The sequence below is a fragment of the Saccopteryx leptura genome, unplaced genomic scaffold, assembly GCF_036850995.1.
Source record: "Saccopteryx leptura isolate mSacLep1 unplaced genomic scaffold, mSacLep1_pri_phased_curated manual_scaffold_23, whole genome shotgun sequence".
Lineage (NCBI taxonomy): Eukaryota > Metazoa > Chordata > Mammalia > Chiroptera > Emballonuridae > Saccopteryx > Saccopteryx leptura.
In genome coordinates this window covers 567,240-628,614 of record NW_027095705.1, presented here as the reverse complement: position 1 = coordinate 628,614, position 61,375 = coordinate 567,240, and the positions used below count along the sequence as shown (strand labels likewise).

The window sequence follows — 61,375 nt, the reverse complement described above, 5'->3', positions numbered from 1 at the left end:
CCTGAGATTGCATCCTCCAAGCCAAACATTTTGTCTTCCACCAACTCAAGAATTCCCTATCTGCTGCAGTAGTAGAAATGTCCAGATACTGGAGAGTAACACATCACCTGAGCTAGGGGACATTTCAGTGTAACCTCTAGTCCAGGGCTCTAGAGATCTCCTGCCACTACCACCAGCTCAATGCCAGGAACAAAAGGAGAATAAGAATTAAGATTACATCAAAACCAAGCTTTCAATGCCTCTGGATGTGTACCAAATTCCAACAGAAATCCAAGATCCCCCACTGCTCCCTTTAGAAATCCCATATATCCAGCAGCACCTGGCCTGCATTAATCCCTTTGGCCAAGAGGAGCAGCCTGGCTGTGAAAACACAGATCTGATAAAGGATACACTGAGTCTTAAAAACCAAGAATCACTTGAAAGTGAGAATAAATTTTAAGACGGTTTTGCAGACATCACTACACTGTGGGAGGACATTGCCTTACATAGGTTCTAAATTCCTTGGATGGCCTTGACCAATCCTGAGGTCCCAAGGTGATCAAAACTGAAGACACCAGAACCAACAAGTTGAATGAGGCAAAGAAAAAGTCACATATCTCACAGGCTTCCTCTGATCAAGCCAGGAAGAAGAAACTTAAAGCTTCCTAGCCTGAACGTGGTGTACCCAAGGCCAAAATCCAACCCGAGCACCCAGATTGCATATTCGTGGGAGAAGTGGGTGTATGTAAGGTGGCTGTCATTGACAGGGCTCCTGCGAACATGGCCAAGGATTCTTACACCAAACCTGAGAAACCTGCATCCAGCAGGCAAAGCAGAACTAAGAGCCATGGGCAGGAAAGGACCAAAAGGATGACAGAAACAATCCCACCAGCTGAAGAGAGTAAGCAACCAGGGAGCCAGTCCAGGCACAAGAGAAGCCAACCATTCCAAAAAGAAGCAGAGGAGAAATCAATCTGTGCTGAGCTAAGAGACCTTCAAAAAGCCTCGAAGCTCCCTAGGTATGCACATGCTACAGTCTGTGCAGGTGTTTCATGCTCTGGGGAAGAAGAGCAATAAGAAAACTGTACTCTCTTCTGTCAGGGCCCTGGGAAACTCAAGCAACCTCAAAGGCCCCAGCTACTGCCAGGTATCAGTGCATGGCTAGATACCCTGTATAAAGCCAATGATCCCGAGAAAACTGAAATCAAACCCCAGAAGCCAGACGGCAGTGTTGAGAAGGAGCTGCCACCTACTGAAAAGGTCAATTTGGTACCTTTGGCTTTTCCATTCTTGGACAGGCCTCCAGCTCCACCTGCTCCTTGCAGGCCACAGTCTCTGGCATCACATCAGATGCTGTGGCTGACCCTGCCTGGGTTCTACCTCAGCTCAGGCTACTGAAGTCCATTCATCTCGGCCATCTCATGCAGGCCAGCTTGGCCAATTTCAACCAACACAGCTGGCCAGCTTTATCCAACTCAGCCTGGTCTGGTACTGACCCAGCTCAATGTACTGCAGCCAGTTCATTTTAGAAACTCCTGCATCTTTGGCAGCTCCTTCCAGACAAGCTTGGCCAATTTCAAAAAACCAGGCCAGATGAGGTTTGACCTACCCTACCAGGCCTAGTGCCCTGCAGTCTGCTGCTTCTAGGCCTGCACCCTACAAAACATCATCTTGCATACTGTTCCAGTTGGAGGCCATTCACATGGCTGTGACGAAGTCCCAGACCCTAACAAAGCCTCAGAACCAATATCAACTCTAGCATTTGGCCTTGTAACAAATTCCATGGAGAAAAGCCAATGTCGTAGGGCCAGTAAGGTCAAAGTCCATCACGGTCTGGCAGAGGCCAGAGCAGGAGGCCATGAAGAATCAGGCTCAACTAGAACAAGAGAATGCTGCCAAAAATACCTTCTTGGGAAATCATCAGAGAAGAATAATAAAATGGAGATTTCTCCACTTCAGCTATGCAATACAAGAGATGCTAAAATAATTGGTGCCACCTTGGATACCAGCTGTTATTTCATGAATTCTTCTACTTTGATATATTTTAAAACTGAATAAAATGAATACATAAGTGAAATGAAATTAGTAGATGAGTAATAAAGAAGCTTTTTGAGTTTTGAGATGTTGTTAACTGTGGTTTTCCTTGGTGAGGGTTGGGATCAAAGCGTACATGTGAATAAATTATTGGCAGTGTGATAAGTCAACTAGAGACAAAGGGTAAGAACAGAAATAAAAAGAAGGAACTTAGTTTATGGCCAGAAAGGCCAGAAGGGAGAGATGTAATGGGTTTGTAAATACAAGCAGGAGAAGGGAACATGGGAAAAGAAAGAAGCTGAGTATGAGGTGAAGGTTAAAAGGATAAATGTTGGATAGAGTTTAAGATGGCAGGAGAGGAGTCCAGGTCAACCAGGAGAAGTATAAAATAGTGACTCGTGGAGGTGGGCATTATGTCCCTAGAGCATTAGACAAGTATTTCAGAAAAGAGATTCAGGACACATACATTTCCATAAGATTTGGGGCCTAGGCAAGGGAACTGCTGTAGTAGGAGGCCCACCCAGAACAGGGTTGGGATATAAATCACTATCTACTCAACATCAGTGCAGGAAGCCCTCTAATGCAGTCCTTCAGCTACCCTTCACAACACACGGTTTTCAGAGCACAACATCCAGTTGTTACTATTGGAGACATCCAGGTTCAGTAGCCTACATATTAACTTAAGGGCCAGCCAGGGATCCCTCCATGACCCAGCTGCAACTGCCACCTTGTCTAAGTGCTGCCTTCAGGCAAAACCCACCATAAAGTTTGCGGGATATGTCCATTCCCACAGGGCCGAAACAACAGGTGTGCATGCGCATTGGGTCTCTGCTTGATCAGCCATAGGTTGCAAGTATCAGATTAGAGGTGCTCCTAGAGTGGCCTGCTGGGGCAGTAGGAGGAAGTGAGGGTGGCCGAGAATTGGGGGGTCATAAAAGGGAAAGGAATAAGGGCAGAGAGAGATGGAAAAATTACTACAGGGAAATTGGTCATTTCCATTTTAAAAATTGTTTGATTGAGATGTAATTTACACAGTATAAAATTCATTATTGTAAAAAGTCAATTCAATACATTTAGTACACTTACAAGCATGTGCAACCATCATCATTATATTATTTTTCATCATCGTTCTCTAACCTATAACATTTTTGTTAAAGGTTTTAATGAGAGAGGAGGGGCGCGCATGGGTAAGCAAGAAGTATAATTACTTCACTAAGCTGTTCACTGCTTGTATACGTGCCATGACCTGGGAAGTGCAGGGTATCAAACTGGCAACCTCAGCATTCCAGGTTAACATTCTATCCACTGCACAACCACAGTTCAATCTAATGCTTAAAATATTCATCAGCTGAAAATGATCCTCACTTTACCGTTAGCTGTCACTCTTAGTTTCCTCCTCCCTCCAGCCCCTGGTGACCACTAGTCCACTGTCTGTCTGGATGTGTCTCTTCTGGTGATTTCATATATGTGAAGGAATACAGTGTGTGAACTTGGTGTCCAATTCTCTCACTTTGCATGTTGTCAAAGTTCATCCAAGTTGTAGTGTCTGTCACTACCTCACTCCTCTTCATAACTGAATACTATTCTGTTGAACAGATCTACCACTTTGTTTATGCATTCATAAGTTGATGGACATCTAGCTGTTTCAACCAGTAATTTACATTTATTGAGAGTATTTTTGGTGCCAGGAAGCACCAGGAAAATTTTTTACTGCATTTCACAAATAAGAAGATAAGCTTGCAGAGTGTCCAGTATTTGCCCAAGATGAAGAGCTAGGAATTGGGGGGCTAGGGTTGAACTCAAGCTGTCAGACTGTACCCTTGACCAGTGATTCTCAAACTTTTTGAAGTCGGGTGCATTTAAAATCCTACAATAACTGTAGGCATACTATATACAAATTTCTGAGAAATGTTATAATAATTAAGTCAAATAATAAAGAAAAATATAAAGTACATGCATGCTTTTATGGTAATTAAATGAAATAAATAATAAAAAAGTAAATTTATTCTGACATTAAAAAACACTTGTATGTAACATTTTTTTAGTTATGCTTTTTAGAATTCATATAAAATAGGGGTTAAAAATAAGGAAATGACAATCAAGTTATCTTTTTTATACATATATAGATGCATTCTTAGTAAGATTTAGTAAATTCGGCAGTACTGGTGTGAACGTGTTTAGTTTTTTTATTCTTGTGTTTATGAGAAACATGAGCTTGATGTGTCCTAGAGATTTCTTCAATGTTTGGGCATATATCTGAAAGGGAAACTCTCATTTCCTCATCAATACATTGAAGAAATACTCTCTTTTTACTCTTAATTGTGTTGAATGCAGAAAACACCCAGTATACATATCATCTTAACTTGACACCAAACAAAGGCTAGAAGAAACTTGCCTCCAGTCTTTCCGGGGAACATGAAGGATATTGTAAACAATCCAGCTCCACAGCTTAACAGCCTTTTGCAACCTAATCAGGCAAGTGAGGTGGGGGGTTTGGTAGACTGTCAGCTTATTGCTAATTCCCCACACCTCTGTCCCACAAAAATCTAAACTCCAAAAAATCCTGTTGGATTTTGGGCCCCCAGTAGGTACATATTTTTCTGGAATCCCATAAGGCACACCTGGAAATATTCTAGGGCGCACCATGTGCCCTGGTGCACACATTGGGAACCACTGCCACAGACAATCAGGGAGCACCAAGGAGTCTCAGATATTGACCAAGATCATGCAAGAAAATATTCTCTCAAAGAATGAACTGAAACCTAGAAACATGAATGCACAGGGCCCTAGTGTGTCAAAATCTAGCAAGAAATTGGATAAAAACTATACATCCCCCTCCCTGTCAGCATAAGAGCCATGGGCTTGAACAGGAAAACCAGATGGTGTCTGAGACAGAAGTCCACCATTCTCTCAGGTTGTAGGACCTGAATAAACCACTTTCCTTTTACACCAGCACCAATCTCATGAGATTTATTTATTTATTTTTTGGTAACAGATACCTGAACCTAGGTTTGTGTTGTTCAGTTACAGACTTCAGATGTAACTGAGGGACATGATACAAACACAGAAATGTACAAGTGTTTCTTTAGTGAAAATTCACCATTTCCCCGAATATTCCCAGACACTGATTTTTCCTCCGCCCTTAGAGACACTACATTGTCCATGCTGTGTATCCTACCAGAAAACTCCTTATACTTCAAAATATATGCATCACAGTATACTGGTGAATCTGTCCCACTAATTTGAAATGTCACTTTTTGGGTATACTAATGTTCATATGAATTATTCTGACATTCTTGCCTATGTTTTATATTTGTATATCTCTAGATTCTTCTATATTCTTTTTTTGTGACAGCGAGAGAAAGAGTGAGAGAGGGACAGAAAAGACAGAAAGGAAGAAAGAGAGATGAGAAGCATCAATTCTTCACTGGGGCACCTTAGTTGCTCATTGATTGCTTTCTCCCATGTGCCTTGACAGGGGCTGGGAGCTAAAGCACAGTGAGTGACCCATGCTTAAGCCAGTGACCTTGGTCTAAAGCCAGTGACCATGGGGTCATGTCTATAATTCGACGCTCAAGCCAGTGACCCAGCACTGAAGCTGGTGAGACCGCGCTCAACCTGGATGAGCCTGCACTCAGGACGGCAACCTCGGAGTTCAAACCTGGATCCTTCATGTCCCAGCCCGATGCTCCATCCACTATGCCACATGTTGGTCAGGTGACTCTTTAAATTTATCAACTAACTGCCTATATGGGAATTCAAGGCCAAAGCATGAAAACTGTGAGAGCCAAATGAAACGCTGAAGATTACACTATTTTCTAAAGAATAAAAAAGCATCTATATTAAAAGTTCTATTGCACTCAGTTTTGGGCTCAGAGCAGAGTCCTGGCAGAAAAGTCAAATACTGAGATTATGTAATATGGTGATAATAGTACCATAATGAAAGAAAATGAATAAGTCTATCTGACTTGTTTGAGACTCAGTTGCCTCACTCATATAATAAAAATGTTAAAACAGAAGCTCTCTACAATGCTTGGTTGCAAAATGCTTCAATTCCAAAAAAGAGCAGACACATCAATACTAGTGCAGGCTCAAGGGAAAGGCAGAAAGGGCAGCGAGTGGTTGTATCAGGCCTAGAGGACAGAGTAGGAACCACACCCCTTGTGTCTTCTGCACTCTGTGTCCACATTGGGAGCGCAGGCAGTTGATACAGGGCAGAAAACTCCTCCATCTTTCAGAACCATCAAAAGTGGTTGGATTTTTGATATCAAAGATGACTGCAATTAGAGGCTTTATGATAGTAACAAGCTTAAGACAATGCCTTTCTTCAAACATAGTGAGAGTTTATCAATCTCACTGATTATTTTTACCACCCTCTTGTTCATACATAGACTTTCCAATATTCACTGTTATTTGGGACTTCAAATTCTCTGAGGCTCTCTTCTGGTGGTAAGCACCGCAGCTTCCCTAAAAAGAAGTGTCTCAATGTCTTTGGGGTCTCTACTCCAGCTGGGAGCTGAGCACGGCTACAGCCATCAGCCTCCGGCACCTCTTTCCAGCCACTCATGGGAAGTGCCCACCTTTACCAGCATTCTACTAGCACAACTATGTTGTCTGGATTTGCTGGCCAAGACATTGTCCAGGAAGCATAGTATAAATAGATCACTCTTTATGTATTTCATCAGGAAGAGCTCCCTTCTCTCTCTTACTCTATGGTATGAAGTGTTCATTTTCACTCAAGAAAGTGGAGAGAATTAAAGGAATTCCATTGAGAATGCTACGCTCTTAAAACAAATTAAAAACCATCCTCACTTATTATGTGACTTACAACAAGCCTGTGAAACACAAAGAAAACCATGAAATAAGACATCAAACGGTGATCAGTAAGAACTAGAACATTTTCCTCCTATCTCTTAGTGCAGGGCACTCTCGTAATCCATAAGAGGAGTTTGTAGAAATGCCTTTCCCATTGTTGGAAGGCGTATGATTGCTGCATTGTTGGTAGGCACAGCATTATACTTACACAAACTGACTGACTTCTCCTCAATTCCTTTGTAGTGATGGAGACTTCCCTAAGACTGCAACCTCCAAGTCAAACATTCTGTCTACCATCAACACCATAATTCCCCAAGTGTTGCATTAATAGAAATGTCCACATACTTGAGACTAACCCATCACCTGATTTAGGGGACATTTGAGTGATTCCAGTTCAGAGCTCTAGTGATCTCCTGTCACTACCTCCAGCTCAAAGATAGGCAGAAAATAGAGTAAAATGGTATTATATCAAAACCAAGCTTTCAAAGCAACTGGATACATATCAAATTCCAACAGAAAACCATATCCTCCACTACTCCATTTAGAAATCCCAGATATCCACCAGTTCTTGGCCTGCCTTGATCCCCTTGGCCAAGAAGAGCACCTGGGCTGTGAAAGCACTGGGCTGGAAAACAATAGCTTGAATCTAGTGGATCAACAGACATTTGAAAATGGGATTAAGCTTAATGATGTTTTGGGAGAAATCGCTGTACTAGAGGAGGATATTTGCCTTCCACAGATGTTAATTTCCTTGGATAATCTAGATCACTATAAAGCCCCATGGTAAGCAAAACCAAAGACACCAGAGCCATCCAGGTCAATGAAGTGCAGAGAAGGTCAAGTGTCACACAGGCTTTCTCTGTTCAAGCCAGGAGGAACAAACGTACAGTCTCTGAGCCTAACAGTGATGCTCCCAAGGCCAAATTCGAGCCTGACTTCCCTGACTGCATGCTCGTGGGAGAAGTAGGGATGTGCAAGGCTGCAGCCAGTGATGCAGCTCCTGAAAACATGGCCAAGGATTCCAACAGCAAACCTCAGGAACGGACATCCAGCATGCTCAGCACACATAATGGCCACGAGCAGGAAAAGACAAAAAGAACCAAAGAAAAAATCCCAAGGAAAGCAGAATATTGCAAAGAAGCAGAGAAAAAGTCAAGGCACAAGAGAAGCCAACCATTCCCAAGATGAAGCGAAGAAAAAATCAACCTGACATGATGACCCAAGAACCTTCAAAAAGCCTGGAAGCCAACTAGGTATGCACATGCTGCAGTGTGTGCTGGTTTTTCATGCTCTGAGGAAGAAGATTGATAATAAAATGGAACTCTCATCCTCCCGAGTCCTGGGAAACTCAAGCAACTTCCAAGGCCCCCAGCTACTCCCAGGTATCAATCCATGGCTAGATACCCTGTATGAAACCAATGATCCTGAGAAAACTCAAGTCAAACCCCAGAAGCCAGACGGCAGTGTTGAGAAGGAGCTGCCACCTACTGAAAAGGTCAATTTGGTACCTTTGGCTTTTCAATCCTTGGACAGGCCTCAAGCTCCACCTGCTCCTTGCAGGCCACAGTCTCTGGCATCATATCGGGATGCTGTGCCTGACCCTGCCCGGGTTCTAACTCAGCTCAGGCTACTGCAGTCCATTCATCTCGGCCAACCCCTGCCAGGCCAACTCGGACAATTTTAACCAACACGGCTGGCCAGCTTTATCCAATCCTATCTGTTCTGGTACTGACCCAGCTCTAACTATAGCAGTCAATTCATTCCTAGAAACTCCTGCATCTTTGGCAGCTCCTTCCAGACAAGCTTGGCCAATTTTGAAAAACCAGGCTGACGAGGTTTGACCAATTCTACCAGTCCCAGTGCTGTACAGTCTGCTGCTTCTAGAACTGTGCCCGACAAAATATCATCTTGCAGGTTGTTTTAGTGCTAGCCCATTCACATTGCTGTGACAAAATCCTGGACCTTAACTAAGCCTCATAACCAGTATTTACTCCATGATTTTGCCTTGAAACCAGTTCCCTGGAGGAAACACAATGTTCCTGGATCAGTATTGTCAATGCCCATCACAGAGCAGCAGAGGCCAGAACGAGAAACCATCAAGAAAATGGCTCAACTACAGCAAAAAAAAAAAATGCTTCCAAAAGTACTGTATTGGGGAAACACCTCTTTGAGAGGGAATTAGGGAAACACCTCAATGAGAGGGAATAGTAAATGGGAATTTCTCAATACTATGGCTTTGCGATATAAGAGATCCTAGAACACAGATAGAAAAGTGGCAATGAAGTAGGAGGATGTTGCAATTCCCACCTTCCAGAACCAAAGTGGAAGACAACCTAACTTAGAAACAATCATCTTGAAAAACCAACTTTGGACTAACTAAGAGAAATCTATAACCAAGTAACACCGAAGGAACCACAATGAGCAGGTAGGAAAGGTGGAGACATGGAAAGGGCTGCCCCGATCTCAAAAGCGAGAGGTGACCTGGAGGTCTCTCACGGTGGGTGATATTTCATGAGAGTTGTGGGCCCTCAGCCACAGGACCGGAAACCCAGCCTGGAGCCCCAGAGACTACAGTAGGTGTATGAACAGTATTTAGCTGAAAGAAGAGCTGGATTACTGTTTGCAGGAGAGAGACAGAACTCTCAGACCCAGGCTCTGTCTTCAAGGGACCATGCAGAAAACCTCCTTCACAGCCACTTACCTTGGGGTCCGGAAGCAAAAGCGAAGGGTGCTTAGAGGACCGGAGTTGCAAGAGGTGAGTGTAATATCGGAGGCACAGGGAAAGATTATGAGAGACAACCACTCTAATTCCTGGCTGACTCGTTCCCCAAATCTAAAGTGGCTATTTTTCTTTAAAGTAGCAGCACCAGCAAAGGGAAGTAATTACCTCGCCCTCCGGAGGCTCTCCTACTCCAGTCAGCACAAAGAATCACTTAGAAGCAGGGGGCACATCAGGGACACAGGTTTGGAGTGGTGAGGTCTGAATTACACAGTCCCCCCAACCTGCTGAGCACCCTTAAATGGACAGAATGGCCCAGCTGTGGCATTAGCTGTGTTGCTTACCCACAGAGGAAATGGGGATGGAGACTGTAGAGGCTTCCCATGTGCCTGTAGGGGGTGGAGCCCAGAGAGGCAGCCTGAGCACCCACAAAGGGCAGAGCACAGCAAACCACAATAATAGGAAAGGAGTAGAGCCCTAAGAAAAATCCCTCATGTCCACAGGGTCAGTGCCCAGAGAGGCAGCCTATGCACTCACAGGAGTTGAGTCCAGGGAAGAAAGAAGTCTCCCGCACCCATGAGCAGCCCAATGTGCAGCCCGCGAGCCCACACTTGTCCCCGAGTGCCTGAGTGCTTGAGGAGAAAGAGGCGGGCCCGTGGAAACACCTTTGTTCAGGAATAGAGAGGCCACACACACTGGCCAAGAGTGGATAAAAGCCAAGCTAGGAGTGCACTTGATAGTTACAATGGCATCATGACCCAGTAGAGGCAAACACAAATTCTGGATCACCTGTAGGTCCAAGGACATGGATAAGGGCCAGTCAAAAGCAATGACCCCCACAGGTTTACGCAAGGTTTCGGCCAGTTAGGTCCAGGGCTGGTACATCCAGCAGGCAGATATGAAGAGCATCAGCTCAGGACCTAACAACCATAGAGTGGTATCTTAATTAAGGAAAGGCTCCTAAAACAGGACCCAGCTAAGACATAGAAAACACTGTCATAAACAGCAAAAAGAGTAGTAGCAGCAGACATGTAGCCCACAGTGGATTACAAACAGCTGAAACCATCCCAAGAAGGTTGAGAAATAACACAACTGAAAGCTGGAGGCAGACAACACAACCCTATACTCAGCTAGCTACACAAACAACACATCCAAAGCAGCAGTCTATACAGAGACAAAATGCGAAGACAGAGAAATGCAATTCAAATGAATCAACAAGAGAAATCCCAAGGAAAAGAACTGAATGAAATGGAAATAACTATGATACTGGATGCAAAGTTTAGTATAATGATTCTTAGGATGCTCAAGGATCTTAGGGCAACAATAGATGGACAAAATCAGCACCTAAACAAAGAGATATCTAGCATCAAAAAGGACATTGAAATCATAGAAAAGAATCAGACAAAAATGACAAACACAATATCAGAAATGAAGACTACATTAGAAAGAATTAAAAACACGCTGGATGAAGTAGAGGATCGAATCAGCAATTTAGAGGACAAGATAAGCAAAAGCACGGAAGTAAAACAGAAAAAAAAATCAATATGTCTGAGGAAACTCTAAGAGAGCTCTGTGACAATATGAAGAGAAACAACATCCACATAATAGAGATTCCTGAAAGGAAGAGAAAGAACAAGGGATAGAGAACCTGATTAAAGAAATCATAGCTGAAAACTTCCCTAAATTGATTCTGGAAAAAGTCACACCAGTTCAAGCAGCACAGAAAATCCCATTAAAAAGGAACCCAAAGAGACCTACACCAACACACATCATAATTAAAATACCAAAGCTAAGAGATAAAGAAAGAATACTAAAAGCTGCAAGAGAAAAGCAGTCAATCACCTACAAAGGAGCCCCCATAGAACGATATCTGATTTCTCAACAGAAACACTTAAAGCCAGAAGGGAATGGCAAAAAATATTCAAGGTAATGTAGAAAAAGAGCCTACAACCGAGACTTCTTTATCCAGCAAGGCTATTGTTTAAAATAGGAGACATAAAAAGCTTTCCAGACAAAACTAACAAACAAACAAAAAACTCATGAAATTCATTACAACTAAAGCAATGCTGTAAGAAATGTTAAGGAGCTTGTTGTAAAAAGAACAAAGGGGGGGAAATCTAGTAAAAGAGGAACATAGATCTAAAGAATAAAATGGCAATAAACAATTACATATCAATAGTAACCCTAAATGTAAATGGATTAAATGCTACAATCAAAAGACATAGGGTAGCTGAGTGGATAAAGGAACAGGACTCATACATATGCTGTCTATACGAGACCCACCTCAGAACAAAAGATACACATAGACTGAAAGTAAAGGCATGGAAAAAAATACTTTATGCAAAGGGAAATGAAAATAAGTGACATAACACAATACTTATATCTGACAAAATAGACTTTAAAAGAAAGGCTATAGTAAGGGATAAGGAAGATCACTACATAATGATAAAGGGAGCAATCCAACAGGAAAATACAAGCATTATAAACATCTATGCACCTAATATAGCAGCACCTAAATATATAGGTAGATTTTGATGGACATAAAGGGCAAGATCAACAGCAATATTATAGCAGTGTTTCAAAAGAAGAAATGCACCCCCATGTTTATGTCAGCATTGTTCATAATAGCGAAGATCTGAAAACAGCCCAAGTGGCCGTCAGTGGACAAGTGGATTAAAAAGCTTTGGTACAAGCCCTGGCCGGTTGGCTCAGTGGTAGAGCATCGGCCTGGCATGAACAAGTCCTGGGTTTGATTCCCAACGAGGGCACACAGGCGAAGCGCCCATCTGCTTCTCTACCCCTTCCCCTCTCCTTCCTCTCTTTTCTCTCTCTTCCCCTCCCGCAGCCAAGGATTCACTGGAGCAAAGTTTGCATGGGTGCTGAGGATGGCTCTGTGGCCTCCGCCTCAGGCGCTAGAATGGCTCTGATTACGGCAGAGCGATGCTCCAAGATGGGCAGAGCATCGCCCCCTGGTGGGCAGGCCGGGTGGATCCCGGTCGGGCACATACAGGAGTCTGACCGCCTTTCAGTTTCCAGCTTAGGATAAATACACACACAAAAAAACAAACAAACAAACAAAAAAAAACTTTGGTACATATATACTATGGAATAAATACTACTCAGCCAGAAGAAAGATGACATCGGATCATTTACAACAACATGGATGGACCTTGATAACATTATACTGAGCAAAAAAGTAAATCAGAAAAAAATAAGAACTATATGATTCCATACATAGGTGGGACATAAAAATAAAACTCAGAGACATGGAGAATAGTTTGGGGGTTATGATTTGGGAGGAGGAGAGGGAGGATGTTGGGGGAGGGGAGGGGCACAAAGAAAACCAGTTAGGTGATGGAAGACAATTGCACTTTGGGTAATGGGAATGCAACATAATCAAATGTCAAAATAACCTGAAGATATTTTTTCTGAACATATGTACCCTGATTTATCAATGTCAACCCATTAAAATTCATTTAAAAAAAAGAAAATATAAACATGATTGATGAACCTTTAACCAGATTCACTAAAAAGAGAGAGAGAGAGAGAGAGAGGACTCAAATAAATAAAATTAGAAATGGAAGTGGAGAAGTAAAAACTGACACAGCAGAAATACAAAGGCTTGTAAGAAAATACTATGAAGAATTGTATGCCAAAAAATTATACAACCCAGGTGAAATGGACAAATTCTTTGAAACATATAATCTTTCAAATATCAATCTGGAAGAATCAGAAAACCTAAACAGACTGATTACAACAAATGAGATAGAAACAGTTATCAAAAACTTCCCAACAAAAAAAAGCCCAGGGCCAGATGGCTTCACAGGCAAATTCTACCAAATATTCAAAAAGAACTAACTCCCATCCTTCTCAAGCTATTTCAAAAAATTCAAGAGGAGAGAAGACTTCCAAACCCCTTTTACCAGACAAGCATAATTCTGATTTCAAAACCAGCCAAAGACAATAAAAAGAAAACTACAGGCCAATAACCCTGATGAATTTAGATGCTAAAATTGTCAACAAAATATTACAAACCAGATCCAGCAATACATGAAAATATTCATACATCATGATCAAGTGGGATTTATTCTTCATAGGCAAAGCTGGTACAATATTCGCAAATCAATCAATGTGACTCTTCACATAAACAAAAGACAGGAGAAAAATCACTTGATTATATAAATAGTTGCAGAAAGAGCATTTCATAAAATCCAGCACCCATTATAATCAAAACTCGCAGCAAAGTGGGAATACAGGGAACATACCTTGACATGATAAAGGTCATCTATGACAAACCCACAGCCAACATCATACTCAATAGGCAAAACTTAAAAGCAATTCCTTTAAGATCAGGAGCAAGACAAGGGTGCTCCCTTTCACCTCTCTTATTCAACATAGTTCTGGAGGTGCTAGACACAGCAATCAGAGAAGAGGAAGGCATCCACATTGGAAAAGAAGAAGTAAAAATATCATTATTTGCTGATGATATGATACTGTACATAAAAAATCCTAAGGTCTCAGTCAAAAAACTACTGGACCTGATAAATGAATTCAGCAAGGTAGCAGAATATAAAATTAATATTCATAAGTCAGAGGCATTTTTATACACCAACAATGAATTGTCAGAAAGAGAAATTAAGAAAACAATCCTCTTCACTATTGCAACAACAACAAAAAAGTACCTAGGAGTAAATTTAACCAAGGAGGTTAAAGACTTGTACTTGAAAAATTAAAAAACAGTGATAAAAGAAATCAAGGAAGATACAAACAAGTGGAGGCTATACTGTGTTCATGGATAGAAAGAATATACATCATTAAAATGTCTGTATTACCCAAAGCAATTTATAAATTCCATGCAATTCCCATTAAAATACCAATGACATACTTCAAAGATACAGAACAAATATTCTAAAAATTCATATGGAACCAAAAAAATATATAAATAGCCTCAGCAATCTTGAAAAAAAAGAATAAAGTGGTGGTATCACACTTCCTGATATCAATTTATACTATAAGGCCATTGTACTCAAAACAGCCGGTACTGGCATAAGAACAGGCAGGTAGATCAATGGAACAAAGTAGAGAACCCAGAGATAAACCCGCACCTTTATGGAAAACTGATATTTGACAAAGGACGTAAGAGCATACAATGGAGTAAAGACAGTCTCTTTAACAAATGTTGTTGGGAAAATTGGACAGCTACCTGCAAAAACATGAACTTACACCATTCACAAAAATAAACTTAAAATGGATAAAAGACTTAAATGTAAGTTGTGAAACAGTAAGCATCTGAGAAGAAAACTTAGGCAGTAAGCTCTCTGACATTTCTCACAGCAATATATTTGCTGATTTATCTTCCCAGGCAAGTGAAATAAAGGACAGGATGAACAAATGGGAGTGTATCAAACTAAAAAGCTTTTGCACAGCTAAAGACAACATAAACAAAATAAAAGAACAAACCACACAATCGGAGAACATATTCAACAATGTGTCTGATAATGGATTAATAATCAAATTTTATAAAGAATTTGTAAAACTCAATACCAGGAAGATAAACAATACAATAAAAAAACGGCAAAAAATTTGAATAGACATTGCTCCAAAGAGAACAGTCAGATGGACAATAGGCATATGAAAAAATGTTCAACATCACTATCGTTAGAGAAATGCAAATTAAAACCACAATGAGATATCAGGTACACCAGTCAGAATGGTGTTCATTAACAAAACAACACAGAATAAGTGCTGGCAAGGATGTGGAGAAAGGGGAACCCTCCTGTACTGCTGGTGGGAATGCAGACTGGTGCAGCCACTGTGGAAAACAGTATAAAGATTCCTCAAAAAATTAAAAATGGAACTCCCTTTTGACCCAGACATCCCACTTTCAGGAATATAACCTAAGAACACCACATCACTGATTCAAAAAAAGAAATGCACTCCCATGTTTATGGCAGCATTGTTTACAATAGCCAAGATTTGAAAACAGTCCAAGTGTCCATCAGTGGACCAGTCGATTAAAAAGCAGTGGTACATATACACAATGGAATACTATGGGGCCATGAAAAAGAAGGAAATCTTACCTTCTGCGATAACATGCATGGACCTGGAAACTATTATGTTAAGTGAAATAAGCCAGGCAGAGAATGAAAAATATCACATGACCTCACTCATTTGAGGAATTCCATGAACAACGTGAACTGAGTAATAGAATAGAGACAGAAGTGGGATCAAAGGGACCAGAGGAAAAGTGGACAGAGGGAAAGGGGATGAGAAGATGGGATCAGAGAAAGGAAAGAGATTGGTGAGATTATGTACTCATAACACAGCGTTATAGAAAGAAGAAGTGCAAATTCTGGAGGGAAGAGGGCAAGGCATTGGTGGGAGGACAAGAGAGATGTTAGGGAAACACAGGGGTGGGGGGATGCCTTAGGGGGGACACTAGAATCTATGTAAACACAATAAATTGAAATCAATAAAAATTGAAAAAATATATGCTAAAATTGTTAGTAACGATTTGGATACCAGATGTTATTCCATAGAGAAACAAATAGATAGATAGATAGATAGATAGATAGATAGATAGATAGATAGATAGATAGATAGATATACATTTCCCTATTTTGATATATATTTAGCCTGACCTGCGGTGGTGCAGTGGATGAAGTGTCAACCTGGGACACTGAGGTTGCTGGTTTGAAATCCCCTGCTTGCCAGGTCAAAGAACATATTATTACAGTTGATGCTTCCACCTTCTTTTCTCATTCTCTTTCTTTCTCTCCTCTCTCTACAAATAAACAAGTATAATCTTTAAAGAAAAGAAAGAATAAGTAAGTGAAATAGAATTAGTAGATGAGTAGTAAAGAATTCTCTTGACCTGTGAGATGCTGTTCCTGTGGTTTTATTGGTGGGGTGGGAATCAAAGCCAACATATGAATAAAGAATTGGCCATGGATGAGACTGGCAAAGCAAGGGTAAGAACTGAAGAAAAGGAGGGACCAGAATCCATGCTGGAAAACCCAAAAGTAAGAGATATTATGGGTTTATAAACAAAAGAGGTGAGGGGAAATTGGCAAACATGAGAAGCAGGGTCAGAGGTTAGAGACAAAATGTAATTTTATCTAAAATTATGCATTAGATTGGACTGTGGTTGCAGAGTGGAACCACATTTAAAAAGAGTTGAATGTGGTGGAAGAGAAGCCTAGGTCGACCAGAAGTGTGCAAAGTGTCTCCTGGAGGCAGTCTTAATGTCTCCTGATCAGCAGACAAGTATTTCAGAAAAACCGATTCAGGACACATTTTCCTAAGATTTGTGTTGCCTTATCCATGTATGATTGCAGTGGGGAAGGTGAGTACAAACCAGGGGAATCTTCCTAGAGTTATCTGGAGGGCAGCTGATGACGAACTCCTAGCCAAGTGAACTTCCGCAGTAGGAAGCCCAGGCAGAACAGAACTAAGATCTAATCAGTATTTACTCAACACCTATGCAGAAGGGCCCCTAATGCACTTCTTCACTTCACCTTTAGAACACGCATGGCCCGCATCACTGTGCCAATTTACTTGTGAAGTTCAGCAATGGGCAGAGGTCACATAGGTTGTGGAGGAACAAATGCTCAATTTCAAGTCTCAAGTATTCGCAAGTGCCAGTAGGTGGCCAACCAGGCATGCAGAGTACAGGATTCGGAGGTTACTGGTAGACGAGATCAAAATTTAGGAGAGGCCAGATCATAACTGTAAGGCCAGTAGGGTCTGCTCCATGTCTGACGATGCACCTGCCTTCTTGACTGACTGACATCAAAAAGCCAATTCCACAAGCTAATCCACGGGACACGTCCATTCACACATAGCAGGAGTAACAGGTGCGCATGAGATCTAGGTCTCCGCTTGAACAGCCATAGGTCACAGGTATCAGTTCACAATGCTCCTTGAAAAGTCTCCCAGGGCAGCTGGAGGGAGTGAGGGTTGGTGAGAGTTCGAAGTTCATAGAAAAAAAAAAGGAATAAAAGAAGAGAGAAATGGAAAAATTACCATGGGAAAATAGGTAATTTGTATTTTAAAAATTATGTTTTAATGAAATATAAATTACAAACTATAACAGTCACCCTTTTAAAGTGTCAATTCTGTAACATTTAGTTCACTCAGAAACTCGTGCAATCATAATCATTAACTTTTTCTTTCCATCATCATTATCTAACCCATAACTTTTTTTTTTTTGTATTTTTCTGAAGCTGGAAATGAGGAGAGACAGTCAGACAGACTCCCGCATGCACCTGACTGGGATTCACCTGGCAAGCCCACCAGGGGAGATGCTCTGCCCACCAGGGGGCGATGCTCTGCCCCTCCGGGGTGTCGCTCTGCCATGACCAGAGCCAGTCTAGCGCCTGGGGCAGAGGCCAAGGAGCCATCCCCAGCACCCGGGCCATCTTTGCTCCAATGGAGCCTTGGCTGCGGGAGGGGAAGAGAGAGAGACAGAGAGGAAGGAGGTGGAGTGGAGAAGCAAATGGGTGCTTCTCCTATGTGCCCTGGCCGGGAATCGAAACCGGGTCCCCCACACGCCAGGCCAATGCTCTACCGCTGAGCCAACCAGCCAGGGCCTAACCTGTAACTTTCTTAAAAGGATTTATTGAGACAGGAGGGGCGGAGGCGACTGAGCAAGAAGTATAATTACTTCACTTAGTTGTTCATTGCTTGCTTATGTGCCTTGACCTGAAAGACCAGGGTTTCGCATTAGTGACATCAGCATTCCAGGTTAATGTTCTATCCACTGCACAACCACAGTCCAATCTAATGCATAAGATATTCATCGGCTCAAAATGATACTCAGTTACCTCTTAGCTGTCACTTTTAGTTTCTTCCTCCTCCAGCCCCTAAGGATAACTAGCCCACATTCTGTCTGTTTGTATCTGTCTCTTCTGATGATATCATATATGTGAAAGAGTACAATGTGTGACTTTTTCTCTGGCTTCTATTACTTAGCATGTTTCAAAGTTCATCACGTAATAGAGAGTGTCAGTGCTTCATTCCATTTATCATTTGATAATAGTCTATTGAGAGGATCTACCACTTCTGTTCAGCCACTCATCAGCTGATGGACAGTGAGTTGTTTACACCAGTTATTTATATTTATTGAGAGCTCCTTCTGTGACAGGCAGCACCGGGCTAACATACTCTATGTCACAGTTAAGGAGATAGGCTTGGAGAGTTTCAAGTACTTCCCCAAGATTAAGAGCTAGCTATAGGCGGAGCTAGTGGTTGAGGCCCAACCTCAGAGGTCATAGATTCACATGATAGAACTTAAGAATGATACGGAAGGGTATTCAATGAAATTTCACCCTTTTCCCCACGTTCCCCAACCACTAATTTCTCTCCTCCCTTAGGGACACTACAGTTGCCATGCTATGGATTCTGATCCTATCAGAAAAATACTTGAACTCCAACATCTATGAACAACAATTTATCATGAATCTGTCCCACTAATTTGTAATGTCACTTTTATGGTATAGTAAATTTTTAATTCTATTTCTAGTATGCTTTTCAGAATTTTACTGGCTTTCTGGCTTTTCTTACCTATTTGCCATTTTTTTATATTCTCTTTATCTTCTTTTAACTTCTAAAGTTCATTTATTTCATTTGTTTTCTTAAGGCATTACCCAATTTGTCATTCATATTTGTATTATATTTTAGTCTTCATTTCTGAAATATTTTCTTTTATTGTTAATTCTGTCCTAGCCCTGGCTGGAGAGCTTGGTTGGCTGTAGCATCGTTCTAAAGAGCAGAGGCTGCCGGGTCGATCCCGGGTCACGGCACATACAGGAACAGCTTGATGTTCCCATATCTGTCTCCCGGCCACACACTAAAAAGAAAATTCTGTACTGAGTTCTGTCATCTCACCTAATTCTGCTTTGTGGTTCTTTCAGCTTTTTTATTTCAGCAAAATATCATTTACCATAACTATTTTTAAGTACATAATTCAGTCATATTCAGTGCTCCCATGCTAGGATGCAGCTTTCACTACCTTCCAATTTTAAAATAATTATTCAAAACACTGAGCGGGACCTGAGAAAGATGGAGGAAGCAAGACAGTTTCTGACTCACTAAATCTAGTCATGGAAACAGTCAACCCAAAACAAACATACATGGGGAGTATTTCCAAGCATGTTCTATTTCCAGAGCTTTTCGTATTTCCAAACAGAAAATTGGGGTCCTTTCAATAATAACTCCCCGTACCCTCATTTGCCATGTTCTATCCTCATTTGCACTGTTTTTCCTAATGTCTTTTAGCTCATTTTGAAACAGCAGATTCCAGTTTTTATCTGTCTTGTGGGCCTGTCTTTTCTGATTTCAGATTGGCGGAGTCAACCACGTAGCATCTGGTGGTGAAAATCGGTGGATACAGCCCACCTGGGAGAGAAGGGAGTCTGCTAGAGACACAGATGCAGCCTTCCTAGGGTCGAGCACTCCTACATTTACAGTACCAGTTGGTGAGTACTACACCTGGTCCTCCGACTACTGGGGACATGACTGCCATACTTGGATCCTACAGAGGGGTCTGAGGGCTGGACTGGCAGGCTCTTTTGGAGAGCTCTTTTACTTGAGAAATTCTTGGCAGAAACTTAGACACCAATTGGGCTGTGAATCTTGAAAATGGGACCAATCTTTCCCACCTCAAGTGCACAGTGGGCACCCCACAGCCCCACTGGATCAATGACTTATTCCGCCATTCTAGTCCCTGTGGCCTCACTTTGCTGAGTCCATTCAGACAGGGGAATCAGGCCCCGCACAGCTGGTACTTTTAGAGTGCAGCTCCCAGGGGTTCCATCCTGGAATAAGATAGCCAGAAGCAGAGCTGCGTAGGTACATCCCAGGGGGACCACTTCTGTCATTCCTACAAGCTCAGGCTCTGCTATTCTCCCAGTGGGAGACTCATTTGTCCTGCCTTTCTGGCAGACAGTGGCCCTGTCCTGCTGAGTTCAGTTCTCTGTGGGCATTGGAGAGCTGCTCAGAGCTAGGACCTTCATTGAATTCTAGATCATTTGGCCTGTGAAGGGGAAGACAGGCTTCCAGACACCACCCCCAATGAAAGATTGTTTGGATCTGTCATTCCATGTCTGGGTGCCCTGCCCTGCTGTGCTCAGTTCCCCAGGGAGAAGCGTGTATAGCTCAGAATTAAAAGATTCTGAGTGTGTCTCCCTTAGAGGCTAATGTCTAGGACCAGAATGAAGTGCTTAGCTGCCTCCTACGGGTCCATCAGCACCACACACGAGGGGAGACTCTTTTTATCTTTCATCCCAAGTTCTGGTAGCATATTCTGGCTAAACATGTTTCTACAGCGGGTACAGCTGGCTGCACTTGAGGCATGAACTTGAGGCATGCTTCTCCTGGAAGAGCTAGAGTTGGAAAGTCTGGCACAGATGGAGTGGTAGTATGGCTGTGAAGTAAGATACACCTTTCCCTCACTGAGTGCTTGAATGCATGTTTCCCAAGAAGGGGACCCACTAGCCCTGTCCGCCCAACTCTGGTCACACTGCCTACAAGCTCATAACCTGTGGAAGGGACTGTGGGTGGCAGCCAACCTGGGCCCACTTTATAGTCTTTCTTCAGAATGTACTGCAGGAATACCATGAAACCCCGAGGGGAGGCAGTGTAGCTGACAGGTAGCAGTGGACCTCAAAGAGCCCTGGAACTTTATAGATCTGTACTCAGATCTATAAAGCTGGAGGAAGCTGACCATTGTACACAGACTTACCCATCCAACACACACCCTGCCCCAGTAGATGCTACAGGAAATAACATGATTTAACTCCAGACAGGTAGCTCAAAGTCCGTTACACACAACACCTGACACAGACCTGTCCTGCTACCTCATCTAAGTGACCCAAAACCAACACGACTGTGGTGGGCTACAGTAAACACCAGATCATAACCCAACCAGTCACACAGGTGGAAAACCCAAAGAAAGAGGATAAAAGGCACCACTCCTTCCTGGGAACAATTCCACATTGGGTGCAGCCCCTGCACAGGGACTCAACACAGTGATTGAGGTTCATCTTTATAATCAGACAGCCTGAAGGATTAAACTCCTCCCAAGAAATGGCCAACAGAATTGAAGACTCATCTACAACCCACCAGGAACATTCCTGGAGCACTGTGCTCAGGAGATCTGGAACATAGCACCACTGAGGCCAACAAGACACCTACCTCATAAACCAATCATCACAAGTTTGGGAGCCATAGCTGATCTACCTTATACGCTGAGACAAAATGGGGAGACAAAAATATGCCACAAATGAAAGAAAAAAAGAATCCCCAGGAAAAGATGTAAATGAAATAGAAGTAATCAAAATACCAGAAGCAGGGCTTAAAACAACAGTTATAAAGATGCTCAATGACCTCAGTGGAAGAATGGGTGATCTCAGTGAAAACTTAAACAAAGAAATACTAAATCTTAAAAAGGAGACAAAAAACAAAAAAATGGAGCCAGTCAAAAATGAAGAAAACAATATCTGAAATGAATAATATACTAGAAGGAATCAGAAGCAGGTTAGATAAAGCAGAATTTATTAGCTATTTATAGTAAACACTGATACAGATCATCAAAAAGATTAGAAAAATAAAAGAGATATCTCAGATTATGTCAGAGTAATGGCACGGTAGGAAGCAATACCGATAAATCTCCCCCAAAACTCAACACGGTCTTCAACCAGAAACAGAAAAACCTATCCTTGGAGCCTCCAGATGTTTTGCAATACACCCAAAGGTATGGTTGAGAGAACAACTGGCTAAATATATAATCAAACCCTGAAGGAAATAGGGAGTAAGAAATGCTCCGCCTTCCTCACTAACCTAAACAGGGCGGCTTTCACTGGGAACTAAGAATATAAAAACTAAGGCGGGCAAAGGAGGTGAATAGATCCAGGCCGTGGCACAAACGGCTGAACCAGGCTGAGGCACAGAGATCCAAACCGAGGAAAAACTGTTCCTGTGGCAACCCGGGCAATACAAGCTAACACTTGTGCCAAACCCAGACAAAGAAAGACAAGTGGGGCAGCAATTTTCCCCGATCTCCTGGTCAGCATGCACAGATAGTGGGCGAGAGATTCCTTCCAAAGCCCCAGGAGTGGGCACCTGTCTTGTCCCACAGAGAGGCAGAGTCAGAGGCCTTTGTGTGGGCCGAAGGTGGAATCTTCGCACCACCCCAGCACCCTGGGAAAGCCACGCAGAGGGACGGAGCACGAGTCAATTCCAATGCTGGAACTTTTCCGTGTGGGTGGGGGTTTCACTCAGAGGGTGAGACTGCCGGCCTGATATCCTGGTCTGCGCACAGACAGTGAGCAAGAGATTCCTCCCAGCACCTCAGGAGTGGGTGCCCGTGTTATCCCACAGAGGGGCAGAGTCAGGGGCCTTTGTGTGGGCCAAAAGTGGAATCTTGGGCTGCCCCAGCGCCTTTAAAAAGTCGTGCACAGGGACAGAGAGGGAGCCAATTCCAACGCTGGAACTTTTCCGTGCATGCGGGGGTTTAACTCAGAGGGTGAGACTGCTGCCCTGACATCCTTGTCTGAGTGCGCAGATAGTGAGCGAGAGATTCCTCCAAGCACCCCAGGAGTGGGAGCCCATGTAATCCCACAGAAGGGCAGAGTCAGGTGCCTTTGTGTGGGCCAAAAGCGAAATCTCCAGGTTGCCCCAGTGTCCTGAAAAAGCTGCCCATGGGGACGGAGGGAAAGCCAACTCCAACGCTGGAACTTTTCCGTGCAGGCAGGGGTTTCACTCAGATTGTGAGACTTCCAACCTGATATCCTGGTCTGCACACGCAGATAGTGAGCGAGAGTTTCCTCCAAGCACCCTGGGAGTGGGCACCCGCCCGTGTTACCAGACAGAGTGGCAGAGCCAGAGGTCTTTGAGTGGACGGAAGCCTCACCTGATTATGCTAGCAGCTCCGACTGACTGAGCCTTACCCAGAGCCTTGTGATGACTGGGAATAGAGTAGGGAGTTGCCAGCTATTTGAACCTCTTACTATCCAGGCAGAGGCAGAAGCAACCCCATAGCTGGATTATCAGGCTAACAATTGAGGAAGGAAAGACTAGGAGAAAGGCTCTAGGAACATGGATTCTCTCACTGGCGGAGCATATAAATGCTAATGAGCCTCAACTGCCAACGAGACTAAAGCACAATACATGACATCGCCATAGAGACTTATCAACTGCAAACCTCTACCTGAGTGGCCAAAGGGCAGAACCTGAGGTACAGAGTCACCGACCAGGAAGACGGAGAGAAAATAAAAGCAAGAAGATAACCACTCAAAAATCAAGAATAATACGCAGACTTTATTACCTATCCCATTTTATTATATTTGTTTGTTTGTTTCTCTTCATTCTTGATATTTTTTTCCTCCTCCAATTTGGTCATTTAACTCTCTGCCAGTCCTACTCTCTCCTCTCCTTAAACTACACTATCCATAAGTGTTACATATCCCATTATCTTTTCTTTCCTCTTCCTTTCTCTCTATGAAGGTTGCACTCCAAAACCCTTAATTCTCTCTCTCCTCTTTTTTCTTTTTTCTTCTTTTAGTGGTTCCCTCTTTTTTTTACTCTCTCTCTCTTTCTTTTCTCCCTCTATATTAGTTTCTTCCTTTCTCCTTTACATCTCCTCTCATTCAAACCTCAATAACAAGCAATATCTTATCTGGTACTCAAACTTATGTTTGTGGCATTTTGGGGGGTTTTTACTTTACCTTTTTAACACACTAGCAGTGCTCCCATCCCTGGCTCTCTATTTTATCTAGTTCTTGTTCCACTAAATACAATAGTAATTTTTTAATTTGTCCCCCATTTTCCTGTTTCCCTCTTATTCCTCTCATCATAACTCTTAGTCAACCAACACCTAAAAGCAAATCATTTTATTCTTGACCGAATTTTTTTTCTTATTTGCTTTTTGTGGGTCCATACCACCCCTGTTTTTTTCTTTTCTTTTTTTGCCCCTTTATTACTTCTCCCGAATTCAGGCCCTCAATTACAGGCATTGTTTGTTCTCTTTAGTACAATATAATTCACAGTTCACCACAAGATTTTCTCAAGAAAGAAGGGAGAGGAGAGGAGAGAAAAAAGAAGGGGAGAGGAATAATTTTCTTTTTTTAATTTTAATTTTATTATATTTTTCTTTATTTCATTATTAATTTTTTTAAAAAAATAAGTCTTTTCAATTGTTTATTTTTTTAAATTTTTATTCTTTATTAAATCTCATTAATACAAAAAACAAAAAAAAAACAAAGCCACAAGTAAAAGCTCCAAGAAGTACACAATAAAACAAAATATAAACTGTGATGACAACAAAAAGAAAGGCAGGGAGAGGATGGAGATTAACAGGAGCAAAGGACGATGGAGTGCAAAAGTACTCACAAAATAGTGCACTACAATGAACAGGGTAAGAACCCTTTTCATTACTTAAAGGCAACCACCATTTAAAAAAACCACCACAGAAGCACATGACATAAAAAAGATAGCAACAGAGGAAAGATGTATGGAATACAACCAAATAAAAACAAAAGATAAAAAAACGAAAGTGAAGGATCAAACAATACACAAAACTAACAGAAAGCAATATATAAAATGGCAATAGGGAACTCAAAAGTGTCGATAACTATATTAAATGTAAATGGATTAAACTCACCAATGAAAAGGCACAGAGAAGCAGAATGGATTAAAAAAGAAAATCCAACTGTATGCTGCCTACAGAAAACTCATCTAAGTAACAAGGATAAAAACAAACTCAAAGTGAAAGGCTGGAAAACAATACTCAAAGGAAATAACATCCAAAAAAAGCAGGCATAGCAATACTCATATCTGATAATGCTGACTACAAGACAACAAATGTACTCAGAGACAAAAATGGCCATTTCATAATGGCTAAGGGGACACTGAATCAAGAAGACAAAACAATTCTTAATATATATGTACCAAACCAAGGAGCACCAAAATATATAAGACAGCTACTTATTGACCTTAAAACAAAAACTGACAAAAATAATATCATACTTGGAGACCTCAATACACCGCTGACGGCTCTAGATCAGTCATCCAAACAGAGAATCAACAAACATATAGTGGCCTTAAACAAAACACTAGAGCACTTGGATATGATAGACATCTACAGGACATTTCATCCCAAAGTGACTGAGTATACATTTTTCTCCAGTGTACATGGATCATTCACAAGAATTGACCATATGTTGGGCTACAAAAACAACATCAGCTAATTCAGAAAAATTGAAGTTGTACCAAGCATATTTTCTGATCAAAAAGCCTTGAAACTAGAATTCAACTGCAAAAAAGAGGAAAAAAATCCCACAAAAATGTGGAAACTAAACAACTTACTTTTATTATTATTTTTTTTTGGCAGCCATTCTTCAGAGCTCTTTTTTTTTTTTTAATTATAATTTTATTTTTTTAATGGGGCGACATCAATAAATCAGGTTACATATATTCAAAGATCAACAAGTCCAGGTTATCTTGTCTTTCAATTATGTTGCATACCCATCACCCAAAGTCAGATTGTCCTCTGTCACCTTCTATCTAGTTTTCTTTGTGCTCCTCCCCCTCCCCCTATCCCTCTCCCTTTCCTCCCTCCCCCTGTAACCACCACACTCTTATCAATGTCTCTTAGTTTCACTTTTATGTCCCATCTACGTATGGAATAATGCAGTTCCTGTTTTTTTCTGATTTACTTATTTCACTTCGTATAATGTTATCAAGATCCCACCATTTTGCTGTAAATGATCCGATGTCATCATTTCTTATGGCTGAGTAGTATTCCATAGTGTATATGTGTCACATCTTCTTTATCCAGTCGTCTATTGACGGGCTTTTTGGTTGATTCCATGTCCTGGCCACTGTGAAGAATGCTGCGATGAACATGGGGCTGCATGTGTCTTTACATGGGTCAACATATGTGAAACGGTTAACGTAATACACCATATCAACAAAACAAAGAACAAAAACCACATGATCTTATCAATAGATGCAGAAAAGGCTTTCGATAAAATACAACAAAATTTCATGTTTAAGACTCTCAACAAAATGGGTATAGCAGGAAAATATCTAAAAATGATAAAGGCCATATATGATAAACCATCAGCTAACATCATATTAAATGGAACTAAACTGAAGGCTTTCCCCCTTAAATCAGGAACAAGACAGTGTTGTCCACTCTCTCCACTCTTATTTAATGTGATACTAGAGGTTCTAGCCAGAACAATCAGACAAGACAAAGAAATAAAAGGCATCCATATCGGAAAAGAAGAAGTAAAGGTATCACTTTTTGCAGATGATAAGATCCTATACATCGAAAACCCCAAAGAATCCACAAAAAGACTACTAGAAACAATAAGCCAATACAGTAAGGTCACAGGATACAAAATTAACATACAGAAGTCAATAGCCTTTCTATATGTCAACAATGAAACAATTGAGAATGAACTCAAAAGAATAATCCCCTTCACAATTGCAACAAAAAAAATAAAATACTTAGGAATAAACATAACAAAGAATGTAAAGGACTTATATAATTAAAACTATATACCATTGTTGGAAGAAATTGAGAAAGATATAATGAGATGGAAGAATATTCCTTGTTCTTGGTTAGGAAGAATAAATATAATCAAGATGGCTATGTTACCCAAAGCAATATACAAATTTAATGCAATTCCCATCAAAATTCCAATGACATTTTTTAAAGAAATAGAGCAAAAAATCATCAGATTTATGTGGAAATATAAAAAATAGCCAAAGGAATCCTAAAGAAAAAGAATGAAGCTGGGGGCATTACAATACCTGACTTCAAACTCTATTATAGGGCCACGACAATCAAAACAGCATGGTATTGGCAGAAAAATAGACACTCAGACCAATGGAACAGAACAGAAAGTCCAGAAATAAAACCACATATATATAGTCAAATAATTTTTGATAAAGGTGCCAAGAACATATAATGGAGAAAAGAAAGCCTCTTCAATAAATGGTGCTGGGAAAACTGGAAAGCCACATGCAAAAGAATGAAACTGGAGTACAGTTTGTCCCCCTGTACTAAAATTAACAAATTACTTTTAAAAAATAAATGGGTCAAAGAAGAAGTAAGTACAGAGAACAAAAGATATGTACAGACTAATGAAAATAAAAATACGACATATCAGAATCTATGGGATGCAACAAAAGCAGTGATAAGAGGGAAGTTTATATCATTTCAGGTATATATGAACAAAGAAGAGACAGCCCAAGTGAACCACTTAACATCCCAGCTTAAGGAACTAGAAAAAGAAGAACAAAGACAACCGAAAACCAGCTGAAGAAAGGAGATAATAAAAATCAGAGCAGAAATAAATGAAATAGAGAACAGAAAATCCATAGAAAAAATTAATAGAACAAGGAGCTGGTTCTTTGAAAAGATCAAGACAATTGACAAACCCTTGGCAAGACTTACCAAGGAAAAAAGAGAAAGAACTCATATAAACAAAACCCAAAATGAAAGAGAAGAAATCATCACGGACACCGTAGATATACAGAGAATTATTGAAGAATACTATGAAAAACTTTATGCCACTAAATTCAACAATCTAGAAGAAATGGATAAATTCCTAGAACAATACAACCTTCCTAGACTGAGTCAAGAAGAAGCAGAAAGCCTAAACAGACCTGTTAGTAGAGAAGAAATAGAAAAAAACATTAAAAACCTCCCCAAAATTAAAAGACCAGGCCCTGACTGCTACACCAGTGAATTTTATCAAACGTACAAAGAAGACTTGGTTCCTATTCTACTGAAAGTCTTCCAAAAAATTGAAGAAGAAGCAATACTTCCAAACACATTTTATGAGGCCAACATAACCCTCATACCAAAACCAGGCAAGGATGGCACAAAAAAAGATAACTACAGACCAATATCTCTAATGAATACAGATGCTAAAATACTAAACAAAATACTAGCAAATCGAATACAACAACATATTAAAAAAATAATACATCATGATCAAATGGGATTCATCTCAGAATGTTAAGAATGGTTCAACATACGTAAAACGGTTAACGTATTACACCATATCAACAAAACAAAGAACAAAAACCACATGATCTTATCAATAGACGCAGAAAAGGCTTTCGATAAAATACAGCACAATTTTATGTTTAATATTCTCAACAAAATGGGTATAGAAGGAAAATATCTCAACATGATAAAGGCCATATATGATAAACCATCAGCTAACATCATATTAAATGGCACAAAACTGAAGGCTTTCCCCCTTAAATCAGGAACAAGACAGGGTTGTCCACTCTCTCCACTCTTATTTAATGTGGTACTAGAGGTTCTAGCCAGAGCAATCAGAAAAGACAAAGAAATAAAAGGCATCCATATCGGAAAAATAGACGTAAACGTATCACTTTTTGAAGATGATATGATCCTATACATCGAAAACCCCAAAGAATCCACAAAAAGACTACTAGAAACAATAAGCCAATACAGTAAGGTCACAGGATACAAAATTAACATACAGAAGTCAATAGCCTTTCTATATGTCAACAATGAAACAATTGAGAATGAACTCAAAAGAATAATCCCCTTCACAATTGCAACAAAAAAAATAAAATACTTAGGAATAAACATAACAAAGAATGTAAAGGACTTATATAATTAAAACTATATACCATTGTTGGAAGAAATTGAGAAAGATATAATGAGATGGAAGAATATTCCTTGTTCTTGGTTAGGAAGAATAAATATAATCAAGATGGCCATATCACCCAAAGCAATATACAAATTTAATGCAATTCCCATCAAAATTTCAATGACATTTTTTAAAAGAAATGGAGCAAAAAATTATCAGATATATATGGAACTATAAAAAACCCCGAATAGCCAAAGCAATCCTAAAGAAAAAGAATGAAGCTGGGGGCATTACAATACCTGACTTCAAACTATATTATAGGGCTATGACAATCAAAACAGCATGGTATTGGCAGAAAAATAGACATTCAGACCAATGGAACAGAATAGAAAACCCAGAAATAAAATCACATATATATAGTCAAATCATTTTTTTAATTTATTCATTTAAGAGAGGAGAGAGAGAGAGAGAAATAGAGAGAGAAGACAGAGAAAGAGAAAGGGGAGGAGCTGGAAGCATCAACTCCCATATGTGCATTGACCAGGAAAGCCCAGTGTTTTGAACTGGCGACCTCAACATTTCCAGGTCAATGCTTTATCCACTGCACCACCACAGGTCAGGCTATAGTCAAATAATTTTTGATAAAGGGGCCAACAACACACAATGGAGAAAAGAAAGCCTCTTCAATAAATGGTGCTGGGAAAACTGGAAAGTCACATGCAAAAGAATGAAACTGGACTACAGTTTGTCCTTCTGTACTAAAATTAACTCAAAATGGATCAAAGATCTAAACATAAGAACTAAACAATTAAGTACAGAGAAGAAGACATAGGTACTCAACTCATGGACCTGGCTTTTAAAGAGCATTTTATGAATTTGACTCCAAAGGCAAGAGAAGTGAAGGCAAAAATTAATGAATGGGACTACATCAGACTAAGAAGTTTTTGCTCAGCAAGAGAAACTGATAACAAAATAAACAGACAGCCAAGTAAATGGGAAATGATCTTTTCAAACAACAGCTCAGATAAGGGCCTAATATCCAAAATATACAAGAAACTCATAAAACTCAACAACAAACAAACAAACAATCCAATAAAAAAATGGGAAGAGGACATGCACCGACACTTCTCTCAGGAAGAAATATAAATGGCCAACAGATATATGAAAAGATGCTCATCTTCTTTAGTTATTAGAGAAATTTAAATCAAAACTGCAATGAGATACCACCTCACACCTGTTTGATTAGCTATTATTAACAAGACAGTTAATAGCAAATGTTGGAGAGGCTGTGGAGAAAAGGAACCCTCATCCACTGTTGGTGGGAATGTAAAGTAGTACAACCATTATGAAAGAAAGTATGGTGGTTCCTCAAAAACCTGAAAATAGAACTACCTTATGATGCAGCAATCCCTCTACTGGGTATATATCCCAAAAACTCAGAAACATTGATACGTAAAGACACATGCTGCCCCATGTTAATTGCAGCATTGTTCACAGTGGCCAGGATATGGAAACAACCAAAAAGCCCATCAATAGATGACTGGATAAAGAAGTTGTGGCACATATACACTATGGAATACTACTCAGCCATAAGAAATGATGAGATCGGATCATTTACAGCAAAATACTGGGATCTTGATAACATGATACAAAGTGAAATAAGTACATCAGAAAAAAACAGGAACTGCATTACTCCATATGTAGGTGGGACATAAAAGTGAAACTAGAGACATTGGTAAGAGCTTGGTGGTTATGGGGTGAGGGGGGAGAGGAAGAGGGAACGGGGGATGGGCTAAGGCACAAAGAATACTAGATAGAAGGTGAGAGAGGACAATCTGACTTTGGGTAATGTGTATGCAACATAAGTGAACTACAAGATAACCTGGACTTGTTATCTTTGAATATATGTATCCTGATTTATTGATGTCGCCCCATTAAAAAAAATTATTTAAAAAAAAAGAAAGAAAAAGAAAAGAAATTATAAGGAACCACTTGGACAACATCAAGCATAACAACAACCACAGCACAGGGTAGAAGTAGAAGGAGGAAATTGAGCAAAAAATCATAACCTGTTTGAAGACATGACTGTTTGGCTCAGTGGTACTGTGTATGCCCGGTGTGTGGATATCCAAGTTTGATTCACAGTCAGAGCACACAGGAGAAGTGCCCATCTTCTTCTCCACCCTTTCCACTCTCCTTTCTCTGTTTCTCTTCCCTGCCCGCAGCCAAGGCTCCATTGGAGTAGAATTGGCTTGGGTACTGTGGATGGCTTCATGGCCTCTGCCTCAGGTGGTAGAATGGCTCTAGTTGCAATGGAGCAATGCCCAAGATGGGCTGAGGATTGCTACCTAGTAGGCTTGCCAGGTGGTTCCCGGTCGCTCACATGTGGAAGGCAGTCTCTCTGCTTCCCTACCTGTTTGAAAAATAATGACTGAATGTTCCTTAACCAGGTGAAAAGTCCCACAAGTTCATAATACAAAATCTTAATCAAGATGAATACAAAGAAATGCGTACCAAGACATATCATAATTACAATGGTAAAGGTTAAAGACAAAGAGTGAATCTGGTTTTGTTGTTTTTCTTTTTGATTGTTTGATTTTTACATGAGAGAAAGGGAGATACAGAGACAGAAACATAGATCTGTTCCTGTACGTACCTTGATCAGGAATCAATCCAGCAATCTCTGTGCTTTGGGACAACACTCTAACAAAATGAGCTATCTAGCCAATGCAAAGAGAGAACAAAATAATAGAGTGGTAAGTACCTACAAAAAATAAAATAAAATAAAAAAGCAACAAAAGTTAGAGTGTTAGTTTCCTACAATGAAGCTCCCATAAGACTCTAAACTATGTCAATGAGTCTCATTTTTATGTCCCATCTATGTATGGATTCATATACTTCTTAGTTTTTTTCTGATTTAATTATTTCCCTTAGTATAATGTTATCAAGGTCCATCCATGTTATTGTAAATGATCCGATGTCATCAGTTCTTTCGGCTGAGTAGTATTCCATAGTATATATGTACCAAAGCTTTTTAATCCACTCGTCCACTGACAGATACTTGGGCTGTTTCCAGATTTTCGCTATTGTGAACAATGCTGCCATAAACATGGGGGTGCATTTCTCCTTTTGGAACAGTTCTCTGGTGTTCTTAGGGTATATTCCTAAAGGTAGGATAGCTAACTTCTCTACAGCAATATTATGCCAGAAAGGATTGGTGGGAAGTATTCAAAATGATATAGAGCATATACCTACAATCAAGACTACTCTACCAACAGAGCTATCATTTTAAATTGAAGGCCAAATAAAGACCAAGAAAAAGGCTAAAGTAGTTCATTAACAGCAAACCAGTATTACCAAAAAAAAATAAAAATAAAAAAAAAATAAAAAGTTAAAGGGTGTGTTTTACAAAGGAAAATAGAAAAAGAGAGTGGAATGCAGATATAAAGAATAAGAGGGCAAGATTTGACTATCTATCAATAAGAACCTTAATGGAAATAAATTAAATCATCCAATCAAAAGACATAGAGTTGTATAATGGAAAAAAAAAATATGAACCACGTTCCCGCTTTACAGAAGAAATCCACAGAAGAGGAAAATATATGCACAGAGTGAAAGTGAAGGGATGCAAAAAATTATTCCATGCAAATTGGGCTGAAAAAAAGAACCAGGGTGGCTGTGCTCACATCAGAAAAAAACAGACTTCAAGACAAAGGCCATAACAAGAAGCAAAGAAGGTCACTACATAACACTAAAAGGATTGGTGCAGCAAGAGGATATAACCATTGTAAACATATGTGCACCCAACAAAGGAACACCTAAATATATAATATAAAGATGATCTTGGTGCACATTAAGTGAGAAACTGACAGCACTGCAGTCATAATAGAAGATTTCTCCACCCCACTGACCTCAATGGATACATCTTCGAGACAAAAAAATCAACTAGACAACAGCAACTTGAAATGATGCACTGGATCAGAGGGATTTAATTCATATTCACAGAATATTTCACATCAAAGCAGCAGAACATACATTCTTCTCAAATGCACATGGAACAAAGACAGACAACATATTAGGACATGAAATAAGTCTTCATAAATTCAAGAATATTAAAGTCATAAAAAGCATCTTTTCTTACCATAATGGTATGAAACTAGAAATCAATTACAATTAAAAAATATATAAAACATTCAAACATATGTAGGCTATATAATAGTTACTAAACAATGACTGGGTTAAAAATGAAATAAAAAAACAAATCAAAAGTTATCTGGAGACAAGAGAAAATGAACACACATAACCAAAAATCAACAGGACAAAGCAAAAGCAGTCCTGAGAGGGAAATTCACAGAATTACAGGCTTACCTCAAGACGTATAAAAATCTCCAAAAAACAATCTAACTTTACATGTACAGACACTAGAGCAAGAAGAACACACAAAGTCAAGAGGAAAAAGAAGGAAAAAAATAATAAAGATGAGATTACAAAGAAATGACATAAAGACTGAAAAATAGCCCTGGCCATTTGGCTCAGTGGTAGAGCGTCGACCTGGCGTGCAGCAGTCCCAATTTCGATTCCCAACAAGGGCACACAGGAGAAGCACCCATCTGCTTCTCCACCCCTCCCCCTCTCCTTCCTCTCTGTCTCCCTCTTTCCCTCCTGCAGCCAAGGCTCCATTGGAGCAAAGTTGGCCCGGGCGCTGAGGATGGCTCTGTGGCCTCTGCCTCAGGTGCTAGAATGGCTCTAGTTGCAATGGAGCAATGCCCCAGATGGGCAGAGCATTGCCCCTTGTGGGCATGCCGGGTGGATCCCGATCAGGCCCATGTGGGAGTCAGACTACCTCCCTGTTTCCAACTTCAGAAAAATACAAAAAAAAAAAAGACTGAAAAATATAATACAAAAGATCAATTGATTGAAAAGCTGGTCTTTTGGAAAGATGAACAAGATTGACAAACCTCTAACCATACTCATCAAGAAGAAAAAAAAGAGAGGATCCACGTAAATAAAATCAAAATAAAGAGGACAGGTAACAACCGACACAAAAGAAATACAAAGGATTGTGAGAAAATACAACAAAAACTATATGCCAACAAAATGGATAAATTCTTAGAAACATATTATCTACCAAAACTGAATAAGAAAGAATCCAAAAATCTGAATTAACAAATTACAAGTAAAAAATATTGAAGCAGGAATCAAAAAATTCGCAGGAAACAAAGGTTCTAGACCAGTGGCTTCACAAGCAAATTTTACCAAACAGTTAAAGAAGAACTAACACCTAGCCTTCTCAAACAATTCCAAAAAATTAGAGAGGAGGGAAGATTTTTAAGCTCTCTTTTTTTTTTTTTTTTTCATTTTTATATTTTTCTGAAGTTGGAAATGGGGAGGCAGTCAGACAGACTCCCGCCTGCTCCGGACCAAGATCCACCTGGCATACCCACCATGGGGTAATGTTATGCCCATCTGGGTCGTTGCTCCATTACAAACGGAGCCATTCTAGCACCTGAGGCAGAGGCCATAGAGCCATCCTCAGTGCCTGGGCCAACTTTGCTCCAATGGAGCCTTGGCTGCAGGAGGGGAAGATAGAGACAGAGAGGAAGGAGAAGGTGGAAAAGCAGATGGACGCTTCTCCTGTGTGCCCTGGCTGGCAATAGACCTGGGACTCATGCACACCAGGCCAATGCTTTACCACTGAGCCAACCAGCCAGGGCCTCAAGCTCTCTTTTAAGAGACTAGCACTTTCTAATTTCAAAGCCAGATAAAGATACTATAAAGGAAAAAATTATAAGCCAACACCTGTGATGAACATAGATGATGAAATTCTCAACAAAATAGTAGCAAAATGAATCCAAAAATACATTAAAAAGATCACACTCCATGAACAAATAGGATTTATTCTGGGGATGCTAGTTCAGTACAGTATTTGAAAATCTATCAACACGTGATATCACAATACAAAAGATATCACACGATCATTAAATAGATGTAGAAAAAGCGTTTTACGGTTAACGGTTAACGTAATACACCATATCAACAAAACAAAGAACAAAAACCACATGATCTTATCAATAGATGCAGAAAAGGCTTTTGATAAAATACAACACAATTTTATGTTTAAGACTCTCAACAAAATGGGTATAGAAGGAAAATATGTCAACATGATAAAGGCCATATATGATAAACCATCAGCCAACATCATTTTAAACGGCAAAAAACTGAGGACTTTCTACCTTAAATCAGGAACAAGACAGGGTTGTCCACTCTCTCCACTCTTATTTAACGTGGTGCTAGAAGTTCTGGCCAGAGCAATCAGACAAGACAAAGAAATAAAAGGCATCCATATTGGAAAAGAAGAAGTAAAGGTATCACTTTTTGCTGATGATATGATCCTATACATCGAAAACCCGAAGGACTCCACAAAAAGATTATTAGAAACAATAAACCAATACAGTAAGGTCGCAGGATACAAAATTAACATACAGAAGTCCATAGCCTTTCTCTATGCCAACAATGAAATATTAGAAAACGAACTCAAAAAAATAATCCCCTTCACGATTGCAACAAAAAAAATAAAATACCTAGGAATAAACATAACAAAAAATGTAAAGGACCTATATAATGAAAATTACAAAGCATTGTTAAGGGAAATCGAAAAAGATACAATGAGATGGAAAAATATTCCTTGTTCTTGGATAGGAAGAATAAATATAATCAAAATGGCCATATTACCCAAAGCAATATACAAATTTAATGCAATTCCCATCAAAATCCCTATGAGATTTTTTAAAGAAATGGAACAAAAAATCATCAGATTTATATGGAACTATAAAAAACCCCGAATAGCCAAAACAATCCTAAGGAAAAAGAATGAAGCTGGGGGCATTACAATACCTGACTTTAAACTATATTATAGGGCCACAATAATCAAAACAGCATGGTATTGGCAGAAAAATAGACACTCAGACCAATGGAACAGAATAGAAAGCCCAGAAATAAAACCACATATATATGGTCAAATAATCTTTGATAAAGGGGCCAACAACACACAATGGAGAAAAGAAAGCCTCTTCAACAAATGGTGTTGGGAAAACTGGAAAGCCACATGCAAAAGAATGAAACTCGACTACAGCCTGTCCCCGTGTACTAAAATTAATTCAAAATGGATCAAAGACCTAAATATAAGACCTGAAACAATAAAGTACATAGAAGAAGACATAGGTACTAAACTCATGGACCTGGGTTTTAAAGAACATTTTATGAACTTGACTCCAATGGCAAGAGAAGTGAAGGCAAAGATAAATGAATGGGACTACATCAGAATAAAAAGTTTTTGCTCAGCAAGAGAAACTGATATCAAAATAAACAGACAGCCAACTAAATGGGAAATGATATTTTCAAACAACAGCTCAGATAAGGGCCTAATTTCCAAAATTTACAAAGAACTCATAAAACTCAACAACAAACAAACAAACAATCCAATAAAAAAATGGGAAGAAGACATGAATAGACACTTCTCCCAGGAAGAGATACAAATGGCCAACAGATATATGAAAAAATGCTCAGCTTCATTAGTTATTAGGGAAATGCAAATCAAAACTACAATGAGATACCACCTCACCCCTGTTAGATTAGCTATGATCAACAAGACGGGTAATAGCAAATGTTGGAGAGGCTGTGGAGAAAAAGGAACCCTCATTCACTGTTGGTGGGACTGTAAAGTAGTACAACCATTATGGAGGAAAGTATGGTGGTTCCTCAAAAAACTGCAAATAGAACTACCTTATGACCCAGCAATCCCTCTACTGGGTATATACCCCAAAACCTCAGAAACATTGATACGTGAAGACACATGTAGCCCCATGTTCATTGCAGCACTGTTCACAGTGGCCAAGACATGGAAACAACCAAAAAGCCCTTCAATAGAAGACTGGATAAAGAAGATGTGGCACATATACACTATGGAATACTACTCAGCCATAGGAAACGATGACATCAGATCATTTACAGCAAAATGGTGGGATCTTGATAACATTATAAGGAGTGAAATAAGTAAATCAGAAAAAAACAAGAACTACATGATTCCATACATTGGTGGAACATAAAAATGAGACTAAAAGACATGGACAAGAGTGTGGTGGTTACCAGGGGTGGGGGGAGGGGGGACAGGGGGAGGGTTGGGGGGAGGGGGAGGGGCACAGAGAACTAGATGGAGGGTGGCGAAGGACAATCTGACTTTGGGCGAGGGGTATGCAACATAGTTTAATGACAAGATAACCTGGACATGTTTTCTTTGAATATATGTACCCTGATTTATTAATGTCATCCCATTACCATTAATAAAAATTTATTTAAAAAAAAAAAAAGAAAAAAAAAAAAAGAAAAAGCGTTTTATAAAATCCAGCACAGAGGTACGATAAAAAATCTCAGGAAAATGATAGTAGAAGGATCATAGCTTGACATAATCAAGGCCATATAGGACAGACCCACAGCCAACATCACACTCAATGCGCCAAAACTGAAAGCAATTCCCTTAAGATCAGGAAAGAGAGGCCCTGGCCGGTTGGCTCAGTTGTAGAGTGTCCGCCTGGCGTGCAGAAGTCCCGGGTTCGATTCCCAGCCAGGGCACACAGGAGAACTGCCCATCTGCTTCTCCACCCTTCCCCCTCTCCTTCCTCTCTGTCTCTCTCTTCCCCTCCCGCAGCGAGGCTCCATTGGAGCAAAGATGGCCCGGGGGCTGGGGATGGCTTCTTGGCCTCTGCCCCAGGCGCTAGAGTGGCTCTAGTCATAAGAGAGTGATGCCCCAGATGGGCAGAGCATCGCCCCTGGTGGATGTGCCGGGTGGATCCAGGTTGGGCACATGCGGGAGTTAGTCTTACTGTCTCTCCCCGTTTCCAGCTTCAGAAAAATAATAATAAAAAAAAAGATCAGGAAAGAGACCAGAAAAAAGCTTTCATCATTCTTACTCAACATAGTACTGAACATCCCAGCCACAGCAATTAGATAAGAAGAAGAAATAACAAGCATCCAAACTGGAAAGGAGAAAGTTAAACTGTCATGATGTTGTATAAGGAAACCCTAAAGACTTCACCAAAAAACAACCAGGTAGAATGAATACATCTGCCAAGGTACAGGATACAAAATTAATATTTAGAAATTGATGGCATTTTTATACACCAATATTGAACTATCAGAAAGAGAATTAAGAAAACAAACCCATTTACTATTGCAATCATGACAACAATGACCACAAATATGATGCGGACATATAAATTTAACCAAGGAGGTAAAAGATGTGTACCTGGAAAAATATAAGATGGTGAAGAAAGAAACGGAAGAACATACAATAAGGGGAAGCATTTACCATGTTCACCAACAGCAAATATTAACAGAAAAGAAATCCCTACAAAGAAAGGAATCTACAGATTTGATGTGATTCTTATTAATATACCAATGGCATTACTCACAAATCTAAAACAAATATTTCACAAACTTATACAAAACCATTAAAGGTCCCAAACAGTCTCAGCAACATTGACAATAAACGAGAAAGTTGGAGGAATCACGTGACAAGGCCATAGGGATCACAACAGTATGGTATTGGCATAAAAACAGCCATATAGCCTGACCAGGCAGTGGCGCAGTGGATAGAGCGTAGGACTGGGATGCAGAGGACCCAGGTTTAAGACACCGAGGTCACCAGATTGAACGCGGGCCCATCTGGATTGAGCAAAAAAGCCCACCAGCTTGAACCCAAGGTTGCTGGCTCCAGCAAGGTGTTACTCGGTCTGCTGAAGGCCCACGGTCAAGGCACATATGAGAAAGCAATCAATGAACAACTAAGGTGTTGCAACGCGCACCTTATAATTGATGCTTCTCATCTCTCTCTGTTCTTGTCTGTCTGTCCCTGTCTATCCCTCTCTCTCTCTGAAAAAATACAGCCATATACATGATTGGAACAAAATAGAGAACACAGAAATAAATCCATGCCTTTACAGTCAGTATATCACAGAGGAAGCAAAAATACACAATGGGGTAAAGAAACTCTCATCAATAAATGGTGTTGGAAATTAAAACTGGACAGATCCGGGAAAAATAAATGGAAATTAGATCACCAACTTGTACCATTTGCAAAAATAAACTCAAAAATTGATTAAAGACTTAAATGGAATTTAGAAAAACATAAAAATCCTAAAATATATAGGCAGTAAAATTTCAGACATTTCTCACAGAATTCTTTTTACCAATATAGCCCCTCAGGCAAGGGAAACAAGAAAAAATTAATAAATGGAACTACATCAAACTAAAAAGCTTTTGCACAGTTACAGAAACCATATACAAAATGAAAAAAAAAAAGCCACTGAATGGGAGAACATATTTACCCACTGATACTTTGGATATGGGGTTAATTTTTAAAATGTATATGAAGAACTTAAACACCACAACATCAAGAAAATGCAATTAAGAAATGGGCAAAGGACATGAATAGACACTTCTCCAAAGAGAACAAATCACCAATAGACATATCTTATTTTTTCTTTTTCGTAAGTGAGAAGTGGGAGGCAGAGAGAGAGACTCCCGCAAGCACTCTAACCGGGATTCGGGATTCGCCTGGCAAGCCTTCTATGAGGCGATGCACTTCCCATTTGGCAAGTTTGCTCTGCTGCTCTTATATTGCCTGAGGCCAGGCCATGAAGTCATTTTCAATGCCAAAGGCAAACTTGCTCCAACCCAGCCATGGCTGTGGGAGAAGAAGAAAATGACAGAGAGGAGAGAGGGAGGGGTGGAAAAGAAGAGGGTTGCTTCTCCTATATGCCCTGACCTGGAATTGAACTCATGACATACACACACCAGCCTGACGATCTACCTCTGAGACAACCGGCCAGGGCCACAGATATCAAAAAGGGCTCAAAGTCACTCATCATCAAAGACGCAAATTAAAACAACAGTGAGGGATCACATCATGCCTGTCAGCGTGGCTATCATCACTAACTCAACAAACAACAAGAGGTGGGGAGGATGGAGAGAAAAGGGAACCCTCCTGCACTGTTGGTGGGCGGGATGCAGACTGTAAAAAGTCTATCAAGTTTCCTCAAAAAGTTAAAAATGGAACTGACCTTTCACCCAACATTCCCACTTCTGGGAACATTGAAAAACCCAAGACACTAATTCCAAAGAATATATGAACCCCTGTAACAGAGGCCTGGTTACTTAAAACAGACTGACAGCTGTCAGAGGAGAGGTGGTTTGAGGGGCTCGATGAAAGAAGGTGAAGGGATTAAGCAGAAAACAATGTCTAAATAATGCATACATAGACAAGTGTGGGGATAGCCAGAGAAAAACAGGGGTGGGGGCAGGTGCACACGGGCACAGTTGGGATAAATGAAGACAGAAGGACTTTGTTTTGCACAAAGGGTGCAGGATATACAGTGCCGACATGATGTTTTGTGAGTTGTATACATTTCAAACCTGTATGGTTTAGTGAACCAACATCACCCCCCAAAATTCATGAAATTAAAAAGAAAAACACAAGCAAATCACAACACCTGAAAGAGCTCACGGGGAGAGGGACATTGGCCACTGTAAGAGGTGGAATCAGCCTGTGGGCACGTAGAGGAGAGCCTGCAGGCAGGATCTGCTCAGAAATGTGTATCTTTTCCTTCCCTTTCTCCTTTTCTTCTTACTTCTTTCCTGAACAAGTTGAAAACAGAATCTCCCATCTGTCCTCCTTCCTAGCTGAAAAACAAAACAACATGGAGCATATCTTGCAAAGAAGCCTTAAGCAGACGGGGTCGCTAGTCACAGCAATGATTCTTCCCACTGATTCCCACAGGCACTGGAGAGTGAGCAAGACAAACTTTTGTCATGTGAAGCCAGTGAGCATTAGGCCCGGAATTGCAGCCTAATCCACCCCAGCACTCCACTCACCACAGCCCTCGAGTCAGTCCTGCCCATCAATTATTTGTCTACATAAAGTTTACTGGGAAACAGCTACATTTACGTATTGTCTGTGGATGCTTCTGTATTACAACAGCAAAAGAGTAGATACAACACAGACCGCACTGCCTGCAAAGCTGTAAATGTTTACTATCTCGCCCTGCACAGAAAGTTTCCCTGACCTCTGATCTAATCTACCTTGACTGACACAGTCATAATATAGAAAGTGAGGAAAACATCCAAACCATTGGTAAAACATGATTTTACAGTAGGGGTAAGACCTTGGGAAAGGTACTGTGTTATTTTAGTGGTTGTAGGTAAAATGGGTGCAATAACAGCATTTATCTTATAAAGTGTTATGAGAATGAATAACTAGGAGACTTTGCAAGGTAAATGCTGGTGTATCCAGAAGTAAGGGCAGGGATATGAGCTGGTGCATAGAAAATCAGTAAGGCAAATACCTAGCACCTTCTAGACATCCAAGCAATGTTGGTAATTTCTATTCAATTATATAAAATGAAAATATATTTGAATGAAAATAGAAGACAAGAATAAAATAAGAAATGCTATTAACAGTGATAATCTTTTAAAATATTAACAGGTAGGGCCCTGGCCAATTTTCTCCATGGTGGAGTGTCAGTATGGCATGTGGGTGTCTCAAGGCACACAGAAGAAGCATCCATCTGCTTCTCCACCACTCCCCCTATAGCTTCTCTCTCTCTCTTTCTCTCTCTCACTCTCTCTCCTTCCTTCTTCCTGTAGCCAGGGCTCCACTAGAGTGAGCTTTCCCCAGGTACTGAGGATGGCTTTATGGCCTGCGCGTCAGGAGCTAAAATGGCTCCAGTTACAAGGAGCAAGTACCCCATAGGGCACACCATCACCCTCTTAGGGTTTGCTCTGTAAATCAAGGTCCAGGTGAATGCAGGACCCTGTCCCTGCCTTGCTTCCTCTTGCTAAAATATTTTTTGTTTTAATTAAGATGTTAACTGGTAGGATTTGAAGGGCTTTTTCCTTTTTTTTTTTATAGAATTCTGTGTTATAAATTTTCATGATGAACATATATGAATTTTATAATCTGAAAAGGAAATTTTAATGGTTTTAATAAGTGTTGAAATTTTTTAATATTTCTGTCATTTTACAAAACATCTTTTGTTGACATACTACAAATGACACCATTCAATAATGCCCCAGTACTTATTCTTCATAACACAGCTGATATATTCATAAAAATAAAAGAAAAATTATGACATGCTCATTATTCACGCACTACTATAGTACACAAACATACAAAAGTGAAATTTATTACCATTGAATAACTGTGAAACGTATGAAATTACAATTGTGATGAAAACGATGCACAGTAGATGGAAATTCACCACTTAGGTCAAAAGTGTCCTTTAAATTGCAGTTATGGTGGTAACTCTCTAAACAAAGACATGAAATCTGTACCTGTTTTAAAAGCATGCACCTAGACATTAACTTCATATTTCATTTATTTATATTACATTACAAATGAACTTACTCTGTAAGATTGATATTTAGTTATCTATTCTTTCTTAATAAGAGAATGCTTTTTAGCAAGTAAGTTTTCTTCCTTTTTTTGAGTTTATTGGGGTGACACTGATAATCCAAATCGGAAATGTTGCAGGTACACAATTCATTGATTGCTTTCTCGTATGTGCCTTGACCGCGGGCCTTCAGCAGACCAAGTAACCCCTTGCTGGGGCCAGTGACCTTGGATTCAAGCTGGTGGGCTTTTGCTCAAACCAGATGAGCCTGCGCTCAAGCTGGGAATCTCGGGGTCTCGAACCTGGGTCTTCCGCATCCCAGTCCAAAGCTCTATCCACTGCGCCACCACCTAGTCAGGCATGAGTATCATAATTTAGATAAGTGGTCCAAATTTGATGGACACTTAGTTGTTTTTAGTTTTGTTTTTTTTTCTTACAGATAGACTGCAATGTGAACATCCTGAAACAGGTAGGCAACTACATCTATATTCCTAGAAGTAGAATTTCTACAACAAAGGGTATGCAAACTTAAGTATTTGAAAGCTACTGGCTGTGTGATTACCCTCCAAAAATACTGTGTTAACAATGACACATCTATTAGGTCCCTGTTGAGTGCCAGGTGGTAGCACACATTTACATTATATAAAACAACAAAAAATAACAGAAAGAAGCAAGAATGGGATTCAAGTCTTGCGGTTTCCACAGTACTGCGCATAGAGATCTGTGTCGGTTAGAAAACCTCTCCATTCTGCTCCATGTGAAACAGCAAAGGGCAGCAAGACCTCCATAGGTCTGAAGGCAGAATAGAATACCAAATATCAGGTTAAAATGTAGATTATAATATGTATTATATAAGCAAAATGTAATTATAATATGAAAGGACTTTTGATTTTTAACTTTTAGTTTCTAATCTCTGAAAGTATCTTACATACAGTGTTACTGTATATATATAAGCTTCATACATATATATATATATATATATATATATATATATATATATATATATATATATATATATATATATTACTGTGTATATATAAGCTTCACAACCATTTGAGATCAGGGTAACAGAGTCAGAGTCAGAAAGGTCAGTTATGAATAAATGAATGAATGGGTAAAAAGATCACTCGTTTTCACATTTCTGTGACTATCATATTCTAACCAAGTGTATATGCACAGGCATTAACAATTCTAAACACTTCCATATAGTTCAAACTGGGTTTATATTCAGAAACTGATATTTAAAAAAATAGCTGTAAGTTAGCACAGCACACTTTGCACACTTACGGTGAGGCACATTCAAATTTGGTGCTAAAATGTAAAATATTCTGTTGGAATTCTGGCATGTAGTGGCCAAAAAAATATATTGGCACAAATATCTGTAGACATGAAAATATACAAAATGTGACATAAATCTATCTAAAACTAGAGAAACAATATTTGGTCTTTTACTTCCAATTTGTTAATGACAAAAAGCTTGAGGTGGGAACAAATGTGCTTATGGTTAATACAATAAATCTAGACCTGGGACAAGATGGTTTCCAGAAAAGAAGACTAACAAAGAACAGAACTTTTGATGGGAGTAGATCTAACACAAAGTAAAAGAATGCTATAATAGGTATGTAGTGCACTGGGTGGAAAATACAGAAGTGAGCAATTTTTGGAGCTCCAAACAACAAAGTACTTGATACTCTAAAATTTACTAGCATCTGGTATCACCCAGCTACAATATATGGAGACTTTGAGGGATTCCAGTCTTTAATTAAATCAAGAGTGAGAGTAATGAAGAGTCCAGAGGTAGACGAACTGTGTATGCTTCATCAAGACAGGTCCTAGTTATTATCCCATTGGGTAAAAAATGCAGGTAGTTGGTCTATGAGACAAGACAATATTCCATTAAAAGAAGGCTTAAGGTCAGCGTGGAGTTTGATGCTGTTTCTGAGTGTTGTACTAAACTTCTTTAGGTTCCTTCTCCTACATTGACGATTTCTGCAGAGGTTAAGATGATGGTGAGCCAGAAGCTGAAGTTAACTGGCTGGAACTATGGAGAGAACATATAGATGCTGGGGACCAGGAAAGGCCTAATGAGGGTTTGTCAAGATAGAACCGAATGTTGGAACCGATACCTTAACATGTAAACATTTTATCGCCACCAGACTCTGTTACAACACTTCCTCCCATCTTTTACCACCAACCCTGCAGTACGTATAGATTCCCTTCATTTCTGAGGGAACTCAGAAAAAGGACGCACTGGTCTGCCCTGCAGATATTGAGCACATATTGCATCATGGAAGTCGGCAGTCTGAGGGGGAACTCTTTGAAAAAAAAAATTAGTGTAAATTTTAGCTATCTCTCTGCATTGCAACACCGCTCACAATTTCTCCTTAGGTAAATATCATACACCGTCTATGAAAACACACATGTCTCAAATAGGAAAAGTAGGCCTATAAATGACATGTGTCATTTTGGAGATCCAATCTATGAGCTATCATCTCGTGGGCTCCTGGCATCTGGCACCTGGCATCTTCCCACACATTGACACTAAAAAATAGCCCCATGAAAGATTGATCTAGGTCCTCCTAACAGCTCACCACTAAGGATAAGGCATAGATCTATAGATTTGCTCTCTAAAACCAGCTACTCCATACACGAGCAGATGTGGGGAAGGGGCAAGTACAGGGTTTCAGTTGTAAGTTCACAAAACAGATTTTATTCTTACACTTCTATTCATTAATTGTTGTATTATTTTCCATACAAACAACTGAATACCTACTTTTGTACCACCCTGTGCAAGTCATTAGCACCTCAGCTCTCACTCATAGTGACAATAGTGGTACGTGAGGAAAGCACTAAGCAAGGGAAGAAGAACAGAGCCAACGCAGGCCACAGGGGCTGGCTGCACACATCTGTTCCCCTGCTCGGGTGCACAGTGTAACTCACCACAAGGGCTGCTTCACAGATCATTTTAAAGTTTCTCCACAAGATCCCTCAGGTCAAGTGAGTTCAGGATGCTTTTAAATAAAGTCATCAAGAAAACCACACACAATGTGTCTTACAAGGGCGGGACCTTCAAAAATAAGACTGGGAAGAAAAAATATGAAGAAACCCAGAGCTCTGACAGAGAGCATAAAAATAATCCATATTCTAAAAACATAGCAATGAATCATGTAAATGAGTTGATATGACATGAAACAAAGTGAAAATCTTATTTAAGGTAATTCTCACTAGTGAACAAATTCATGGCAGTTGCTGCAGTATATAGTGTTTTTCAACCTCTATTCCATAGACCAGTCTGCCAGAACTTTCTGTGGGTCCCTGAAACAGTGATCTAACCTAATTGCTGAACGATTAAATGCCAATGATTTCACTTTAATTTGCTTATGCTTAGGGTTATTTCCGCCTTCTTGGTTCCGAAATAATTTGTTGTTCACCACTCCCCAAGCGTAAAAAGCTTGGAAAAAACCTCTGAAATATTAATACAAAGTGAAACCAAATGGTGTCAACTTGTTTCTCACAGAGAGCAAAAATTCCACATAAATATCTTTTTTCCTGTCTACGTTCATGTTCCCCGTTCCCTATTCCTCATGATTGTCACTGTCTTTCTCTGACTTGCCCTCTCCTTTCTGCCTGGCCGGGCAACAGCATGGCAGACAGGGAACCTTAGGAGCCCAAAGTTCTGCACTGGCTGTTTGCCAGGGGGCAGGAGACTACAGTAACTGCCACAGAGCATAGAATTTAGGTGAAGAGGAGAAAAGAAAAATCTCACGAATGCCTCGCATATGTGAAAGAGCAGGATGGCAGGATGCCTACATGGCCCAAGGAATGATAGGTACCAAATTATGGCAGATGAACTGTAACCAAAGGCTGCAGGAAGGAAGGTTTCTCATCAACTGACTCCTAGCTCTTCGGTGTTTGCTTCTCATGAGCAGAGTCCATTCGGGGAAGTACTGGACACTGAAAAGAAGACTCCTGCTGCTGGAAGCTGACAGGAAGCAACATCCATGAGTGTAAGAATGCACGATCAAAGCTGCTCTCAGAAACAATGCCTAAATGAAGAAGAAAATGGAGAGCAAATCCAACCTACCCAGCCCAGCCCAAGAAAGGAAGCACTCGAGAACAAACTAAAACAGCCTAGGACCACATCGTTCTCCCCAAAATGCACATGACAAACTTCACTAGCTTTTTAACTACTTCACAAAAAGAACTCCTGAATCCCCTTCCTTTGCTCCTCAAAGGTTGCTGTAAAATCACTCAAGCTGGAGTGATTTAATTTCAAGATAAAAATAATTGTGCAACCTACCTGTCCCATTTCTTTCTCTCTACAGAAACTAACAATGTACTATATTAATGAAAGGTCTGTATGTTAGATGCTATATCATAGAGAATATAAGTAACTACTAGTTAATTTTGTTAATGAATGTCATTAAGAAATAGTTAGGGAACAAAGAAAAGAAAGAAATAGTGAGACTATTTCCCTAACAAAAGAGCCCTGGGAACATGAGATGATCAGATGTGTCTTGCTGACTATCACGTCAGTGCCCAGAGCTCAGCGATAAATGTGTAGGCTCAGTTCCCCTATTGCTCCCTCCGTCCAATCCTGTTTTCTTGTTGGCAATCCGACCAATCTATTGGCTCTCTCAGCCCTTTTAACTGCCTGCTTTGTGACATCATTCTCCACCAAACCTATCACCATCTGAGAGAACCTTGCAGTTTCCATGGATTTGTAAATACAGTTAGATAATCGCAATTGACCAGTGGCCAGTAACCAGTGACCAGTGACCTTCATACTGGACACATGCGCTCTTTGGCTCTAGCCAGTCAAGTATTGTCTCCTCAACCGTTGAATCTATTGCTGATATATCTTCTTCTTCATCATGTCAGGTAACAAATAAAACTTGATAAAGATATTATTAGATAATTTTTCCCCTATATTTAAGAGTAGTGTAAACAAGATAATATACAATAATAGTGGAAAGTATTAATCTAGAAAATGGAAAACTGATTTCAGTTTTGATTTTGACATTTTCTGGCTATGTGACCATGGAGAAGTCAGTGACTCTCACAAAATTTTTTTCCTCATCTATTAATCACTGGGTAAGGTAGGCTGTTCTCGCTAATCCCTAACTTTTCTAACACAGCGTATTAAAAGAGCACTTATGTAGAAAATGAAATAAACACTTCTTGACATGTTTTAAGAGAAGCAGAGAGAAAACTGGCATGGTGGAGAGAACTAGCACTATATATCCCAGATGTCTCATGTGTAATCGTCTCCCATAATTAATGTTTCAATGTCAGTAGTTTCAGTGTAGTGCTGTTCAAACTATAATATTCACCTGATTTTGAAGTTTTCTATCCAAACTAGGTGAGAAGAGAAAACAGGGAGAGAATATGGAGAGTAATGGGCTATATAGAGGCAAGTATTTAAATGTAAGAAACTTAAGGATTTTGTTCATCAGCACAGTGCAATGGGCACCAGGAGGGAGGGAAGCAGAAGAATGAAGGAGGGGAAGCTGAACGGATGAAGAAGAGAGCTTGGAGGAGCTCTCAGGAGCCAAAAAGTTGGTTGGAATGGAATGTTGAGGGGAACCAAAGATGTTCAGTTGTAGCAGACGGAGAGTGTAGGGTCTAATCTGCTCTTTGGATGGCACAACTAAGTTGATTTTAACAAATGCTTACATGAATAAACTGGACAAGAAAGGCAGGCCAGAATAGGATATCTCTAGGCAAAGCAGCTGAACCAAAAAACATAGACATTTGTTTCTGTTTGTCTATTGCCTTTCTGAAAACTGGCACTTGGCACTTTGAAGCATAAACATTTAAAAGTATGTTTTAGAAATGATGTCTCCAATAAACAGGAAACTCACAAAATCTGGCTATCTAGGGGCTGCATGAAACAGAATTTCAGTGTTGCACTTTGTTCTGATTTTTAAATGATGCCAATGCTCTGTCTGTTAAAAATAAGATTAAGATTTTTTTTAACAGTGCGTGTCCTAACTTGAATCAGAAAGACTGATTCCTGTGTGTGATAAGTATGTTTTAAATCAAATCTGATGTTCATTGTCACAGGTATTTTCTTCCACACACACACAACAGACCGACAATCCACCACCATGTCTTTAGATCTTAGCTACCTAAGAAGAAAAAGAAACAGTCAATTCCCACACCTCTCATTTCACATTTATCTAAACCAAATTTATGGTGTCCCCTGTGGATCCCCACATTTATTTTTTAATTTGGATTCCGGTGGTAATGTTTTCTAAGGTTTTGGGTATGACACTTCCCTGGATCATAAAGATAATTATAATCTATGTTTTAAGAAAACCATAAAAACCTCCATGCCCATGCTCAGCTGATTAAAGCATAGTTTCAAAGTGCAGAGGTTGCTGCTGCGATCCTTGGTGTGGGCACACACAGGATCAGATTAATTTTTTTTATTTATTTTTGTATTTTTCTGAAGCTGGAAACGGGGAGAAACAGTCAGACAGACTCCCGCATGCGCCCAACTGGGATCCACCCGGCACGCCCACCAGGGGCGATGCCCTGCCCACCAGGGGGTGATGCTCTGCCCCTCTGGGGCTTCGCTCTGCCATGACCAGAGCCACTGTAGCGCCTGAGGCAGAGGCCAAGGAGCCATCCCCAGCGCCCGGGCCATCTTTGCTCCAATGGAGCCTTGGCTGCGGGAGGGGAAGAGAGAGACAGAGAGGAAGGAGGGGGGGAGTGGGGAAGCAAATGGGCGCCTCTCCTATGTGCCCTGGCTGGGAATCGAACCCGGGTCCCCTGCATGCCAGGCCGACGCTCTACCGCTGAGCCTACCGGCCAGGGCCCAGGATCAGATTAATGATCTTATCTCTCACTGTTTTTCTTTTTTCCTTTCCCTCTAAAATCAATAAAATAATCTTTAGCCCCACCTGGCGCTAATGCTCGAATCATTCGAGATCGTTTTAGTGCCTGAGGCTGATGCTCTAACAAACGAGCCATCCTCAGTTCCCAGGCCAATGATGGAATCAACGGAGCCACTGGCTTTGGGGGTAGAAGAGAGAGAGAAGAGGCTGAGGGAGGAGGAAGAAAAGCAGATGGCCACTTGTCCCATGTGCCCTGACTGGGAATCTAACCCAGGACATCCATATGCTGAACTGACACTCCAGCCACTGAGCCAGCCAGCCAGGGCAAAATATCTATATAGATTTCTAATAGACTTAAGATCTGTTCTTTGCTCAATAATATAGAGAAATATATGAATGAGCACCTTCATGGAATTTCTTTACACTTCATTTGATTCCTGCTTTATACCAGTGTTTCTTTCATTTTTTTTTCCATGTTTAAGTTTTATTTAGAAAATTAAGTTCAACACAGTAACATTGATCAATAAGAGTAAATAGGCTGCAGGTAAACATTTCTATAGCATTTGAACTGTTGATTATGTTGTATACCCATCACCCAAATCAAATCATTTTCCATCACCTTATATTTGTCCCTCTTTACACCCTTCCTCTACAGCCTCCCTCGTCCCCCTCACCCATGTTCCCTCCCCTGGTAACCACTTCACTTTGATCTATGTATGTTCATGAGCCCCAGTTTTATATCCCACCTTTGTGTGAAATCATACAATTCTCAGTTTCTTCTGATATACTTATTTCACTCAGTATAATGTTCTCAAGATCTATCCATATTGTCATAAGTGTCACTATGTCATCATTTCTTATGGCTGAGTAGTATTTCATTGTATATATGTAGCACATCATCTTTATGCGGTCCTCTATCAAGGGACACTTTGGCTGTTTCCATGTCTTGGCCACTATGAATAATGCTGTGATGAAAATGGGGGTGTATGTGTCTTTACAAAACAATGTTTTTTAGTTTTGGGTACAGATACCTAAGACAGGGATTGCTAATTCATATGGCAATTCTATGCCTAATTTTTTGAGGAACCACCATACTTTCTTGCATAACGGTTGTACTAATTTGCATTCCCACCAGCAGTGAATGAGGATTCCTTTTTTTGTACAATTTCTCCAACATTTGCTATTACCTGTCTTGTTAATAATAGCCAATCCAACAGGTGGTATCTCATTGTAGTTTGGATTTGCACTTCTCGAATAGCTGGTGAAGGTGAGTATCTTTGCATATATCTATTAACCAATTGTATGTCTGCTTGGGAGAGCTGTACATTCAGGTCCTCTCCCCTTTTTTAATTGCATTGTATGCTTGTTTGTTTCAGAGCTTTGTGACTTCTTTATATATTTAGGATATTCACCCCCTATAAGAGATATTGTTTGTAACTATACCAGTATTTTCAGAAAATATTTGTCTATAGGCAGGGGAACTACCTACACATCTATATTTGTTACATTTTGCTGCTCAGTTTTTACCAATATATATCTTTTTTTGTCTGTACGTACTAGTTAGGAATTCTTTCAAAATAACATGCCACTGTGGGCAGCTTTTTGGTTAATAGTAGTTACTAAAATAGGAGAGGTATGTCCACTTATATAATATTGCAAGTATAATACAATTTCACTTATTAGTAAGTGTATTATGATTAGATGCTTGCATTATGCTTGAGTTTTCATTCATAGTTTTTTGTTTCTTTTTAGTTCTGTGATACGTTTTTCATGACTTTTCTCTTTGTCTTTCAGAACTTGTAACTTTACCCATATAAATCGTATGTAATATATCACTTATCCATATGAATCATTATGTAGCTACTTTTATAACTACTTCACAGATAAGTACAAAAAGCTAACTAGTTTAAATAACATTTTTCTTTCAAAAGCACTTCTTAAGAAACTAAATCTTAGATAGACATTATAAGGTAGGATCAGAAACCAGGTCTGAAAAGAGTAAGAATGACCCATGACCAACTGGACTAAGCTATACCTGAATTTTAGTGAGGGGCATGTGGTTTCTGAGGCAAAATGAGACACTGAAGATTACAAGGGTACTACCCACACTGTTTTCTAGGCACAAGAAAAGCACCTGTATTCTAAGTTCTATTGTCCCATGCTTTTCGCAGTATAGCGCTCAGAGCAGAGTCTTGAAACAGAAGTTGGGATCCTTCTGTTATGTAACCTGCTGATAATACTAACATAATTCAGAACATGAGGAAGTCTATATGATATGTCTGAGACTCCGTTTCTTCACTCACATAGTGAGACTGTGAGAACAGACGCTCTCCAAAGACGCCTGGTTCTCAATGCTTTGCCTCTAGGAAAGAGCAGATGCATGAATCCCTACTGCAGGCTCAGTAGAGAGACAGATAGGGCAGCAAGTGACTGCATCTACCCTAGAGAACAGTGCAGGAACCACACCACTTGGGTCTTCTGCACATTTCTGCCCACGTTGGGAGACAGAAGTGAATACAGAAGAGCAGCAAACAGCTCTGGCACTCACTCCCATCACAAACTGTTTCATTTTTGATATCTCAGTGAGGACTGCCATTGGAGGCTTTGTGATAGCAACAATCTTAAGATAATGCCATACTTCAAACATAGTGAGAATTTATCAATCTCACTGATTTTTTTTTCCATCACGCTCTTCTTCTTTACAGAAACTTTCCAAAATCCACCTTTACTTGGAATCTCCAATTCTCTGCAGATCTCTCTTCCTGTAGTGAGCAATGCAGCCTCCCTAACAGGAAGTGTCTCCAATTTCTCTGGGGTCTCTGCTCCAGCCGGCAGTTCAGCATGGCTACTGCCATCAGCCTCCGGCCCCTCTTTCCAGCCACTCATGGGAAGTGCCCACCTTTACTAGCATTCTAGCGCAACTATGCTGTCTGGAGTTGCTGGCCAGAGGCAGGTCTCCAATTCAGCTGCATCTATGCTGGTACTTTTGAGTGGGCTCTCTCAGGAGGCACTGAGATGAAGTCATCATCACTCAGAGACTTCACTGTTTCTGTCACTGAGCAGGCCACAGCTGTGTCCTCCACGGCCATGGCATCCCAGTGTCTTAAAACTCCAGATGCCAATAACATGGTTCCCCTTATCCACCACTTTATCCCAGCTTCATCCGGGGGGCACCGCCTCAGATACCAAATCAGGGTCACAGCCTGTCACTTCCCTACCAGGAAGGAAGTCATGTGTATTACTATAATCAAGGCACAGTGGGGTCCCTGCTCTCTGGAGAACTGGGCACCTACCTGCAATCCCATGGCTCCATGTTTTACACACAGAGCAGGGCCTCTGCCCCTCAACCACATGTGCTCATGGTACTAAAGGAGGCTCAGCCCATAAATGTGATACCATCAGCCTCTACCTCTGCAATCTGCTACTCTGTGTCTGCTCAACCCATCACAGAAACAAGTTTGCAAGGTGAGTACAACCAACAAGATGGAAGAAGTCAGCATTCAAAACCAGGATCATTCTGAGCTGGCAACTTGTGAGTACACATACAGGTAGAATTTCTGTCCTGTGCCTTTAATAACTCTTACCATCAGTCAGTGCTCTCAAACCTCAGATGCTTTGTTAGCTGAGGACAGCTGATAGAGTTGGGAAGGGGGGACACTGTAATGGCCCTGTATGCTCTATGTATGAGAACCCCAAGAGCATACCAAGAGATGGCACACTATTCACAGCCCTCCTAGATTAGACCCCTGTACTGTACACTGTAATGAACTTCCTTCCCTGATTTATTGCTTTTGTCCCATTGGAAGGCACTTCAGATGTCTTATTTTGATAGTAGCAGCTTAAATTTTTCTTTTCTTTTTTTAAAATTTTATTGTATTGATTTTAAGGAGAGAGGAAAGAAAAGGGGTAGAGAGAGACCGACAGACAGAAACATCAATCTGTTTCTGTATGTGCCCTGGCTGGAAATCGAACCGGTAACCTTAGCGGGTTGAGATGATGCTCTAACTAAATGAGCTTTTGGGCCAGGGCAAAAGTTTTCTTACTTTTATGCCAGGAGTCCACTCTTTGTGTTCCAAGATCTTGTCCATAGCAAGCATGCTAACAGTCTGTCCTTGCTTATAAATTTCATTAGGATTAGCTCCCTTCCCTCTCCTACTCTGTGGTGTGAAGTGTTCTTGTTCACTCAAGAGAGTGAGAGAATGAAAAGGGTGCCCTACAAGGAAGCTAGGCCTGCAAAACATTTTAAATATCACCTTTACTTTTTGTTGTTAATTACAAAAACCCTGTGAATTATAAAGAAAATCAACAAGTACAAGGAACAAGGACATCTAAAGGTGACCAGTAAGAACTAGAACACTTGCCTCCTATCTCTTAGTGTAGGGCACTCTCTGAACCCTAACAGGGACTAGTAGAAATGTTCTTCCCATTGTTGGAAGGGTACGAGTGCTGCACTGTTGATAGAGGGAGCATCACACTTACCAAGACTGACTGACTTCTCCTTGATTCCTTTGTAGTGATGGAGACATCCCTGGGAATGGAGTCTTCCCTGGGACTGCAACCTCCTGTTCAAACTTTTTGTCTACCACCAACTCCAGAACTGCCCATGTCCTGCAGTAATAAAAATATACAGACACCTGAGAATAACCCACCATCCAAGCCAGGGGACATTTCAAAGGTTACTCCAGTCTATAGTCCTAGTGATTTTCTGGCAATGCCTCCAGCTCCATGCCAAGAACAAAAAAAGAAGAAGAATTCTGATGATATTAAATCCAAGCCAAGAGAAAACAAAATTCCTCTACTGCTCCCTTTAGAAATCCCATATATCCACCAGCTTCTGGCCTGCGTTGATCCCCTTGGCCAAGAGGAGCACCTGGGCTGTGAAAGCACTGGGCTGGACAACAATAGCTTGAGTCTGGTGGACCAACAGACAGTTGAACATGGGACTGAGCCTGATTATGGTTTGGAAGACAGCGCTGCACTGGTGGAGGATATTTACCTTCCACAGCTGTTAAGTTCCTTGGATGATGATCAATCTGAATTCCCCATAGTGGGCAAAACCATAGACCCCAGAGACATCCAGTTCAATGAACTGCAGAGAAGGTCAAGTGTCACACAGACTCTCTCTGTTCAAGCCAGGAGGAAGAAACGTACAGCCTCTGAGCCTAACAGTGATGCTCCCAAGGTCAAAATCCAGCCTGAGAGACCTGGCTGCGTGCTCGTGGGAGAAGTGGGGATGTGCAAGGCTGCAGCCAGTGATGGGGCTCCTGCGAACACGGCCAAGGATTCCAACAGGAAACCCCAGAAACGGGCATCCAGCAGGCACAGCAAATGAAATGGCCAGGAGCAGGAAAAGGCAAAAAGAACCAAGGAAAAGAACTCGAGAAAAAAGCTGAAGACTGCAATCCAGCATGAAAAAAGGTCAAGGCACAAGAGGACCCAACCATTCCCAAGATGAAGCGGAGGAGAAATCAACCTGAGATGATCCAAGAGGCCTTCAGAAAGCCTCGAAGCTCCTTAGCTATGCACATGCTGGAGTCTGTGCAGGTGTTTCATGCTCTGGGGAAGAAGCTCGATAAGAAAACGGAACTCTCTTCCTCCAGGGCCTTGGGAAACTGAAGCAACCCCAAAGGCCACCAGCCAGCCTCAACTATTAAATGATGCCTGGATACCCTATGTGAGGCCAAAGGTCCTGAGAAAATGCCTGCCAAACCACAGAAGCCAGTCGGCAGTGTGAAATAGAAAGTTCATCACCACCTCAGTATGAGCTGCCACCTCCTGGCAAGGTCAGGTTGGTACCTTTGGTGTTTCCAACTGTGGACAAGCCTCATGCTCGACCTGTTCCTCGCAGGTACAGTGTCTGGCATCACATCAGCCCACTGGGGCTGACCCCATCCGGCCTGGTTCTATCTCCACTCTGTCTACTTCAGTCAATTCCTCCCGGCCGTATCCTGTATCTTTGACAGGTCCCGCCAGACCTGCTGTGCCAATTTCTACCTACCCAGCCCAACCAGATTTAACCAATGCTGCCCGCCTTGGATCTAAGTCAGCTCAGCCCACTGCAGTTGTTTCATCCCAGCCGACACCTGCATCTTTGGCAGCTCCTGCCAGAACGGCTGGGACAATTTTGACCGACTTAGCCCAGCCAGGCTGGACCAACCCTACCAGGTCTAGTGTCCCTCAGTCTGCCTCTTCTAGGCCTGCACCCTACAGAATATCATCTAGTACATTGTTCCAGAGGGACCCTGTTCACACTGCTGTGACCAAGCGCCAGACCCCACTCAAGCCTCAGAATCAGTATCTACTTGAAGACTTTGCTCTACAACCAATTGCATGGAAGAAACCTGATATTTATGGGCCAGTCATGTCAACGCCCATTGCAGACTGGCAGAGGTCAGAGCGGGAGGCCATGAAGAGGAACGCTCAACTTGAACATGAGAATGTTGCCCATAACTCCGCCTTGGGGAAATATCTCATTGCCAGGGAAGAGGAAATGGAAATTTCTCTTTCCTACGGGTATGCAAGATAAGACACGCTAGAACTGTTGGTGCCACTTTGGATACCAGCTGTTTTTTTTCATAGATAGTTCTATATTTCTCTTTTCTGATCTATTTTAAAACCTAATAAAGTTAAATAAAATAATAGCTGTGACATCTTAGGACAAGAGGTGCAGGCCACCAACCATGAAAACTGAAGACATCCAGTACATGGCTGGAGGAAAAAAAGATAAACAACCATTAGAAATGTAGCAATATTTTCCACAGAATACTATGTACCCAACATCCAGGAAGCCCTATCCTAGAGACTTAGCCAAGAATAAGGTCAGCTAATCACACCTCTCCCGCCCTTGTAAATGCTGCTTGGTTGCTCAGCCTAGATATCCACCCTATAAAAAGGAGCCATTTTAGAAGCTCAGTGCTGCAGTGTTCCCTTGCGTGGGTTGCCTGCAGTCCCTGCGCAGGTTTGCAATAAAACTTCTAAAATTCACTTTGGGTTTGCTGTGGTCTGTCTCCTGGGATGTAACAATAGCATTAGTAGACGAGTAATGAAAGAGCCTCTTGAGTTTTGAAATGCTGTTACTTGTAATTTTTCTTTGGTGGGAGTGGGAATAAAAGGCTCCCTGAGAATAAAGAATTGCAAGTTGGAAGGTTGAATAATGCACAGGGGGTAAGAACAGAGGAAAAAGTAAGAATATCCATGGCCAAAGTCCAAAAGAGAGATAAGTTATCAGTTTATGGAGAAGCAAGCGAAGGGGGGCAATGTGTCAGATGAAGCAGGGGCTGAGGTTAGGGGTAAAAGGATAAACGCTGGACAGAGTTGAAGACGGCATAGAAAGAGTCCAAGGTGACCAGGAGAAGGGTTAAAGGTGTCTTGTGAAGGCGGGCCTTATGATTCACTAGCACCAGACAATTATCTCAGAAAACAGAGTCAGGACACATTTCCAAAAGGTTTGGGTTACCTTATTCATGTGATTGTCATTGGGGAAGGTGAGTACAAATCAGGGGAATCTACCTACAGTAACCTGGGGGCCAGTGACCAAGGTCGGGGACCTAGGCAGGAAACAGCTGCAGCAGTAGGAGGGCCACACAAACAGGGTTGGGATCGCAATCACCATTTACTCAACACCTATGCAGCAGGCCCTCTAATGCACTCCTTCAGCTACTATTCACAACACACATGGGCAGCATCACTGCGTCTCTTTACTCATGCGGGTCAGCAATGGGCTTAGGTCACATTGCATGTGGTTGAAGAAAGCCTCAATTTGAGGCCAGTCTCCAAAGTCCTTAGTATTTACTAGTGCCTGTAGGTGTCCAATCAGACTTTCAGAGCACAGCATCGAGAGGTTGTTGGTGCATGAGATCAACGTTTGGGACAGTGGTTCTCAACCTTTCTAATGCTGTGACCCCGCAATACAGTTCCTCATGTTGCAGTGACCCCAAACCAAAAAATAATTTTGGTGGCTACTTCATAAGTGTAATTTTGCTACAGTTATGATTTGGAATGTAAATACCTGATATGCATTATGTATTTTCCGAAGGCTTTACGCGACTGCGCCAGGGTCACGACCCACAGGTTGAGAACCACTGGTTTAGGAGATGTCTAGATATTAACTTGAGAGGCAGACAGGGCCACTACCCTGACCCGGGCTGCATGTGCCACCTTGTCTAAATTCCCCCATCAACTGAAGCCCACATAAATATCTGCTAGAAACATCCATTTCCACCTGGGAAAAGCAATAGGCATAAATGTACACTGGGTCTCCACTTGTTCTGCCATAGGCTTCAGGTGTCAGATCTGAATACCCTCCTTGGGAGGCCTCTGCCAGGCAGCAGAAGTAAGTAAGTGTGGGCAATATTGGGGGTGGGGCATGAAAGGGAATGGAATAGGAAATGGTATAGTTGAAAATCATCACCATATGAATATGGGTAATTTGCATTTAAAAATATTTTTAATTGATATATAATTTACATAATATAAAATTCATTTTTAACTGTCCCTTCAGTGACATTTAGTACAGTCACAAGCTTGTGCAAACATCACCATTATCTAACCCAGTGTTAGTCAATCTGGTCCCTACCGCCCAATATTGGGCGTTTCAGCTTTCATGGTGTGCAGTAGCACAGCAACCAAAGTATAAATAAAAAGATAGATTTAACTATAATAAGTTGTTTTATACATATTTATTCTGCCAAAATTAACAAAAATCCAACATAAAGTACTTGGTAAGTAAATATTATTATATGCTTTAACTTGCTGTAACTCTGCTTTATAAATTTTATAAAGTTACTTCCTTACTTTATAAATCGTTATTACTGTGGAAACAGTGGGTGGTTAGAAAATTTTACTACTAACAGAGATACAAAAGTGTGCCGTAGGTATAAAAACGTTCACTATTGCTGATCTAACCCATAATGTTTTCATCAGCCCAGAAAGAAAGCCCCTTAACCATTAGCTGTCACTATGCTTCCTTCTCCTTCCAGCCTCTGGTGACAACTTATCCACTGTCTAGATGGATATGTTTTTTCTGGAGATATCATATCTTTATTATATGTGGCTTAAGTGTCTGTTTGTCGCCAATAGCTTGTTGGTTGCTTGCGTAACTGTACTAGCCAATAGGGTGAAGTTGCCACGGCTGATCGAAAATTGAGCAGGTCAGGGGGAAGGTGAACATTTGTTTGCATTGGCAATCATCTGCTTTTGAAACAATTTAAGGCTGAACACAAATTGAGCATGTCAGGGGGAAGGTGAACATTTGTTTGCATTGGCAATCATCTATTTTACATAAAAACTACATCTTAATGTAATTTCTTTTAAGAATGCCTCCTAGAAAATACATCACTGAAGAGGAGAGAAAAGGAGCTAAAGCTGCACAAAAACGGCTTTCTCAACAACAAAAAAAAAAACACTGAGCACAGAAAGACAAGGCTTGCTTCAGTCACAGAGCAAATGCATCTTTCTCGGCAAAATGAGACTGATGAGCATAGAGAAACAAGGCTTGCCTTAGATGCAAGACAGAAAAGCCTGTCTTGACAAAATGAGTCCCTTGAACAAAGGCAGGAGAGAAATGCAAAAAAACGACAGAGTAATGCTGACCGAAACGCAAAAAGGATTAAAACAGTTTCAAACAGAGAAACTTTAATTTTTGAGCATTCCTCTGGTGACATGAATATTAAATGTGAACACTGTCAGTCCTTAAACTTCAAGTTAAAAACTAATCGATTTGACCATGGCAAGAAAGGATTTTCTCAATGTTGCAAGTACGGAAACATTGTAGTTCCACTAATTGAGAATTATCCACGTAGACAATTTCCTGTAAAACTTGCCTTTGCTATGACCATCAATAAGTTTCAGGGCCAAACACTTAAGCATGTTGGCATTTTTTTACCTGACCCTTCATTGTGACATGGTCAAATTTATGTTGCCTGTTCAAGAGTTCGTGAAAGAACGGATGTAAAATCAAAAATAATTGAATGTCCTCTGCAAGGCGAGCTTAAAAATGATGGAAAGATCTACACAAGAAATGTTGTGTACAAAGAGATCTTTGACATGTGAATTAACATTTTATTATTTAAATCACCTCTATTTATTGAGCTAGCAGTGGCTATTAAGAAATGTACTGCCAGTGGTTTCCTTCATTGCATTCTACTTTAAGCAATTAAGCAAGTAGAAGTGGGAAACCCTGTGGGGCACTAAGCAAAGGGGCGTCCTCGCCACCTGCCCTGAGTAATTCAGTTTGAATTAGCAGACAACTTTGCACAAATCATTTTAATTACAATTTATAATATCTAGAACAGCAGTCATTTCATATGACCGCCGGGCTTTCTAGTATATATATGAAGGAATACAGTGTGTGACCATTTTGTCTGGCTTCTTTCAATTACCATGTAGAAAAGTGACCCATATTATAGCACGTGTCAGTACTGTACTTTCTATGACTGTATATTATTCTGTTGAATTGATCTACCACTTTATCCATTCATCAGTTGACAGACATTTAGTTGTTTCTACCAGTAATTTACATTTATCAAGAGTTTATTCTGTGCCACGCAGCACCAGGCTAAGATATTCATCCCATTTCACAGATAAGGAGATAGGCTTGAAGAGTGTCAAGGGTTTGCCCAAGATTAAGAGTTAGCTACTGGGGAAGCTGCGGTCTGAACTCAGTTAGTTGAACTTCAAAGGTAATAGATTCACATGATAGAATTTTACAAGCTGTCAGAGGGTATTCAGTAAAAATTTTCCCTTTACCTGAAGTTCACAACCACTAGTTTCCCTCCTCCCTTTGAGTTACTTCATTTGATATGCTGTGGGTCCTGCAGAAAATTACTTATAATCCAACATATGTGTACCACAATTTATTGATGAATATGTTTCACTACTATTTTTTTTTAAATTAAGTGAGAGCAGGGGAGGCAGAGAGAGACTCCAGCATGCACTCTAACCAGGACTCACCCTATAACCCTGTCTGTTGCCAATGCTTTGACCACCAAGGGCATTGTTCCATTGCTTAGCAACCAAGCTATTTTTAGTGCCTAAGGCTGAAGCCACGGTGCCATCTTGAGGACAGGGTTGGCAAATTCCTCTAACCAATCAAGCCATGGCTGCAGGAGGGAGAAAAAAAGGGGAGAGAGAGAGTAGGGGGGATGGGTGAAGAATCAGATGGTAGCTTCCCCATTAAACCCACAACATCCATATGCTGGGTAGATGCTCTTCTACTGATCCAACCAGACAGGGTCTGTTCCACTAATTTGAAATGTTACTTTTATGGTATATGAAGCCCATATATGTATTGGTATTACTTTTTTCAAAAATAACCTGGCTTCTTTGCCTACCTTTTATATTTGCCATTTTTCTAGATCCTTTTTAAATTTCTTTTGATTTCTAAATATGTTATTGCTTGACTAGGCAGTCACACAGTAAATGGAGTGTTATCCTGGAATGCTGAGGACCCAGGCTCAAAACCCCAAGGTCACCGGCTTGAGTGCGGACTCATCTGACTAAAGCATGGGGTCAGTTGCTTGAGCTTAGGATCATAGATATAATCCTATGGTCGCTGGCTTGAGCCCAAAGGTCGCTGGCTGAAGCCCAATGTCAAAGTCACTGGTTCAGCTGGGCCCATTCTCTGCCCCCTGCGCCCCCCCCATCAGGGCACATATGAGAACGAAATCAATGAACAACTAAGGTGCAGCAACTATGAGTTGATGCTTCTCATTTCTCTCCTTTCCTATTTGTTTGTACCTGTCTTTCCTACCCCTCAATTCTCTTGCTAAAAAAATTTAACAATAAAAAATTCTTTTCTTAAGGTATTATCCATTTTGTTCATTCTTTCCTGTACATTTAATTTAATCTTTATTTCTGATTTTTTCTTTTCTCATTAATACTGTCCTGTGTTTTATCATA

At 40.6% G+C, this 61,375-nt stretch overlaps 1 pseudogene; it reads left to right on the top strand.

Moving 5' to 3' along the window:
- The first annotated feature begins 9,499 nt into the window (after window positions 1–9,499).
- Window positions 9,500–56,003, top strand: LOC136386951 (uncharacterized protein C2orf78-like; annotated as a pseudogene).
- Window positions 56,004–61,375: the final 5,372 nt, after the last annotated feature.